The sequence below is a fragment of the Periophthalmus magnuspinnatus genome, chromosome 14 (assembly GCF_009829125.3).
Source record: "Periophthalmus magnuspinnatus isolate fPerMag1 chromosome 14, fPerMag1.2.pri, whole genome shotgun sequence".
In the NCBI taxonomy this organism is placed as follows: Eukaryota; Metazoa; Chordata; class Actinopteri; order Gobiiformes; family Gobiidae; genus Periophthalmus; species Periophthalmus magnuspinnatus.
This window is the reverse complement of record NC_047139.1, coordinates 27179197-27234147: the sequence shown is the minus strand read 5'-3', so window position 1 is coordinate 27234147 and position 54951 is coordinate 27179197. Positions and strand designations below refer to the sequence as shown.

Here is a 54951-nt window from a genome sequence, read left to right as displayed (position 1 = left end):
ACGGTCTTTTAGTCCACTACAGTTGTCCTCCTCCATGACCAGCTCATCGAAATTCACTCTGACCCATTGATTTCAGTGTAGCAGTACCTCTTGATAATTGTCTGTCCAAAAGCGAATTCAGCAGGTCCCAGGTCGGGGTCAGCCTGTCCTATTTATTTCTCCATCCTCTGACCAGTGCAGGTTGACAACGGCCTCTCGTGGAGACGCTCTGTGACCTTGGGCTGACATTGGCATGTGCCATACACAGACAGACAGGCCTACTGTGTTGAGTCATGATTTACAGCAGCAGTGGTTCCTCGTTTGTTCTGTAGAGTGATTTAAAGGCCAAAGACAAGCTGTGTCTCTCTTTATGCTCAGTGTCTTTGTCTGGTTGTCAAGAGATTATTTAAGAACAAGACTTTAAGTCTGTATTATCATCATGCTCTGTCTAATATTTAGTTGAACACACTAAATAAAAAAAACTTTATAGGCCATTAGCAGTAGTAGTAGTAGCAATAATAATAATAACAACAACAACAAAAACTATTATTATTATTATTAATATTAATATTAATATTAATATTAATATTAATATTAATATTAATATTAATAATACATACAAAATGCTTAACATACTGAATTCAGCATAATTTATCTAACCTCAACTTAGATTTTTTGAGTCTATATTTTCACATAAACCTTTCTTCCAATTCCGAATTCATTTTCATTTTTTAATCTCTCAACAAATGATTTTGAGCTAGATCTTTGACTTTGCTTTTTTGAACACTATACAACATTATATAACATTTTAAAGAAGACATAATTCAGAACACGAAAAGTTTTCAATTTCCAGCTGCTGTGTGTTAAAGACTATTGATTGAATTGAGCTTTGAGTGCTCCTCCAGTGTCCACTCTGCAGCATTCATCCAGAGATTTACCTGAGTGACTTTCAATGCAGGATTGGTTCAGCCTCAACAGGCTTCACGTTGTGCCTCCTATAGGCCCCTTAATTCTTGCATTATAGCAACAATGCTTTTCGCTCCATTTTCTCCTGTATTTTCATTTTTCATTTTCAAAAGATCATAGTTCCCCAACACACGGCTGCTTCAGGAAGCTCATTAATGTCCCTTTTCTGTCGCTGCACCATGTGAGTTCAATGGTGTTTCAAGTGTTTCTCAATTTTTACAACTAAAACCTTGACAGAAATAACAGAACATCTTGTGTATCAAAGCCACGTATCAGTTCTGAAGTATAACATAAGATGCCTATGATAAGACTAAGAAAAAGGATTTTGTGTGGTATTGTCCAGGTTATCTATATGTGTCAGGAGCAGCTTTTATCTTTGCCATCATTTTTACACACACACATGTGGTTGGTGTTTCCTTATGAGGAAAAAGTACTGTCACTGTCATCCATATTACTTCATTATAAGCAATTTAGATTCACCAATTCGTCTATTAGATGCATGTCTTTTGAAGGATGCCCGGGGAAAACTCTAACTGCATATAGAGAGGACATATGGGAATTGATCTCTGCAGTCATCTTGAAAAATGCAGAAGAGCTAACCACTCACGCTATTCATAGCAATAACATTTCCACTGTGTAACAGTCTCAGGTGTATTAAACAAATCAGTTTTGATTCTTTTCCAGACATTAATTGAAGGAATACAAGGAAAACACCTCAGCCTTCTATTTTAAAGTCCATGCAGGGATAAATGATTTTCTCCATAGTTAATTTTTTTTACAGGCCCTCTTGTGGCTGGAGTTTATAAATTGTATTTTTATTTAATTTGCCTTTTACTACTCAAATCATTGCTTTGTTCATGTTGGCAAAACTAACAATTAAAATTTAAAATTTAAATAAATAAAAACGTATTAAGTTTACCCCAACTTCTAACTGATCCTGCTGCCAATAATAACTTGCTAGTATGACATTATTAATCTCGTTAGTCAAAATAAATATAATAATATAATTTATATTAACAATATAGTTGGGGAAAACTGTCATAAAACATTTCAATTGAACGAACAGGAGGCAGGCGATATACCCATCAAATAACCACAAACTCCCTGTAATATTTGGGATTTTTAAAGTTCTGCAAAGGAAGATATTAATGTGGCCTTCTCCAAGCTTTATTGAGCAAAATGGTGCCAGTGCGCATGAATCTTAAAATAGATATTAGTGTTGAAATAATAAACACATTTTGGAGATTAGTGGCACTGTGGAGTTGTTGTAATGTAATGTTAGTGTTGATAATGAATCCTCAGTACATTATAACTAAGTGGACTGGACGACTGGACGAGTGGACGATTGTCAAATGGGTTCACGGGCTGAGAAACAATCTCTTTATGCTCCTATAGCTTATTCATTAAAGGCTCTGTACCTGATTTTTCCTCATGTATTAGTCTTTCCCTTGTACAGATATCGTTACTGCATGCTACCATGCTAGTTGTTGTTTACTGTCATGGCAAAACTCCACTCTGGTCTCTAGAAGTTGTGAAATGATGATTAATTAGGCCTGTAAGTGAGGAATAACTTTGGACCACTTCAAACAGTTCAAAATGAACATATGTTCTGTTTTTCACATTTTTAAGACTCTAAAATTCACAGCGTCATTAAGTACATTTATGATTATAGTCTGGGACTGCATGACAAGTAGAAACAGGAAAAGGGAAGCCACTATTTTGACCTGTGACATCATCCCAAACAGACACACTATGTGTGCTGCCTTTTATATCTGTTTTTGCTGTTTTGCTTCATCAGTCTAGGGGCTTAAAGACAAACACAAATATGGCATAAATAGCTGTTAATTTCAGTATCTCATTTTATGTTCAAGGAAATCACCTGACTGTTGGATCCTGTCCTCTAGATTCTTTAATGTCATACAATCTTTGTTCATATCCCATTTCAATGGTCCTCCCTTGGATCACCAGTGAGCAACAAGCCAATTCTGGTTGAGTTATTTCAGCTTCACTTATCATACCATACTCTCCCATAGCACTCCACCCTGCTATCATTAGCATAGCATATTGCTCACTGTTTTTCTTAACCTTTTCATTAGTTACACATTTCACCTGTGCTTAAGTATCTCTCTCTCCAGGGCAGTGTGTTTATCTATACTGGCTTTAGTCATATGTACTATCAGCGTGCGGTCCAACCCTGGTGCAAAGTAAACATTAGAGTTTCACCTGCAGTATGAAACACTAGGCCTGGGGAAAGCTTTACTGCAGTTAGTCAGAAATCCCTTTTATGTCATTGAATCCAGTTTTATTTTATTAAAATCAGCAGCATGTTTGAAACTTTAGAGAGAGAATTTCTTTTTAAATCTATGTTCTCATACTTCACCTGCTTATTTGCCTATAGCAGAATGCTTCATGTTGTAACACATCAGCTGTTTTACAAGGTACACCTAAGCAACAGTGAGAGGATACCGGTTTTTAAACAAGACAGTTCAGTTTCTCATGTTCATACTTGCACGTGTTCATTGCTATATAAATCATTCAGATTACTTTTATATGATCATTTTCATAATTTTCCTATGACACTCATGTGAATTGGGCAAATAATGACCAAGTCCAATGATTGTGTAAAAATGTAACACTTTAAGTAACCCTTGGATGAAAGAGTGCCATGATACTTTAAAATTTGTGGAGCAATCCAAATGTATAAATTGGCTGCTGTCTGGTAAAAAGAAATAAATAATCTACAGATGATTTAAATAATTCTAAACACTTGCAGTACATGCAAGTTTGCACAGATCATTTGTCATTAAATTCATGTCCAAAATCTTTCTCTGTTAGAACTTTATACATTTCACTAAATTAGTTTTGTTCAAAAGAGTTTAGAGAACTTGGCTCACTGTGTCCTTTCGGTAAACTACTCTACTCTGATTCTGGTTCATTTCTTCTGGACAGAGACAACAGAAAACTATGGTGTACACATTGTTTAAAATACTAAACATACTGTTGGCTTTGAAGAAAGTACAAAGGAATGTATGAGTATAATCCAGTTGGTTCAGTTCTCTTTGGTCCTAGTTTTGGTCCAGTTCCTCAAACAGTCCTGTCACATTCGGGGCGAGGTAAGAGTTCTGCTTCAGTTGATGATCTGCCGTGGTTGGCCGTAGCCCGTCATCCCGGCCTGAGACGCTCCTGTGTTTGAGCCCATCTGAAGACCAATAACGTTTTTGCCTTGCTGCAGCTGCTCCTCTGAAAACTCCCTCTTGTTCTCTTGGGCTTTTCTGAAAATCAACAGACAGAAGTTTCACATTTAACTACAACTTTCAATGAGAAAATGAATCTGATATGTGCAACATGCTAACCTGTGAAACCAGTTGGGGTCTCCTTTGTAGTTGCCATCATCTTTTGTGACAGCCAAGCAGCCCAAAGCCATCAGGGTTCTCTGAACTGCAGCCAAATCTTTCCCTGAAGACAAGCAATAATCTCAGGTGAACTAAACTAAAACAAAACCCCAGCGTCTTTCTGGTCAAATCTTACCTTCAAAAAGATCTACAGTCTGAAACATATCAGTTTTGGTGACTCCATATTTTTCTGCCGCTCCAAGGAACAGGGAGATTTGTTCCATTTGTTTGAATGCCATAGGGGAGGTCTTAATGCTCTTTATGGGCTTGTTTGCACCATAGAGACTATTGATGAGTTCACACAGCACCTGAAGAAAGAGAGTAAACACAGTGAGTCTACTGTGAGTCTACAGTGAGTTTAATCCATGAGCTGCACACTCACACGGCCGTTCTTGAGCCAATTCTGAAAGCCCGTCTTCCCAGCCTCAGGTTGTTCCACGTCATTGCCACATTGAGCCATGATCCACGCCACCAAACGCTCCTCTAGCTCTTGGTCATACTTTCTATCAATCTTTGCCTGTACCTCGCGGCTCAGACCGTATGCTGGACCTTTGTTTGACATGATGCTGCTGCACAGAGGGAATGTTTATCTGGGATTAGCCAAATATAACTGTGAATACTATTGTGACCTACAAAACATTGTTTATTTAAGCATCTGCATTTTGGCCTTGGACCAGAATAACTCATTGTGATGTGTGTGAATATATTTGGTTGATTGTTGGAAATTACTATTATGATTTCTCACCAGAGGTTATAAAATATTGAGATGTCTTTGGGAGAACAGCCCAGTGGATCTGAGTGATTATGGAAGTTGTATGTTACTTATTAATGCAGTATGTGCTTCAAGTAGACCTCAGTGCTGGCCCACTCCCTGCATCCTGTTTGCTCATTCAGTTGTTACTTCCTTCCTCCCACCATGACAAAGGTAGCTAAATGAATACATACTCCTGTAAACAAGCTAACATGTCTATGGGTGTTTCATGGGAAAAATGTTAGTATTACAAAATGCTGTGATATGTCTAAGTACAGAACATTTATTACAATTCAATGAAATAAATATATGTATATATTTATTATTTGTATGAGATTGTATAGGTGGGATGTATGTATGTATGATGTATGTATGAGGGTGGTCTGTTTCCTTAACACCTTAAACTGCTCAACACTTTTTAAATTTCGTTGTACATGTGGCATGTTGCAATGACAATAAAGACATATTCTATTCTATTGTATTCTAAATCTGGACAGAACATTGAGGAAAGATTGCTTTGAGATGCTGGACTGATAACCTGCTCCTCCCCTCTCTTGTTCAAACTCGCCCCCTTATATAAAACATTTCTTTGTTTTGGAAAGGATGTTGTCTGCTGCATTTCTTCTCAAGAATATGTGTAATAGCAAAGTTCCCAGGTCAGAGACACACCTATAGGATGTCCCATGTGGAAGACCATCCATGTCTTATATAATGTGGTTATACATTGACAGATCCTCATTGTGTCTAATGGACCAATAGCATTAGTTAGTTTGTTCATTGTCTGCAGTGGTGCACTTTTGTGTAAGAGGAGAGGTATCCCGCCAAATTTGCCCTAAACCAGTGTCTGGGTAAATAACAACATGCAAATCCTTCCCAATGAAATGGAATCCACAGAATTGTTCAGACATGCCTCAGGACCACAGCACCCAATAATCTCAACTCAGCAACGTTTGATGGGTGAAGATTAATTTAAACGTATCTCCCATTAAAGACAGACCACATGTTACATATGAGAGGCTGTCAGCAAGCATTACAGTGTCAAAATTTTAGTCCTTATGCACCACAGTATCCATGAACAGCTTGTACATAGTCTGGAGTATGTTAATAACGGAGTTTGCTGTTCTCACTTTCCTTGTGGTATTTCTGCTGAGGTTGTTGAAGTCAAACTTAAACTAACATGTCTAATCTAGTATAATGTAATATAGGTAAAAACTGTTCTTGTGTTTCAGTAATATAGAAGCTAACTATAAGCTGTAAGCAAGACCCTGCCAGTGTTAAAAGTTGGGGAAATGTGATCTGCCCCCTTTTTTTACTTGTCTTGCAGCTAAACATTTGATAGTTGTCATTCACATGCTATCAACCAGGCTTATTTATCTTAATGATTTTATGTTGTCCCTTCTGTAAGCCACATTTCACTTCACGTTATCTCAGTTGAGGTTTGATTGTTTCAGTTCTTTCTGCTCAGTATTGATGGGCGTCATTCAGTTGCTTCCTCTGCCAAATATCTACCAGCTATTACATCATGTTCAACTTCTAACAATGCCTCCAAGGTACATTGCACAACCTCGAACTTATTAGACTTTCACTGTTAATGCACTTATTTAACATAAAGTCCACTGTGAACTAATGTTACCATGTTTTACAACTATAATGAAAACCAGCAGTAACAAGCACTTTTCCTGGCCTCATTTTTTTTTAGCCCCGGGGTAGATAAGAGGCAAGATTTCGCAAGGAGTAAAAGTTCATTCAAAAGGAATTTTAATATGACAGGAAATGGCAAAGTATTAACCCAGGATTGAAGAAAAGAGAGGGTGTGGTTAAAGGGACAATATGAAACCTTTTCTCAAAACAAATAAATATATTACTAAATCTCTTCCAACAGACATTTAGGAGTGAAGAGTTGTAGTTAGAGACAAGAGAGGTGACTTACTTTGTGTTGAAGTTGTTTCCAGTTGAGATCCAAGTGTGCAGTGCAGGTACCAGCTCCCAGTGGTTGTGAAATATATGACTTCACTAGTTTGTGCTGAGAGAGACAGATACGCCTTCATGTTCTCTTATTTCACTCACAAGCCACACCCACATTTGCTGATTTTCCCTTTTTTTTCCTCCCACTCCCAATTGTATTTCCTTATTTAGGAGAAGGAGGGATTGGAAAAAGGGATCACATGACTACAGTTTGGTGTGGTCAATGAAGAGAATTCTCCAAATTTCTCCTGTCACCGCTGAAGAACAAGAAGCAGGATCAGGAAGGAGGAGAGGGCTGTTCATTTTTATTTATTTTTTTCTCCATAAAGTTGTTTTAGAGGAATAGTTTTTGATATTCCAAAATGTTTTCCGTCAAAGTAGAAGCAAATCCGGACATGAAACTATGACATCACTTGATGAATGATGTGAGGTCACAAACCTCTAACTGTCTGAACACGTCACAATCTCAGTCCTGGTGTTTTACTCCTGTCTCGTATGTCTGGGCTTGACATACAAACACTATAAGCACATTGTGAAATACTGTAAGCTTAGTGTTTCTGGTTCATAACATTAATGCCATACACAATTATAGTTTTTATTATAGACTTGTATATGTTTTTATGTTTGTACTATCCTACAGCGTATTCATTCTGGTTCCTTCTAAATTGACATTGGGTAATATTTTACACCAAACATTCCTCACATACCATTGACTGCATTGTAATTCTGAAGAGGAAACAAAGCTGTGCACCTCCTTTTTGTGGTTCTCTCTAGCATTTACAACCGCCAGTTAAAAACAGGAAACTAGACTCAGGCAAATACAAAGAATAGGAATTGTCTGAGCCACAGAAAATGCAATACATGTCTAAACAATTATTTTTCTATTGTATGTATTTTACTTTTTACTTTATTTTTTTTTTTCAAACACAAAGATTAGATTGTCCATAAATGAAAAAAAACAAAACAAGATCTATTTGGTCATGATTCTGATTAATCATACAGTGAAAATAATCACCAACCTTATACGATTTTATGATTTATTATGCATTGAAAAACAGGCAGCACAAAATATGGTGCCAGAAGAATCACATATAATTTAGTTTGAAAACCAGAAATATATGCAGGTATTTGAACATACAGTATTGAGATAGAAGAATTTATACTTGGTGTCCCACAGGTGTCAGTATTAGGTCCAAAACTGTTTCTGCTCCATATACATTATTCAAGTGACACAGCTAAATAAAAGGTATGTTGTTTGCTATAATTTTGGAATTGGCAAGTCAATATTGTGTACGATTATATAATGCTGTACCAATTTTATACAATAATCTACACTCACAGTGATTCCCAAAGTTTTTACTTGTGTGTACACCCTTAAAGCAATAAACATGTTGACACAGCAGGTTTTGGAATACAGCTCATCAGTGACCGCTCAAGCTGATTCTGGAAGCAAATGTTCCATTCATTTTCCCATAGACTTTTCAAAAAAATCAAATATTAAGAGTTCAAAGACTTCGTGGAGGCTAAGCAGCTAATTTGTAACTTATTATTAGGTTAATGTTTACAAATTACATTTAAACATGTTTAAAACAGTGAAGCAAACATTGTAGGAAGTGGAGGGCACTCGCATCCATAAAAAGACTCTTTTAACATGTTAAGTGTGCACCCCGATTGAAGAATTTAGTACCCCTGTAACTCCTCCAACCAAAAATGTCTAGCACCCACCCCCTTCCTATAACTGCATGTTTATCATATGGTTTTGATTCAAAGACTGACATGTATATAAGGTGTATTAAAGTAAGTGCCACAGAACCCCTGTCCATGTCCAGCACAGTATAATTTACTTTGGTATTTAGGTGACAGGACAAGCTGCTGACCATAAGTTAACATGCAGGCGGTGCTGTTTGAGCTGTTGTACATCAGAAGTTTAACATAGGCCCACTACGCTATAGTTTTCAAGGAAGAGTTTCTAATCAGAATCTAGCATCAAGCCAATTAAACTTTTGGAACGTTGATCTGGTCAGCTGAGGGTGTTGTTTCTATCTATCTATTTTCTCCATAGATATGTTTTTGTTTTGTCAGGAATGTTCCACAGTATTTCTTTAAATGTATCTATCTCCAGATAAGCAGGCGACATCATCAGGTTACAGGTTAGATCTGTGGAGAGGGGGCCTGTAGTTTATCCCATACTGTGAAACATTCAAGGCAAAGCAATAATATCTATCACCATGGAGACAAGCTAGTGGCAGACCCCTATCCAGAAATGTTATGTAATGCACCTTTAAACGTGACACAGGGATGCCAAAGAGATTAACTACAAAAGAGGAATGGTTTTACAGTTGGAGGCTACTTACTTTTCCTCCTCATCATCTTTTTACAGTTTTTCATGATATATATTTGCATTTGGGTAATATATTTTCAGTATTTGGGTCAGTATTTTGACTGGTACCCAGATGTGATACCTGGACCTTGCAGAGGGGGTACCAGCAGACTGCGCTCATCAAAAACATACCTATTGTGCTTTGTTTAATTTGCACATGTTTGAGTACGTCTACATGCTGAGATATCTCCTTTCAGATAGCTGTAAAGTTGTTGTTTTTTTTTTTTTTTTTGTTGTTTTTTTACAATTTAAGAGAAATAAAAATCAGCTTTACATGTCGTTGAATTGAATCACCACATATCTTACCCCAAATAGGGAAAAGGATTAGTGTCATAGGCCATTGATTTATATAAAGAAACGTATATATTGCCCACTTTGTTGTTCTTGAGCTTACTCTTGAATGTCAAAACATATGTCCTGTGTAAAGCCAGGTCTTTGGGATCACCTAATCCTTTTTAGCCTTCATCATTGTATTATTTATTATATGAAGCATGTGATTGGCCTCGTGAGTATGACTACATATTTCTCTAATGGTCTCTATGGCTAAATGCCAGGTTGAGAAAACATCTAGATACTAATGCAATTGTAAAACAAAGCCTTTTCCAATTTTTTTAGTTTGGGACTTGCAACATACAGATGATTTCCTTAATGAAAATAAAAAATAAATAAGGCCAAAGCACTTTTTTTTTCACATGTCTCTCAACACTTTCACGCAGTTTGATCCTCATCCAATTTACATGTGTAACATATTCCTACTGATATATAATGCATGACAGAGAATAGATGATATAGTCTACATTAAAGGAACTGTATGTCGCCTGTGCTCTTACAGTTTTAAAAAGGTGTTATAATCATAACTGAACTGAAGCTGCGCCAGTGCCTTAACCTGCACATAGATGACTCATTGACATTTTTCTCATTCTCACTATTTGGACAGGCCTCATACGAAAACTCAAAACTTTCAGAGTTCACTCACTGAGCTGCAGAGGCTGCACTAGCACTGACTTAATGACTTAACTAATGAGTGGATGCAGGTGCTGGGGTTTAGGTCTATGGGGTTTAGTGAGGATTTAGATTAGAGATCAGTTATTTTAGGTTTAAACCACCTGGCAACTCAAATGAGAATCTTGTGTGAACATCATCCTTTCTGATTGGATAATCATCTTGAAAACCAAAACACCAACTTTATAAAATAGAGTTGGGACTGGAATTTCCCCACTGTGGGTCAAAAAAAAGGCATATCTTATCTTATATTTAGTCATTTTCAGGTAAAATTGAAGTAGATAATTATTATGAGTTATGTTCATTGCAAACTGCAATATTGATCTAAAACAGCTTAGTAAAAGAAACAGGTCCACTGACTGAAAACTAACATTAAAAAAAGAGTGGAGAATAAAAACCTTTCAGTCGAATGCACAGCTAAACAGAAATGTTTTGAGCCTGGATTTAAACATTGTGGAAGTAGATGCCTGTCTCACATCTTGAGGAAGACCGTTCCAGGTTTTAGCTGCATAAAACTGAAACACTGATTATCATGTTTAGTCCTGACTCTGGGCACCAGCAGGAGGCCGGGCCCTGAAGTCCTCAGAGTGTGAGATGGTTCATGTGGCTCTAACATGTCAGAGATGTACTATGGTGCAGGTCCATGGAGAGACTTGTTCACAAGCAGAGCTGCTTTAAAGTCTATTCTCTGAACCACAGGAGCCAGTGCAGAGAAATGATCACAATAATTGTGTGCTTGTACTTTCTGGTTCTAGTTAGGACCCGAGCAGCAGCGTTCTGGATGTACTGCAGCTGTCTTAAGACTTGTTTGGAGAGGCCAGTGAGCAGGCTGTTACAGTAGTCTAAGCATGGATAAGTCTGGTTTAGACACATTTAATTTTTGCAATATTTTTTAGATGATAAAAAGCTGCAGATGTTATTGATTTGATGTGGCTGTTAAAGTTCAAGTCTGAGTCCATTATTACCCCTAGATTTCTAGCCTGAAGGTTTTTTTAGAGAGAGACTGGAGGTGACTGCTGATACTTTCTCTATGTTTCTGTGGGCCAAATACTATGACTTCAGCCTTGTCTGAGTTTAGCTGGAGAAAGTTGTTTTGCATCCACACACTGATCTGTTGGATGCAGTAGCAGAGTGAATCCACTGGCCCATATTCACCTGCTGCCAGTGAGACATAGATTTGAGTGTCATCTGCAGAGTTGTGGCAGGACACATTAACCTAGTTTCTATAGAGCCATTAGGGGGCGATACAGTGTGGACCCTGAGTGTTTCCACTGCATAAGGTGATCTGTATCGCCCCACTGTAGGGGTCCAAAGCAGACCACTGGAACACTGGGGACCTGGGATTGGCTCGCGGGGGTCATTGGAGGACCAGCGGCAACTCCGGCCAAGTTGGGTTTCCATGCTCCGAGTACAGCTCCAGGTCCAGGGGCACCTCAACATAACTATATTAATTTAATGAATACAATCTAAATTGTACCTGAATTATACTCTCCTCTCCCGTGGACCCACCACCTGCAGGAGGAGCCATGAGGGGCGGGTGCGGAGAGATCCGGGCAGCAGTCGAAGGCGGAGACCTCGACGACCGGATCTCCGGACATGGAGACTAGCTCTGGGGACATGGAATGTCACCTCGCTGGGGGGGAAGGAGCCTGAGCTTGTGCGGGAGGTTGAGCGTTACCGGCTAGATATAGTCGGCCTCACCTCCACGCACAGCTTGGGCTCTGGAACATAACTTCTTGAGAGGGGTTGGACTCTCCATTTCTCTGGCGTTGCCCGCGGGGAGCGGTGGCGAGCTGGTGTGGGCTTGCTCATTGCCCCACAGCTCAGCCGCTGCGTGTTGGGGTTCACTCCGGTGAACGAGAGGGTCGCGTCCCTGCTCCTTCGGGTCGGGGACAGGTCTCTCACTGTTGTGTCGGCCTACGGGCCAAACAGCAGTGCAGAGTACCCGGCCTTCTTGGAGTCCCTGGGAGGGGTACTAGACAGTGCACCAACCGGGGACTCCGTTGTTCTCCTGGGGGACTTCAACGCCCATGTGGGTAACGACAGTGACACTTGGAGGGGCGTGATTGGGAGGAACGGCCTCCCTGATCTGAACCCGAGCGGTGTTTTGTTATTGGACTTCTGTGCTAGTCACAGCTTGTCCATAACAAACACCATGTTCGAGCACAAGGGTGTCCATCGGTGCACATGGCACCAGGACACTCTAGGTCGGAGGTCGATGATCGACTTTGTTGTCGTGTCATCTGACCTTCGACCACGTGTCTTGGACACTCGGGTGAAGAGAGGGGCTGAGCTGTCAACTGATCACCACCTGGTGGTGAGTTGGATCCGCTGGCGGAGGAGGAAGCCGGACAGACCTGGCAGGCCCAAGCGCATTGTGAGGGTCTGCTGGGAACGTCTGGCGGAGCCCTCTGTCAGGGGGGAGACATGGACTCCGAGTGGGCCATGTTCTCCACCTCTATTGCCGATGCGGCTGCTCGTAGCTGTGGTCGTAAGGTCTGTGGTGCTTGTCGCGGCGGCAATCCCCGAACCCGGTGGTGGACACCGGAAGTAAGGGATGCCGTCAAGCTGAAGAAGGAGTCCTATCGAGCCTTGTTGGCTCGTGGGACTCCTGAGGCAGCTGATGAGTACCGGCGGGCCAAGCGTGCCGCGGCTCGGGCAGTCACAGAGGCAAAAACTCGGGGTTGGGAGGAGTTCGGGGAGGCCATGGAGGAGGACTATCGGACGGCCTCAAAGAGATTCTGGCAAACCGTCCGACGCCTCAGGAGGGGAAAGCAGTGCTTCACCAACACTGTTTACAGTGCGGGTGGAGAGCTGCTGACTTCGACTGGGGATGTTGTCGGGCGGTGGAAGGAATACTTTGAGGATCTCCTCAATCCCACTGTCACGTCTTCCGAGGAGGAAGCAGAAACTGGGGACCCAGAGGCGGACTCGTCCATCACCCTGGCTGAAGTCACTGAGGTGGTTGGCAAGCTCCTCGGTGGCAAGGCTCCGGGGGTGGACGAGATCCGTCCTGAGTACCTCAAGTCTCTGGATGTTGTGGGACTGTCTTGGCTGACACGTCTCTGCAACATCGCGTGGCGGTCGGGGACAGTACCTGTGGAATGGCAGACCGGGGTGGTGGTCCCTCTGTATAAGAAGGGGGACCGGAAGGTGTGTTCCAATTACAGGGGAATCACACTCCTCAGCCTTCCCGGTAAGGTCTATTCCAGGGTACTGGAGAGGAGAATCCGACCGATAGTCGAACCTCGGATTCAGGAGGAGCAGTGTGGTTTTCGTCCTGGTCGTGGAACACTGGACCAGCTCTATACTCTTCATCGGGTCCTCGAGGGTTCATGGGAGTTTGCCCAACCAGTCCACATGTGTTTTGTGGATCTGGAGAAGGCATTTGACCGTGTCCCTCGTGGTGTCCTTTGGGGGGTGCTCTGGGAGTATGGGGTCCGGGGCTCTTTGCTAAGGGCTGTCCGGTCCCTGTATGACCGGAGCAGGAGCTGTGTTCGCATTGCCGGCAGTAAGTCAGACCTGTTCCCGGTGCATGTTGGACTCCGCCAGGGCTGCCCTTTGTCACTGGTTCTGTTCATTATATTTATGGACAGAATTTCTAGGCACAGCCAGGGGCCGGAGGGGGCCTGGTTTTGGAGCCACAGGATTTCATCTCTGCTGTTTGCAGATGATGTTGTCCTGATGGCTTCTTCGAGCCAGGACCTGCAGCAGGCACTGGGGCGGTTTGCAGCCGAGTGTGAAGCGGCTGGGATGAGAATCAGCTCCTCCAAATCCGAGGCCATGGTTCTCGACCGGAAAAAGGTGGTTTGCTCTCTCCGGGTGGGTGGTGAGTCTCTGCCCCAAGTGGAGGAGTTCAAGTATCTCGGGGTCTTGTTCACAAGTGAGGGAAGGATGGAGCGGGAGATTGACAGGCGGATCGGTGCAACGTCTGCAGTGATGCGGTCGCTGTATCGGTCCGTTGTGGTAAAGAAGGAGCTGAGCCGGAAGGCGAAGCTCTCGATTTACCGGTCAATCTACGTTCCTACCCTCACCTATGGTCATGAGCTTTGGGTAATGACCGAAAGGACAAGATCGCGGATACAAGCGGCTGAAATGGGCTTCCTCCGCAGAGTGGCCGGGCGCACCCTTAGGGATAGGGTGAGGAGCTCAGTCACACGGGAGGAGCTCGGAGTAGAGCCGCTGCTCCTACACGTTGAGAGGAACCAGCTGAGGTGGCTCGGGCATCTGCTCAGGATGCCTCCTGGACGCCTCCCTAGGGAGGTGTTCTGGGCATGTCCCACCGGGAGGAGGCCCCGGGGAAGACCCAGGACACGCTGGAGGGACTATGTCTCTCGGCTGGCCTGGGAACGCCTTGGGGTCCCACCGGAGGAGCTGGAGGACGTGTCCGGGGTGAGGGAAGTCTGGGAGTCCCTGCTTAGACTGCTGCCCCCGCGACCCGGCCCCGGATAAGCGGAAGAAAATGGATGGATGGATGGATTATACTCTCATAAGGCTGATCTCAGCAAATCACAAAAAGACATTTAGCATTTCAAGTTTATGGCGCTGTGAGACAAGGCTAAAGTTAACATAAACACTAAACTAATTCCAGTTTAGCTAGGTCTGTTTTGCGAAGTATATAAGTTGTCATCACTGGAAATATGGTGGTGTAATGGAAATTAAAATATTGTGTCATTATTTTACCTTTTAGAAATCACATAGTCTCGTAACTAAAACTTATTTGGTTTGGTCGTCAAAGACAGTGTTAGAAAAACCTTTCTCATGTCATCCCTTTTGTTCCCTTTTGGTGGCTAGACTTGTTAAGATGTGTTGTAATGCAAGTGAAAGTAGATGCAACCAGAGTAACCACAGTCGGCTTTCAATCCCTCCCTATTGACCCCCTGAGGGGACCCAGCTCATGAATGTCTTCAGGAGCTGATCTGACCACACCTCAGCAGAAGTACCACACTCCCTCCCCTGAAGTGTTCACATCTCATATTGTTTCTACTCCACATGCTACTTCACACCTTGTATTGTCTCTACTCCAAATGTTACCTCCTGAGGGGAACCGCCTCCTGAATGTCTCCAGGAGCTGGACTGACCACCCCTGAATGGGAGTGTCACATGCTTACTTTGAAATATATGTCCTCTGGTCATCTCAAACTATATAAACTGGGTGCTTTCCAGCATTCAGGGTCTGACATAAGGGGGAGATGCTGTCGGACCTATTTCTTGCAAGAAATAAACTCTTGTCTATGCTTCAACATTCATCAGAGCCTGCAAAAGGAGTCTTATTTCCACGACAGTGGTATATCACAAGATCAAGTCAGTGTCTGGTGAAAAACTATTATTTTATGCTTATCTGTTTTTCCCATCTTAATGATGATCGTTTATCTGAGAAATGGCAGAAGTGGCAGAAGCGCAAGCTCTTTTTTGTGCCACTGTTGATCTGTGCTGATGCTCCTGTAGCACCAGCTGTCTCAAGCAAACCATGCCAGTGGAAATTAGGCTATTATTGCTATTATGAACTGGCCTAACAGCAGCATATAGAGACTGAACAAAAGGGGTCCCAGGGTTGACCCCTGGGGCACCCCACAGGTCAAGGCCAAATGGTCTGAGACACAGTTTCAGGATGTCCTTTATCACCTTGATAAAAGCAATCTCAGTGATGTGGTGAGTGCTAAAATCTTACTGGAAAACATCAAAAGAGTTGTTAATTTGGAGAAAGGTAGCAAGCTGTTGGTGAACATCTTTTTCAGGGACTTAAAAATGGCAGATTTGAGGTGGGTGGGTAATTGAACAGTACTGTGGCATCAAGATTGCAGTTCTTTAGGAGAGGCTTTTTCAATGATCTTGGGAATGTTCCAGATTGAAGTGACATGTTAACTATGCAAGTGAGTGGTGATTGCACACTGTTGAGCACAGACTTTAGAAAACTAGTGTGTAACACATCAAGGCAGGATGTAGATGAACTGGTGATGATCTTTTGGACAGTTTTGTCAGTTACAGGTGCAAACTAATATAGGCAGCAGATTTTTATTTACATGATCTTATTGTTGAAAATGGCTATGTGACATTTTGAACCCTTCATGTGTGACCTGAAGCCACAACTGAGTACAAGGCAGTGCAGAGATAGAGCCTGGAGCCAAGCTTCAAATGCATGACAATACAAACATGCATGAATCAAACAATATTTAACTATAGGTAATCTAATGATGAGGGAATGCTATTAGAAAATTGGTTAAAACTCATAGGCTACGAAGCTACAAAGTATTTTAAAGATCCGGTATTCCCAAACATTTTGTTCAATTTAATTTTAACGGAGAAGCAATTCAAATTTAATTGTAAGTTTTGTAAGTAAGTTTATGCTTTTGTAAGTAAGTTTACGCTTAACGTTGCCAAGGCCTTACAAAATAGTTATAAGGTCTCTATGGCCAATATGTCAGTTTGATTTGACTTGTAAAGGTGAGATATTACAACTCAAAATGTATGTGTATATATATATATATATATATATATATATATATATATATATATATATATATATATATATATATATATATATATATATATATATATATATATATATATATATATATATATATATTTATATATATACTTTTTTTTTTTTACATCACCAGTCCAAATTATATTATTCCATGCTGTTATACTGTTACTGTTACATGTGCTTTCCTTTCATCACCCTTCAAAACCATCTTGTTTGCTGCAGTGCATGTCTGCTTCCTCTTGGGGTCACTGTGCCTCACTATGAGTCCATGCCACTAGTAAATGGAGCATCCTGCTGTGTGCTGACTCTCAACCTCTAAACTATCACCCTCTGTGTCTATATAAATCTTTTGCTCTCCATCTTCCCTCCATCTAATAAAGCTGCATAGGATGAATTGCAGCTGCGTAAAAAAGGTACACATGTCTTTCAAAAATGGTGAACTCTAAGCTTTTTGTATTGCTGTTTGAAGGTTTTTCTGATGGCATTTATCTGTTGTGACATCCCACTTTAGCTCCACAATCTGTTGTAATTAAAAAATAAGACTAGACCGGCACTTTTCTTGTGACCTCTCTGTATTGATCTATAGGAAGCAGAGGTGTATACAAGTGGGGGATGGTGTTTACTTACCATATGGGCTTCACGGGAGAAACCTCTGCCATAGGTCCATTGCTTGTATGACCGTATATGGTGCATGTCTTTGTGGGCAATGCAGGTCATTAATGCAGTGAATTGAACGTAGCATCATTATAGACATAAAATGTGATGGGTACAGTGCAGTGCTCTACTTCTGCAATGACCTTGGTCCTTGGCACAGAAACAGATGGAGACTGGAGATGTTAGGCATTTTAAACAAGAATTACTGTCCTTACAACAAGGTCAAATGATGCTCAAGGTTGATTGTTCTACAAATACTCTATGCATAAGTATATTAATCTGCTGTTTACCTCTGATGCTATACCAAACCAATGCGAAACCATTTCAAGTTCTTTTTTGCAAAGACATCAGGAATGCCTTAACTTGGCGTGGGCTTTTTTCCATTTGCGGCTCAGAGCTGTGAAAAATAGAGTCAGCACCAAATGACCCATCGCTTCCCACATCATCAACCTTTGGTAATCACCTCCGCGTAATGACAGAGGGGGCCATGTGATGCAAACGCTCAGGAACGGCCCGCAGTGTCCTTGCCTCGCTGAATTTATTGCAGCATTGGCTTATTTGGGCTTGGAGCAGAGGATTAAGACTTCTTAGAAGGGCTCTGTGGAGGTATATGTTAAAGGAAAGCTTGTCCAGCTGTGATCATGCTCATGTGATATAGGTTTGAAACTCCAAACTGTGCTGACACTCAAGGGGATGAGCTGAACATGTATTTACTGTATAGTTTGCAGTGAAATAGGACATTATATAAGAAATATGCTGAGCAATAGTTCAAAATGTCAAAGTTTAAAGTAAAAAAAAAAAAAGTTGAGAAAATGATTTGGCCAGATGTGTTATATTATTGTGAAATGTAAGAGCTTTAAACATGAGCATTTGACATTTCTAATAGCCTTTAATAAAACTGCTTTATTTTTAGACTAACTAAATAAATAGGCTATAACAAAAACAAGGTTTTGAAATGGAATATAATTTTTGCTCAATTCTCTAAACACTACACTATAAACTAAATTTGCTTTTTTGAGAGAGCTGAAAGGCACGTGTTGTTATTGACTAACATTGTTGATTCCAGATATAACTAGATTAGAAAGTTAATAGGTTGACATATTTTTAACTAATTTCTTCAAATTGAGAAATCAATTTCTCAAATGGGCTTTTGTGTGGAGCAGAATTAAGAAAAATAGGCCACACGTTCCATATTTGTGCGACTTCTGAGGCATCATGTGGAACGAGTTAACAGTCAAAGCCAAGGAAGAAAGAACATATAAAATGCTGTTGGAAATTTTACCTGTCTAAAGAGCTGCTGGTCAACCCTTATGTGATGACTGTAATATGAAACAATGAGGTCAAATTTAGTGTAAGCACAACTGGAGTTGTCTTGGTCCAGATGTGATTGAGCTGCTTTGACAGAGAATAAACCTCTATGACAGGTAGCGCTGACCAGGAATCCATCACAGCACTCACTCTATTTAAGTCGGACAAGTGAAGGCCAGGTGCATGGTGGGAAATCAAGTGCGGGTCCGTGTGGGCGAGGACACACAAGGTCGAGGGAGTCAGGAGCAGGCTGGACCAGATGGAGACGTACAGAGAAAAGGCAGTGCCAAGTCGGGATAGCACAGAGCAGCCACAGTCACCTGCAATGAGCCGAATACAGGCTGACAGGAATTGATGGCGCAAGACGTTAGAACGCTGCAAGTGGGGCAGACTCTGGAGACGTATAAAGCCAACTCCAATTTAGTCTTTATGAATGAGGCTATAGGGAGATATTTAAGAAACACAGAAGAGGAATAATGAAACGATTCTTCTGCCCACAAGCGGGATAATAATTTGAGTGCTGGAGTAGGTCACGGCGCAGATGAAAATTTGATGAAGAGCCAAGCGGTGAATGGCTGCAAGAAGCTAGTCAATGTTAATCAATCTGCAAATATTGACTTATTCCCACAGGGAAGAAAATTATTGTATGTGTTTGTGTATGGGACAGACAAGCGGAGAGAGCAAACTGGTAAACAACACACAGAACGGCACCTGCTCTGGATTTCCAGGCTGCTGTCACAAGATTCACAGTACCTTTATGTGGTGTCTAAGAGCCACAAATACTAAACATATCCTCCAAGTAAAAAAGGTCACATTTATATAGCACTTTTCTACCTTAAAGGCACTCCATCACCCATTCACACACCCATTCACCCACCAGTGTATGCAGACAATATTTATATTGTGTTAATAATGAATAATTAATAAAGACATTACAATATAATATAATAATGATTCAGAATAGTTTATATCTCATTCTGTCAACACAATGTTAATCCATACTCACCTCCAGTATCAAGAGTAGACACACATCTCAAAGTAATGGGAGTAAACATATGTGTAAATGTTTATTTACTTTCGAAGACAATGGCTTTGTGTTTGACATTTCCACCATCCTCCGAGCTTACAGAAAAACAAAAGTAGAACACTTCTGCACTTTAGGCATGTGAGCTCACCCACGTTGAAACATCTCATAAATACAGTTTGTAATCCATTGTAGCAGAAGAGATTCAGACAGCAAGCATATGCCTCAGCTGTCAGGCTTAACTGGCCTCTATTTCCTTGGTGGGGTTATTGGGGTGAATTTCTGTGTACCTTACATTTTTCCACATCTTCTTGTGTATTTACTTAGCTTCATTTAAAATTCATGGTTGCACTCCTGAACCATTGCAGTGCGGTAAACCATCTATTTGCAAGCTTTTCTGCTCGAGTTGGCCGTGGGGGATGAACTATTAAATTGTGGTTATGCATCGAACTACACTTAATATACTGCACACATATGGCGCAGCATCAGTGTTTACAGTTATGGGCTAATCAAATGTAAACAGTCACACCTGTCTGTTCTTAAAAGCCCAGACATAAAGTCACTATAATGTAAACCAGGACCAAAGCCAAGACTTTAAAGAGTAGCCTAAAAATGTATAGGCAGTGCCATAAATCCATGAGGAGACACAACAGCTGCTGCACAATCCTCACTGCAGCTCCACAGATTTAAACGAGTCTGTGGTTATGTATGTTTTTTTCTTAATTTAGTTTCAAAGCTCTTTTATACCTAATGCAACAATACAACTTATTTTTTGTCCATCATTATTAATATTTGTATATATTTATATTCATTATATTTCATTTTTTAGTGCTAACAGGTATGCTGTCTTGTCAGCGATTCCCTTTCACAAAACTGCTGTTTATGAGCTCTCAAATCTTGTCCTGCTGCTGCTGTTGTGATTCGCCCCACCCATCACTGGAACGGAAGATTGGACCAATCACAGGGCAGCATTGTAGTTTGAGCGTTGCAGTTTTTGTTTTAGTGCTTTACCTTTGGCTTCACTAAAAGGAAAGCACCAAAACCAACCAAAACAAACATGGCAATGGCGAAAGCCTGTTTTGTCATAAATATTTGGTTTTGAAAATCATACAGAGTGAAACGATTTGTGCATTTGTGTTTGGGCAAGTGTTTGTGTTTTCTCTCAAATGGATCTAACAATAGTTTGATTTTTCTTGATTTTGCTTTTCACTTTTGTATGACCCGTCAGAACATTCTGCCTTTTCTTGATCGCGTTCAGCGAGAGCCGTCCCAGTTTGGTTACATGTAAAACTCAGGTCAAGAGTGCTAAACATATCAATCTGGCATCTGTCATTTATTCCTAGGGTAGCACATTTACAAATAAACTAAACCCCTCCTCCCAAAACTAATGGTAAATACGGTGAGTGACTGAGTGGAGCCTTGTCTCTGTGAGGGACTGAACAGCTGGTGGTGCATCTGCAGTGCTGCTTTAGTGCTGCTGTTCAGAGCTGCTGCAGACCTCACTGCTGTAGTCTATGTAACATCATTACCTCCTGTCACCACAGCAACGGCCCACTACAGTCTCAGCCTTTTGTTTAGGCATTTATTGACTGTATGTGAACTATGTAGTTGCTAATATCACTATGTCAATGTAGATACACAGTTGGCCTTTAAGTGAATGAATAAGTACAAAATTCATTATTGGACATGCTAAAGCCTATGAGACAATCGGCTATATGATCGAGCCTGTGTCAGGGTGGTGAGCTGGAAACCACACCGTCCCCCAGGACCCGGTGACTTCCGCCCGCTCCGTCTGATGGTTTAATACTGCTAAAAGGTTCACCACCCCCACACCTCTCCTCCTCTGCCTCTGTAACCTTCCTCGTTATGGGAATTATCAGATTCACTCTAATAAACCACCAGCCCATGTGTCATGCACAGCAGGCCTGAAAATTCTGGGGACAGAGAAGTTATATTTAGATCAAATCAAGAAATTTTAAGTGTTGCTAGTACTACTGCTAGCAGTATTATTTACATCTTCCAGTTTGTGTGTTTCACTGATAAGAAGAAAATCATTTTACTGACAAGGCATAATCAAAAATAACAAAATTAAAATAAAAAAGTTAAATAAAAAAATAGCAAAGTCAATCTAGAAGGCCTCCCTGAACTGAATTAGTTTCAGCCATTGCTAAAGTTTGAGGTAAAAAGTTTAGCCTGTATAATTTATGAGCAGAAAGTCAAGAACCCTAATGTTGAGTTCTATCATTTCTATATATTAAATAATGCAAGCTGGACGAGATTGGGAATCAGTGTCTAAAAGCACTGCATCGCACTGGTGCATAGACTATACCAGCAGTTCTTAGCATCATATGCGTAGATTTATGTTGTTTGTCTAAGTCACATAAGGGGCAAAAGGTACACTTTATAAATCGGTTTCTTAAATTTGTAACCCTGCAAGAAATGCCACTTTGTGTTAGTGAGAGTAAAAAAGTACACCCAGCGCAGAAACCACAGTCAAAAAAGTAATTTTTTTAACTTGAAGTAGCCATATTTTTTCAGTAGGTACAGAACCCAATGAGTATGTAAAAAGGCTCAAAACAAAAAATATCTGTTTGCATAATAATTTATTCACATATTTTTTCACATACTATATATTATTATTGCTGCATTTCTTGAGCCTTTCTGGAATTCACTTTCAATATTCCCCCATGGGGATACTATAATCATATCACTTTATATTTTTCATCTCAATGCATGCTGAGTACTACATTTTACAGGAGCAGGATGCAAATAAATAAAACATTTGTGTTTTAAATTACATGTCATTATCTATCCATTCTAGTAATGCTTCAATAACATGCCTTTCATTGTCCATAGGGAGAACACTTTGGGGCTATAGTCTCCACAGTGAAGACTTAACAAAAAGCACATTATTAATACATATTGTTAAAGCTGGACATCTATGATTCATCTTTATTTTCACCTGAACCTCAGCCCCCCAATCCAAAGCAGCTTGTCTGTACTGCACAGGAAAAAGGCTTAAGTCATACACTTCATTTATGTACAATATGCACCATTTGTTTGTGAAAAATCTTGAGTTAAATGTGAAAATATCTGTGGCTACAATAGTTGAAAAAGTTGTATGTAACAGCGATAACCCTATAGACAGTGATAACAAACACACTGCTCTGGACTGTTTGGTGACTCTGAAAGAAACAGTGTGCCTCAAAGGCATCACTATCAGGTTGTGTGTTACACAGTGCTGAAGTGTATCTGCTGACAATAACAAGTGATTGTGTAACAAAAGCTCTGCTGCTGACTTACAGCAGAAGTCCATAACAACATCAGTCTGGCACCTAAAGTGACAAAGAGTGGACTAGAGTTTCATAAAAAGCTTAGTACAGTACAGAGACATGTTCCAGTTAAAGTTAGTCATTTTAGTGCTGTTTGTTTCTTTATTTAAGCATAAATAAAAAGGTGCATCAAGTCCATAATTGACTTACAGTTATAAAGTTGTCCTTCTCTTTCTAGCAGCTCAGATTAGCTAAGCATTCAGGATTCTGACATGAGTCAGACATTGGCTTTTTTCCCACATACATGCCTGTGCATGCACACGCTTAAGCTCTTGCATATGCACACATTAAAAATGGGGGGCTGTTTTTAATAAACCAACAGCAAAAGGCTAATAATAAAGACTACATAATTCAACTTGGGTTTTCAGTCTATTAAGTGGAGTTCATGAAGGCACCTAGTGTCACCTAGGCAGAGCCAAGCCCTCTGGTACAGTTTGTACAAGAAAAGGCAACACAGTGCCTTTTTGGAAGTGATTCTTCAAGTGTCTCTGAACTTCAATGTAACTACAGAGAGTCTGTGTGTGCTCCTCAATAGTAATCTACTGATGAGTCTAAATGGTGCCCCTTAAATTGGGGCTACTAAGCCAGGATAAAGCTCTCCTCCACAGTCTGACAGGTCCTCGAGCCCCCGGCCAGAGGAGCCTCTGTCAGACATAGGCGGACTCACTAGACTGGGTCCTGCCCAGGTTTGGAGCCTGGGACAGGTGGGAAACATCCTTCTTACGTACTTCGCAAATGGACTTCCTGCGAGCTTGTACCCCTCGGATGGCTGTCTTTATCTTCCTCCAGCCGAGGTGGTTAAGCTCTGCCAGGTTGAGCAGCACACATATTCCACTCACTGCAAACATGAAGACCAGAAAGACGGTCTTTTCTGTGGGCCGAGACACGTAACACTCCACCTCCTTGACACATGGGTATCGGTCACACTCAAACATCCCAGGTACATTGAAGCCATACAAGAAGTACTGGCCAGCCAAAAAGCCTATCTCCAGTGCGTTGCGAAAGACCACTTGGATGACGTAAAAGCGGGAGATGCCCTCCTGCCGCCGCACTTTGGCGCTCTTGGTGACAGGCAGGCCCCGGCTGGGCCCATTGGGGATCTCCTTCACATCCAGGAGGTCGTGGTCCTCTTTGCTGTCGGGGTGCACCAGGATGCCGTTGATGTTGCGAGAGTGCAGCTTGCGGGTATGGTGGTCGTGGTGGCGGCCGTGGCCATGTCCATAGTGGTCCATGTGGGAGTGCAGCAGAGAGTAGCTGCGGTCTCGCGCTTTGGCCGACTGGTGCACAGAGTATGTGATGAAGCACAAGCTTGGAGTGCACACCAGGATGATCTGAAACACCCAGTAACGGATGTGAGAGATCGGAAAGGCTTTGTCATAGCAAGCCTGGTTGCAGCCAGGCTGCATGGTGTTGCAGATGAACATTATCTGTTCATCCTCATAGACCTTTTCTCCCACTATTCCCACTATAAGAATACGGAAGATCACCACCACAGTCAGCAGGATCCTGCAAAGACAAAAGGAAAGAAGAGGAGGAAGAGAAGGAAAGTGGAAAAACACAAAAATTAATAAAGCAAGCTAATAATAGTAAAAATCCAACTGACCACCAACCACTGATAAAAGATATTAGTTGTTTTTTTTTCCCTAGAAAACCCTCAAGGGATAAATGCCATTATGTGCAAGATCAACATAAATTTAAACTAAGACCTGTGTGCATGCACAACCGTGTGTTCTTTCTCTGTGTTTCACTCAGCTGTTGTGACAAAGTACAACACGGTCGGATGGTATGCTCCAAATAGCATGCACAGATGAGGTCACTGATCAAAGGTGGCTGATAAAGGTGTAGTGCTCAGTAAAACAACAGACATTAACATGCTCAAACACTGTGGTCTGACCACTGTTCTTTAAATCAAGGAGAGAGTGAAAAAATGGCACTATAGTGAGGTATAATTTCATAATTTATAACAAACACTGAAATTATATATTCACAATACTTTGGCACTTGTTTAAACTAAGCATTTGAGAGCAGACGGCATCTAATAATCTGTACTAGTATACTAGTGTAGGTGATTTATTGTGATGAAGGAATCTTATTGGCAGCCATGTTAGACCCTTCTCTAAAAGCTGGGGACTTCCCATGGAGCATCATTAGAGCATTGCTGCAGTGTGGGACAGAGCAGTGCAGATGCTCTTTAAGGTCTCTGAGCGGCCGGTGCGCTGGTGTCGATCCACTGCGGAGGTGGAGGAGGTGCTGGGAGGGGGAGAGGGGGCTGCACAGTCAGCTTTTTCTAATGAGCTAGGAAAGCCTGCACATCATGGGGCTCCCTGGTGCTTATGTCACATGCACCCTGCTCAAAGACATTCACCTCAAGACACTGGTAACCAGCAGACCACCCATGGAAAAGGACTGAAGGCTGTCTGTCTAAGTAATATATTCAGTTTGCCCTTTTACATACACATGTCAAATGAGTCTTTATAACTATACAGTTATAACAAGGCCCAAAAACAGCAATTGCCATAACAACAAGCAAAAATATCAATTCACAGAAAAAACATACATTACTGGCATCATGCAGCTGAAAAACACTATTGACAGCCTTGATTTGGGAGTGAACCATCTTGAGTTATAATAAAAGTAATGGCGTAGAAGGGACCAGATGCCCCGCAGTGTGTTAGCGTGAAAGCCACTGAAAATAGAGCAGTGATGTGCTGCGGGACAGCTCCTGCTCCACCTGTGAGTGTGACAAAGACAGACAGGAGGGCACAGACTCGGAGCGGGGGCACTCATGTGTGCGACGTGTGCAGGAGGCGCACATGTCCGGCTGTTGGCGTGGAGCAGCTGGGAGCCATGCGCTACACTGATTTTGGCTTTGTGCACATATACCACACAATTAGGCCTCGCCTGCACCTTTGCTCTGCCAGAAGTGAACTGTGGTTAGTCATGTTACACAATGTATCAGGTCGTCCCTGGTGGCATGTCCCTGTCAGACACGTCCTGTTGATAATAATGTTTTCTGGACTGCACATTCATGTTGGGTGTAGATTACAGACTTTCAGAATGGCCACTCTTCAAAAATGTCAGAACAGTAAGGTAGTTTAACCTCTGCTTTGCTCCATTCTGCTCACACCTTTTACATCAGAACATCTGTCAGTGCCAATAAGTAAAGTCTACTTCCTGGTTTCAGCTAACACTGGCAGATGCCATTTAAATTAAATTAGTCTTCAGTATTTACAGCAAAGTCGCCTCTGATTCCTGCCTGTAGCCACAGTGATCTCATAATAACACATACCACATCATCCCTCATCAATGTCACTGCACTATTTTTGCCGATAGCTGTCCAAGGAACTTACACTTAACCTAATTAACAAGGTTTTACTTAACGGCACACCTTACCGCAAACATATTTTCATTTGCTTCTGGGCTCACTGCACCATACTGTAAACAGCTACCTGGAATAACCTTCTCTCAGAGGACTAAACTTACACCAAATGGCCGCGGCTCTTTTCTAAACTTCTAAGCATTGCAGATATTGAGTCGATACTTATTCGTTTGCACTTTTATGTTGTTAAAAAATCAGGACCCCACGCACTGGCTGTATATGTGTGTGTACAATACTGCTGGATAACAGGGTAATCAGCACTGGGCAGATTGCTGCATTAGCAGAATGCACTGAACGAAGGTTATCTGCAAACATCAGTGTTTTAAGTCCTGCCGAGTAACAAGCCAATACGCTTCAAGCAGAATGCGCAAGGACAGCCCAGAGCCTGTCTTTAACGACTATTTTTAACTACATTTAAACCATGTAACCCTATATAGAAAAGCCAGTGCTGATGGGATGTCTTCTCAATCCCCAAGTCTGTCACCTCAATCCCCAAGTTTGTGTTAGGTGGCTTTGGATGGGATACCTATGTAAAGGAATTATATCCATTTAATAGTCATAACTCCTTTCTTTCTTCTCTATCTTTATTTATACAAGGGTACTCACTAAGAGCAACTGGGCTCTCTTTTTCATGGGCACCTTGTTTAAAATACAATACAAGCAGAAAAACAAGCAAACAAATATTAGTCCATATAAAACATTAAAAACAGGTGCAGGTGTGTGTATAAATGTTTGTTACCAGATTATTAAACTGCAAAACAGCTAAAAAACTATCTTTCCTGTCTCAGTTTTGGTGAGGCTAGTCCTTAGCCTTATGCAGTCATGTGATCTGGACAAATAGTCTGTACTAGGGCTGGGCGATATGGCCAAAAAATAAACTAGATTTTTTTTGCACACACTGGACTTTTACCATTTTAATCAATTTCATTCGAAGTCAGAGCAGGTACTGCTAGTCTTTCAAACAGGGAAAAATTACAAACTGCCTTCAATCACATTTATATAGATATGTAAACTAATTTTAATAGTTTAAAATGAGTGGCTTTTTAAAAATTAGAATGAGATTTTTTTTACATTCCCAATTGTTTAATCGCACAATAACCCTGCTTTGGAAGTAAGAAAGTCATAAGTAAACTTGTTTCATAATAATCCTCTCTTTTACGATTTAGCTATTTTTCAAAATCTTGATTATTAAAAAACATGAATTAATTGAATTAATTAGATTAATTGCCCAGCCCTATATATACTCGCATAATTTTCCTATTCTTGTGTTAATAATAGTCTTTTCAGCGTTTAAGGTTCAAGGACTACGGACCAAATAGAACAATGACATGGCGTGCGAGACAAGGACACGGCTGCCCAAGAGGAGATTGATGACTTGAGGATCAACCTGTGAGACAGTGGTGGCTCCTGGCTGGTTTGTTGGCTGGACATGCAAGCACTACATTTCCCAGAAGGCCTTCACACAGCACACACTCAGATAGATACACATTCATTCACATAGCAGGCAGCTGCAGCCACCAACCTCCAGGGACGCACCAATGGCCCTGAGCTCAACATCAGACGAATTACAAGAAATTTAAATATATAGGGTAAATATAGGCTGCTCATGACTACTGGAGGGTGTATAAAGCCACAGTGCCCCAAAGAAACTAGCAAAAACCTGATTGAGTCCAAATATTCTTCCCAACCATATGTTCCCGATAAGAAGCCAGGCTGATGACTGCTGCTGATGGTAGCACATAATGAACAAAGACCTCACTGTGCACGGAGAAATTAGGTTGCTTAATTATTGTATAGCTCACATCCTTGCACTGTTTAAATACTTGGAGATCTTTAGCCCACGTATCCAGCCAAGTGCGTGATTGCCTGTAGTGCTGAGAAGTTAGACATAGGCCTATTCAAGTTAAGTTAAAATTAAACATTAAAATTTTTACAACTAAGGTCTATAGCAAAATATGACAGCATAGTAAAGTTGCCCTTGTGTTGTCCTCGATCCAGGAAAACAAGAGGAGGAGACACAAATCATCTTTCTTTGATTGTTGACAAGGACTAACCGGGCGTGATGGAGCTGATGATGATGCGGCGTGAGGCAGCTGTAGCTCGCCTCCGCCCCATTTGTCGTTCTGACACATCTTTTATCTCAACTTTTTGCTTTCATCTGGAATTACCATACCCACGCATCCCGACCAGGAAAACTGTACTTCCATCTATAAGACATTAAGATGATATCAGCAGTTCTCTTTAAATGAAGCTCTTTGCTGAGTGTTGAGATTTCAGAGTAATTCAGCAATTTGGTGTTAGGAGCGGCAGGCCAATTTGTTTGTGAACAGCAAAATGGAAATGAAAAAATTGAATAGCATCACGATTTGCTTCACTGTGTCCTATGAACATATTGGACACCATGTTGCTTTAATGGGGATAGCAGTTTATTAAATACAACAATACGTCTAACTTTTCAGACAACCCATTTGGTCATCATAGTGTATGTATCTTTTTAGCTTTATCAGTATTACAAAATGTCAAATGCAATAGAGAAATGTCTCTTTTATGGCACTCACTACTGGATTGGTGACATGCGCCTGGCTTATATGAAAATTGTGGAAAAAATTATTATTATTAGAAAAAAATAAAATTAGTATTATTAGATTGTAGTAAATGGATTTATGTTAAAATGTTTATGTCCACAATATTGACACACTGAGTTTTTAGAAAGGAGTAGATGTTGCTGACACTAAACTGGCTTAACATGCACTCTGGACCTGAGCAGTTATTCCATATCTATTTACAAAGGCAGTATGATACTCTCTAATACTTCACAGAGTTTCAGCCTGTCTGGGTGTCACAGATAATTTCTGATCTTATAATTCCTGCACATAAGAGACAGCCATGGCACACCGCTAATCCTGCATTTGGATTTTTTAAATTCTAAATCAAAGCAGACAAAAAAACCCATGTGATGTTAGTGAACCTTGCAAAAGTTTAACAAGGCCAATGTGAACAAGCTGGGACATAATAAATAGATAGGGTGGGTAATGCGAAAAAACAAAACAAAACAAAAAAACACATCATTTTGATTTTATTATGACTCATGTAGCATATATTCTTTGTTATTGTCTGACAAAGGCTAACCAATAGGAGGAAAACATCTGTGTATGAGCCATAGATATTGTCGAGTTTTATTGTTATTTGGTCCAACCCTACAACAAACGAATTGTAAGTCCAAGAAATCTCCTTTTGGACTCATGCAGACTTCAAACGTGTTGCCAAAATGAAAAATAGCTTTGCACCAAAGGAACGCTGAGCTCAGCTTTTCAAACTAAATCCACCCATTGAACACTATAATCAATATGATTCAACATCAGCTGCCACTACACAAATAAACTAATGACAAGTGCGATGTGCAGAGAAATGGGGGGGTTTGGACAGAATGATGGATTGCTAATGCTGTCAACCTCTGAGATATTACGCCTGTGTTTTCCTTTGCAACATAATCTTCTCACAGTATACAGATTTTATTTAAGTGGATAATACGCTAATTGGGATCCAATTCCTTGTACAATGGCCCTGATAAAATCAGCCATGAAGTAAATTTGGTGAGTGTCCTTGTATGGGTCAAGGCTGCCTCACTTTTTTGGATATGCTGACCCATTTGCAGAGGAGCATGAGGACATGAATAAGTGCCTGAAGAGGGCTTTTAACAAGAGCCAAACCTTCCTTCTCTGTGGCTTTAGGAGCAACAGACACAGGTCATGTACTGAGTAGTCTCCAGGCTTCTTCCTTTTTCACCTGGTCATTAGACAATAGACAATCACTCTATGAGCATATGAACATGAATATGCACTATGAGGGATTAAGGTGGACTCAGGTCCCAGTATCATTTCACAGTATTCCCCAAAGAAAACTCCACTGGGTACATTATATTAAAAGGCTGGTCAAATACACATCCATTTTTAATGAGCCACTTCACAATAGTTGCTGCTACAAAGAGCTGCATAATACTGATAAAAAATTTACAAACTATTTACACTGCAGAGATGGAAAGAATACTGTCAAATCTAATAAATAAATGCATATTTTTTGTAGTATTAATTTACTACAAACTCACAAATCACTTTTCAAATCACAGTTAATGATTGAACAGCACATTACGAATAGGTTCAGTGCTAGGAGGTTCTTAACCTACTGTTTACTAAACTTTACTGTTTACCGTAGTGGAAGTTTGTCTTTGGATCACCATCACATGAACACAACTACGATTCTACCACAGCTTATAGAATCAATGAATAGGTTAAAATGGCCACTACATTTAAATAGAAGTAAGTACAGGTGCTGCATAGAGCAAAAGCTGCATCTGTACGATTCTGTTTTAAGTTTCCCTAAATTTCTGTTTGACAGGCTACACTGTACACTTGAACAACAAAAAAATGAACAAAAGATGTGACAATGCAAGAGCAGCAGCAGGTCAGTCTCAGCTCCACACTCACATAACCTCTGCAGAGGAAGACTTCCTACTCTTTGTACTCCGTCGTTACATCTGTCCTCTTATGTCTTTACCTCTGGTGTCCTTACCTCCATCCGCACCTCCTCTGTCCTTGCCTTCTCTATCCTTACCTCCTCTGCCTTCTGTCCTTACCTCCTCTGTCCTTGTTTCCTTTGCCCTTACATCTGTCCTTTCCTCCTCTGTTCTTACTTCCTGTCTTTATATCCTCTGTCCTTACCTCCTGTCTTTATCTCTTCTGTCCTTACTTCTCCTATCCATACTTCCTCTATCCTTATCTCCTCTATCCTTACCTCTTCTATCCTCACTTCCTCTAGCCTTACTTCCTCTGTCCTCTGTCTTTACGTCCTCTGTCCTTACATCTCCTGTCTTATCTCTCATCATTTCATCTCCTCACTTCACTCTGCTCCTCCATTATCCTCTGCCCGTGGTTGCGCTCTACTTGTCTTTGGCACTGACCCCACTACAGCATTGCAGTGCAAAGAAAGATGCATCAACACTATTTCTTTTGTTCCTTCCTTTTTACCTGCGAGGTGTAGCACTGGCTGAATTTATGACTAGACCTCCCAGGCTTTTCTACAAGGAAAGACATTTAGCAAATACTCTCCAAAGCACCCAGGACGATTTGTATACCACATACTATATACAACAAAAATTACATTATTTTTAGATTTAGGAACACATTGTTGTCTTGTCTCTTTTTTGCAGCATATTTGTATTATGGGCAAAGGCCTTTTTTAAAAAAAAAAGGTGGACTCAAAAAGCTTTTATTGGACGAACCTCTCCTTTGCATGCAGATGAAGCTTCTGTTTAAATACTGCTCAGATATAACAAATATACTGGGTAAACAGGACTTACACAACAGGCTGAACTCTATTTTAAGACCATCTGATATTTCAGAGTGAATGTGAACCCCTAGTTATATCCAGAATAAAGTTAATTACAGCCAGATTATTTCTTCTTATAGAATCATTGTGAATATTGGTTATCCATGCACACATTGCACCTCTATACAGAAGCTTAAATACAGCATTCATTTTTACATGAGTCACAGTATGCAAGCCACCAATGGTTAGTCAAAGGCACAGAAGCAACTCTTCATTGTCCATTTCTAATAAAGACCATAATTAAGCTAACCTATGCCAGGTCCCCACTCGTTTAAATCTTGTGGTGTATGTGGAATCATCTGCTCAACACGGGGCATAGGTTAGCCTAAGGCATACAATTAAGAAAGAGCTTAATTGTATCTTTGATCGACAGTCTAGACATCCAACAATGCTTTTTCTGTGAGCATGTTTTTGGGTTAGACATGACTGACATGCAACATGTTCCACAGTGTAATGCAGGAGACTGGAGGAGCTCAGACTGGACTGGGTGGGACAGAGACACATGCAGACTAGTGTACACTACAGACACACTGACACCTATGGGAGGCACAGAGACTGGTTCATGCTCACCCTGAAGACAAAGCTTCACGGCACACGTTAGGGACCACATCACAGTTAGTTGTGTTGAGAAGTGCAGCGGACCATGTCTGACCACACCCAACAGTGTTGGAAATGGTCAGTGGTGCAACAGACTTGAACCTTTCAACCCATAGAGGTCAGAGTAAACATTTTGGACTCCAAACACATTAAAGTGTGGAGAGGCTCTTTGGAACTAGGAGGCACCTTTAAGACACAAAGTTGTGCCATTGGTGAACAATTCTCCAACTTGCTGGTACATAATAAAACATTGCTAAATCTTTAAATGTCTCAATAATTTCCTGACCATGCAGACACATGCTTTGGATTAGGAATCAAGTCTTTTTTTTAATTAGTTTTTATGTTACGATGAGTATGCCTAATGTCAATGTCTAATATGTGTCTGGAATGTTGAATTACAAAACTACAAAAGATTTACAAAAATCTATGACCTTTAAATGACTAGAGCAATTTTAATATGCTTGGGGAGTGGGGACCAGACTTGCTTGCATATTGGACATAGATTCACACATTGTCTCTTGGCTCAAATGGACAAACAGAGTGGTAGGGAGCCTGACTGGGGAGCTAGTGTTACAACTAAAGCCCTTGGGTCGACTAAAGAGCTGGTATAGGACAAGCAGCGTGTGAGGGAAGCCAAAACACATCAGGATCATTTACAGAGCACTGGATTCAGAAACTCTTATCAACACTATTAGGTAAGGAAGTACTATATAATTTTACAATGTTCTTACGTAAATGCCATGTAAAGTTTAGAATGGTATGGTGTGCTAAAATACAAGGCTGATATTATATAATGTTTGTGTGTTTAAATTCCTGTATTAAATGTCCAGTCGGTGATGTGCATGATCAACAAATAGCTCAAACATACATGCTAATGCCATGACATCATGTGACCAAATGACTATTGAAAAGGTAGCAGACAAATTGAGAGTTGCTTCTGTGCCTCTGGTAAATTAAAGGTGGCTTACAGATTACTTTCAGCCAATGGCTGGATTGAACACTACATGAAATGTTTTTGACCACTAGAGGGTGGAAAGACTCCACAACAGATTACAATTAGTGAGTAGCTTACCACTTTGTAATGGCTAACAAGTTAGCAAACCGTGGCCTACTTACATATCCAGCAGAAACAGAGCAACACGGACATCTCTTTCGTCTCCTTTTTCTGGCCACCTGTTGAATGTAATCCCAACATTCACTGCTATCACTGTCTCTAAGCAGATGATATCTCTCTTTTGTAGCTCACCATTAGGTCTTACCACTTTACTCACAACTTCTGTTCTAACTAGCTTCTGTTTCCATTTTAATCCTTTATTTTACCCAGGATAGTCCCACTGAGATTTTGGAATCTCATTTTAAGGGTAGTCCTGGCCTCAGAAAAGACCCCATTGTACATGTTAGTAGTAGGGGAAACAGGAGCACCCGGAGGATTCCAATGCAGACACAGAAAGAACATGCATACTCCACAGAGAAGCCCAGGAAACCTCCCCAGGAATCGTACCTGGGACCTATTTGCACTGCCACACATCAACAATGTACTACAACAGTGTCATCAATCATAAAACTGACAAGGGTTTTTGATGCATTTGACAACATTTTTAGATCGTAAAGGGATGTCTCCAGTGCACACAAGTTTAAATCTATTATACAGACTAAATGCACAGCAGCACAATTTGCACGGCTCACATCATCTCTGTTTTGTATTAAAAAGTAAGAGATCCCTGAAGACACTCCAGTCAATAGGAGAATCAGTCAGTTTTCACTCATCTAAAGCACAACACGCATTTCAGGCATAAGAGACCCTTGGCATAGATAGGGTCAGATTGTGCCCTTGTAGCAGACTGCCCTCTGTCCAAGGTAACTCCGACAATCCAAATTAAAATCCTGGTCTCTGCAGATTTAGGTCGACTGAATACCAGAGCTAGGTTGAAGAAAGCCCTCTGATTTATGGCTATTTGTAAAGAGTGCACACAGTGCATAGAGCATAACAGTAGTTAATGAGTAAATTTATCACTTTTCTACATAATCAAACAGAGGTGATGTGAAGCACTATTTTGTCCACCACAGCATACCTTCTTTGATGGTAAAATAAAAAGCTCATCTGTTCAACACTCCACCACAAAACGGTCCCATGCAAAACTGCAACACGATAATTAAATTTTGTCAAAATTCATATTGAAATCAAAACAGTCTTTGCCTTTTATCATACCTGCCTCCTCCACTCATTCATGGACAAAGCCTCTGTCACACTTCCCTTGTATTGCCTAATGGCATTCTTATCTATTATTAGCTTGACTACTGGGCATCAACATGTAACCCCTTTGAATTAGCCATAATGCACAGTAAAGCTCAGCTATTGATTATGTGTTACTGATTTATCCACTAACTAATAAAGCGGGAGGTAAAAAGACAAGCGGCGCTGTTGGGGTGACAGTGGGGTAGTATAGAACAGAGGAGAGGTAGGACGAGGTTCTAATATTGGAATGTCATCAACTAACACAGTACAAACACAATGGACACAAAACGCAAAGGTTCTTACCTCCCAATCATAGTAGAGTGCTGCTGGACAGCTGCCTCCAGCAGCCTCTCCAAAATGGTCCATTCTCCCATGGCGACAGAGAGGGGACAGGTCTTTCACCACAGCCAAAATCTGTCCTCTTCTTTCTTCAGGGGAACACCTTCAGCTCCTGGGGGCCTCTGGTCCTGCCAGTAGCAGGAACAGGGGACCGGACCCCCCCAGATCTCCTTCTGTCCCACACCAACTCCCTGACCTCTACACACTGTCCTAAATGACCATTTCTGCTGTGTCCTGGTTCTGTCCTGTCTTCCTCCTCCCGATGAGGTGCTAAGCTGATTGCTTCTCTCTCTTGGTTTCTCCCCCCTCCCCCTTTTTACAGTGATGCCTTTCCTCCCCCCTGCCGCACCACTCTGATCTAACGCTACAGCATATGCTATTTCTCACTCTATGACAGCCATGATCTCCTTCGCCCCTGCTCTGTCTCCTACGTTCTCCTCTGTTCTGCTCTTCGTCCTGCTGACCTCCAGGCCACTCTCTGCACTTCAGCTGCAGTCCCTGCCATCAGGCGTCCCGCTCCATCCTTGCATCGTCCGCACTGTGCCTTTGCTGCACCCTTGCCTCTCTAGCCTAAACACACAAACATATGGCACATGATCTCCCACTACCTCAGAGGTAAACAGCTACGAATCGTCTTACTGAGTGCTGCAGATCCGCACGGGTGCACAGAGCCGCTGCCTGCTGAATGTCATTTTATGACTGGAGGAATGGTCCTTCTCCCACAGCACTGCACGCTGCAAGGACCATAAAAACCTGCACACACACGCACACACACTGCCACCCAGCCCCTCAGTAATAAATCAGCCGCCTTTGCTGCATCCAGTTAGGCAGAGCTGGAGAAGAGAAGGCAGTGCTGTCCTCTGGTACCTTTGGTGAATTTCAGTCAAGAGTCACATCTGCCGCAAAAAAAACATGCAATAAAAACTCTATTTTAGTCCTCCATCATCATCTCTTGTCTGCCTCCTTCCTTCAACCTTCCCGACTCTCCTTCCTCTCCTTCCCCCCTGTTTTTCTTTCCTCGACTCACGGTACCTCTAGCTCAGTGCTTGCTCCTCATCTCTGCCTTTGCTTGTGCATGTGTCTCCTTCCTCGTTCATGGAATCGCTCTATCTCTGTCACACTCCGAGAGCATGCAGCTCCCCCCCGCACTGCCTCCCTCCTCCTACTCCTCCTCTGCTCATAGATCTGCTCTCTCTCCTTCCTTCCCCTCTGGTAAATGTGCTGGGACTGCTACCCCACTCTGTGCTTCACTTACGCTTGCAAGAATGCCTCTGCTGTATGTGATGTGACGCTGTTACTGCGCAGCTTTGTTCATCTGTCTCGTGGTGTTTCCCCGTGTGGTTTTACCAGAGTGCTGTGTGTTTAAGAGGCTTCCAGATGCTTCATAGAAAAAGACAATAGAATAGATGGTGAAAAGTGTACCCTTGTGTTACACCCTCCCCCATTTTAGTATGTCCTCATTTTCTGTTTTAATGTATCAGGGATAGCAGCACACCTGATTGACCCAGCCCTCAGGACTCCTCCTCTCTTCCTTTTTCTATTCTGTCCATTTCCCTCTCTTCCCTCCTTCATTAAAGCCCTCTGTACTCTGCTCACTCTCAGGAGAGATGAACATTGTATTGTACTTTGCAGTGACATTGAAAGCTGCATTCATTAGGTTTATGTTAAGGTGGTGTGGAAATGGGTTAGTCTCTCTCCACTACACAGATCTATGTATCTACATGCATCTAGCAGACAATGTCTATTAAATGTTTGCATACTTAAGCACAAGATTAACATGTGAAAAATTAAACAGATGCATATCACTGGAATACATGGGGAAAAAGAGGGAGCCACTATTACACATCCACCTTTTATGGGGTGAGTCATAGCAAGGCTTTCCCAGAAACAAGACTGAGTCAAGTTTTGCTCAACTAAATGATGCAGTTGTATGACATAAGACTAGCAAACTAGTTTTTGCTGACATGTTTAAATGTATCAATATTTTGCAATACGGTTATGTCATATTACTTAGGAATGAGAGTATGAGATTAGGGGTGTAAACCTGAATGAAAGTAGATTGTGTTAAATCAGCATATTTAGTGGACTTGGGGTCTTTCCCTCTCCAAGGACATATGGTGTAAGGGGGCGAGCAGGAAGTGGAGGTAGCCTTTGGATCTCGGTGCTTGTTTGTTGCAAGAGGAGCAGCCCAAACACTGGATGGCCCAATATGAGTTAAAGAGAGGCGCAGGTGTGTCTTCAATGACCTAGAACAGCCAGCTCAGGCATGCAAAAGCACATACTGCAAGCAAGCAATTGGATCACATGATTATTTTTTAAGAATTGGACATATTACCTAAAATCTAATAAAATGTATTTGTTGGAAAATTAATTTATTAAACTCAAACTTAAACATAGGTGCAATAATGTCTATTTTACATCAATGGTCAATAATCAATGAAGCACTTCTCTGTATTTCAAGTCTAACAAATATAGGCCTATAAATGCTGTACTCAGCATGTGAAAAAAAATAATAAATAATAATAACCTAACAGGAATAACCTAAATAGGAATGCTTTTATTTATCAAGTTAGGTGTATTATTATTAGACTAAAATGAGTCCATGTTAAAATGCATTTTCCAATCTACTGATAGCTATACAACTTGTTCATAAAAAGAACAGAAAACTAGCCACAGTGTATTTCACCGATCCCTTCCAAATGCACTAGCATATGAACAAATTACAACACTTCTAATGCCATAAGATACAACCTGTCCTGCTGTGGAGTAGTGCCAGGAGGGGCTGGTGAAGATGGAGCTGGAAACAGACCCACTTTCCCAGCTGCCACTAGCCATCCCTGCAGCAGGCCTCACCTCCCTCTGTTCTCTGCCCAGCAGCTATGATGCTATGTTTGGTCTGCGATGAGTGTGTATACTGTGGTGCTACATCAGTGTTGATTCTGTCGACTAAAATAATTTGTCATAGTTTTCATGAATGTCATATTTTCGCCAACTAAAACTAAAATATAATGCTAAACTGTAGGCTACTTCATTTTATTTGACAGTGTTTCAAAATTAGGATCCCATGAGTGCAGGGATGTGGATTTTGGTACACTCCCCAGTAGCGTAATCCTTTAATGTCCATATAGGCTATTTAAGGAGTGTTTCAATGCATTTCCATAAAAGTACAGCTACATGTGTCATTATATACTCATCAGTCATGTTCACAGTGATGTAACACCTGCCACACTACAGTTTTCTGCAATCACTAACACTCTAGCGATCAACAGGCAGTGTCCATAAAATCACAAGGCTATGACTTAAGTGAATACTCACATTGTGCTTTATATAAGGCAGACATAGCCACCTACGAATTTGACTCATCTAGATCATGTTGGTTATCTAGCCAGCGTAGCCTTAGACTAAATGATTTTAGCCATAAATAATTTCTCACATAGTTTCATGTGGATGAAGTGTCAAACACGCACGAGGACACATTTCTAGTTCTCCTATTCTCGAAGCTATTTTATATTGTAGGCCTTTTAATTTTATATTTTACGCCTTTTTTTTTATTTTGTTTTGTTTTATTTTATTATTATTATTATTATATTTATTTTTTATTATTTTATTAATTTATTTTTACCAAGGGCCTTTTGGGCTACGTTTTTAACAGAAACAGATTCATAATGGATGTAAAAGGCAGCAGGTTGGCTATGGGGAGGTATATGGCGCCAACATGTTCACATAGGCTGCAGGCTAATTTCAACTGTTTCAAATGTTGCTTCTTTCTTCATAATAAAAAAAAACATACCTGAAAGTGTATTTAGCATATTCGAGCTCCCTCTCCAAAGATCAAACGTCTACATTGTTAAGAGCTAGTACAGTACGAAAGTCATATAGACTATGGCTCACACCTGTATTTTACAGTGGACTTATGGCGTGTCAGTGGGGTTAGATCTCCATCTAGTGGTAAAATGATAATACTACATAAAGTAGACTACATGTCTTTTGTTTTGTTGGATGTTTTTCGTTCTTTTTGTTATGTCTTACTGGTCGTGATCTTTAAATCCGTGATGTTGATCTAGCAGCATGAATATTTATTTGTCTTCAAACTGCAGCGGTGTTGTTCCGTGTGTGAAATGTGTATCCAGCAGGTGGCGCCCTTTGAGTTTTGGGGTACGTGGCAAACATTGCCAACTTTAGTGCCGCGAGGAAGAGCTAAGGCTAATGTGTCAGAGTCATGCTAACCGATCTGTGCTAGTCTGGTGTCCCAAAGTAAAAGAAAGCATTAAACAGACATTCTACAAATAGGACCACCTTTCGGACACCCGCTTAGGGGGCGGCTAACCTGAACCGTCAACCTTTGACATCTGACAGCAGCTGGTGAGCTAGCGTTATTGGCTAGCTACTCGAAAAGTATCGTTGGAGCTTGTTTGATTACAGCCATGTCTACGGCCGGAGACTTCGGGAATCCTTTAAGAAAATTCAAACTAGTGTTTCTTGGAGAGCAGAGTGGTAAGTGTGAATGTAATACAGGCGACCGTTATCTGCATCACTTGGAATGTTTTTAAGTGTTAGATGTGGGTGTTTAGCTGGTTAGCTGCTAACATTAGCTGCGTAATTTTAAACTTGATACAGTGAAGTGTTGCAAAACCACAGTTTTTTAGATTGTGGGTGTTGTAATGTATGTTATGTTAAGGTTGCTAAAATACGAATAATTTCTGTATATGTTTCTTATTGGTACATCTGTATGTCCTTTATGGGCGGTGGCAGCCAGTAGTACTCCCTTAACTTGAGATGCAAACATAACATATAGAAACGCATTTAAGTTTATAATCGTATCGATCGCAGCTGCATTTTGTTTTTACTACATATTCCTAAAATGATTATCAAGATTAATTCAAAGGGACACACTGTAACGTCAGATTGTATGTGGCCTGGAGTTGTCAATCTCGGCTAAAGTCCACAAACGCAGCGCTGAGATTTAACTCCACGTCAGATCAGACAGAGGGTGTTACTGGAACGTGATGCATCCAAATGATCAGCCCGGCTCAGCAGCACGGACAACCGATCTGTTGACTATTGCCTTAAACAAATTCATCGACATCGGCAAGTGTATTGAGGAAGTAATTATTGTTCAATTAAACCTGTAGTTTTTGTCTCATGTGTTTTATTGTGGAAAAAATGAGCTGGTGTGGGTTGAAGGATTTTCAAATTACGTATAAGGGGTCTGCTAGGTCATCACCACCCCATGTCCAGTGTAATTTGCCTGAAAACAAATTAGGACGACAACTTAAATATTTTTATTGTTCTGGGCTATATTGTATTTCAAAATTCCATATTCTTTTAAGAGTTTCTTTCTGTTCTCTTACACAGTGGGGAAAACTTCCCTTATCACCCGGTTTATGTATGACAGCTTTGACAACACCTATCAAGTAAGAAACTTCATGCCATCGTTATTGTAACTGTAGTGCGACATTTTTACAACTATGTGTATTTGTAAAGGTCTAATCTTTTTAAATGTCTTTTATACAGGCCACAATAGGAATAGACTTCCTGTCAAAAACCATGTATCTTGAAGACCGAACAGTAAGTCCTATTTAGTTATCCAGCTTACTTGGCCACATTCTCGTCTCTTGTCTAGACTGCTATACTAATCTAATGTTCAGGTGTGGCATACTGTAATGTGACGTAGTCTGCTTCATTATATTCTTGATGCTGTTCCCTGAAGATTGCCTGTTCCAATCTAATTAAAAACTCTTTTAGTTTGATCACAAGCACAGCGCACGAAGTGAGTGAAATGGTGTGGCCTGTAGAGCACCGTCCCTTTTGCTGTTTGTTTTTTCCCTCAACACCGATTTTCTTCCTCTTCTTCCTTCCCCTCCTTCACTTCTCCGTCATGTCTGTTCTCATCTTCTCAAATGACCTGGGACGCTTTACTTGATCAGGAGCGGAGGGTTGTGACAAGTGAAGGGTGATTCTTTTTATTCTTCCCCCAGGCCCAGACAGCTTGTTCTTTCTGGTGGTCCTTCACTACCTGCATGCACTTCACTCTGCCTTGTCTGTGCTCTGTTCAACTCCTCTTTGCTCTATTCTCCATCATATACTTATAATTTGCTCATTGTTTTTTACCTGATTTCTCTCCTTTCTATTGTTATTTTGTACTTTTTGTCATCTTTTTATTTTGTTTTATTTTGTTTTATTTTTCTGTTCTTCCTCCCATCTCCTTCCCGCCTCACAGATAAGGTTGCAGTTGTGGGACACAGCGGGCCAGGAGCGCTTTCGCAGTCTCATCCCAAGTTACATTCGAGACTCTGCTGCAGCTGTTGTTGTTTATGACATCACAAGTAAGTATATTTTAATGTAGTTAATAACAAGACAAATGGGGTTAGGAACATGGCATAACAAGTCATATATATTCATCTTCAATCTTTTCTGTGTTTTAAATATGATAACAAAGTTGAAAGTATACAAATCTGCCTTATTGTGTAGATCCTTGTAGTAGTTGACCAGTTGTAAAGGTATTTTCTCATGTTTCCTGTCCCCTCCCTCTGCGCCAGATGTCAACTCCTTCCAGCAAACAACAAAGTGGATTGACGACGTTCGGACAGAGAGAGGAGGTGACGTCATCATTATGTTGGTTGGAAACAAGACGGATCTTGCAGACAAAAGGTAATCTGTTCTTTGCCCACTGCATCTGTGCTGGTGGTGGACCATGTACTTTGACTGCATACAAATGAAGTAATTGATTTTTAACTGTTGGACTATTGATGCAGGGCTCCTCAGCTTTTCTCTGGGGCAGACTTAGATCAGAGCCCCCAAGCACTGCTCAATGCGGATGTCAACACTCCTTTCTAGTTTTATTGAGTTGATTTGTTATGAGTGTGTTTGTCCCTTGCAACTCCTAATCCCATTTATCTACTACAGGCAAGTATCTATTGAAGAGGGTGAGCGGAAAGCCAAAGAACTAAATGTTATGTTTATTGAGACTAGTGCCAAAGCAGGCTACAATGTAAAACAGGTAAGAAATGTGAGTCGTGCTCTCGACCTGTACATGCTGCTATCTAGGCTCACTATCCAAACATTACCACTTACTATATTGAATTCACTATATTTATTTTATATGTTAATAGTGCAGAAAATCTCTCAAGTCTTAAGTGGTTGCTGTTGGTATACAGCAAAGATGGCAGTAGCAGCAGGAAGGGGCATGGCTTGTTTTTATATTTCAAGTTAATCACAATCGATATTTCTCTTCCTCTGTTGTCTTGGTGGTTGTATGTGTGTGGTTTTGTGTGTGGTTGTGGCTGGCCCATCGCAGACAGATAACCACAGAGGAGGGAGAGCAGAGAGCAAAAGAGATGAATGTTCTGTTTATTGAGACAAGTGCAAAGACAGGCTACAATGTCAAACAGGTAGAGCCTTATTCTATGTCTGTGTAGCTCATGTTCTTCTGGTGGCTTCTATTTCACACACGCATGTCTGCACTTTCATTAGTGATGCGTGGATGTGTTTTTTAAGCTCTCTCCCACCCTGTAAGTTTAGATTTGATTATAATTATCCAACAGTTTTCACATCAGGCCTAGAGGTGGGTAAGGGTTTGTAAATGTTCTTTTAGATCAGTAACAAGTTTGTTGCTGTGACGTCTGCATGCAGTCATTTATTTGTTGCTTCTTTAGTGGTGTGGGTTGATAAAACATTTCCCATTCAAAATTTAATTTGAAGACATAATCATTCAAAGGCTACAACCTCATCAGCAGCAAGGCTACATCATATTACATTTTTTATGAATACTGATCAATTTTAGACATGTTGAATTGCTGGCTGGATGTCCTATTTTGTGTGAGCTTTTGAGTGACTTTCCATCAGCCTAAATAAAGATTTTGTTTGTTATTGTGTGATGCTTTAATAACCGATGTCTCAATTTGCACAGCTTTTCCGTCGTGTGGCTGCTGCACTTCCTGGCATGGATGCCACACAGGACAAAAGTAGGGAGGACAGTATCCTTTATAAAGAAATTTGATTCTTTATGACTTGATAAAGACTTTGTTTGTAAATGTGCTTATTTAACATGCTTATTTAATATTTTATTGTACAAAATGTCTTTCCTTGACTCTACCCCTCTCAGTGATCGACATAAAACTGGAGAAGCCTCCAGAACAGCCCAATAGTGAAGGAAGCTGTGCGTGCTAATGTACTTACACACTAGAGCTCTGTTAAACCAACACTCATTTGTTGTACAGTAAATATATCTATCATAAACCCTCTCTCCAGTACATGAACACTACATCAGTTATGCTGTTGTGCAAGTTAAATCTCTCAACAAGTCTCTGAAAGTCACATGTCACTTATAAATTGAATATTTGCACTGGAAAAGAGAAACTATAATCATAGGTGATGCTTGGTCTGGTGAAGATAAAGGAATGTTATTGGTGTATGGAGGTTTCCAAAGAAATGAGGAAACATCAGGAAATGTTATTTTCATATCATTTTTAAAGTTAACTGGCACTCATCTGTAATACTGTCACCAAAGCTATTTGTGGATATGGAAAAGATTACAACCTTAAGCTTACTGGACTTAAGTTTTCAGTGTTTACAAACTTGTTATGCAACAGCATCCATAGTTTCAGATCATTCCCACATTTCACCAAAAAGCAGCCTTTGAAATGAGAAACATTAAATTCCCCTGATTTGGTGTCAGCATGAATGGCAATGACCACAAGGACAAAGCTGTCACCACTAAATCTCATGTCATCCGTGTCCTGCTCCCATCCACTGACAGAGTGATGGTTAATTTTACCTTGGCTTCCATTTTCTACTTTGTTTTTTGGGTGTTTTTTTTTCATAGATTGTTCATGATTTTATGACACACAACTGCTATTATAGGTTTAAAATGATTATTTGGTCCTAGTGTTTGAAGAGATTCAGCTCATTGTCTACATGAGCCACATTCATAAATCCTGAAATATACATAATAGTTTTAAACAAATGCCTTTTTGAAGTGTCAACATAGATGATTTCTTTGCTTTGGGTTTATAGTCTTGTTTGGGATGATGTTTAAGAACACTTTCTTTTTGCTTGTTTTTACTTTTGTTATTGATTTTTGTTAGTAACCATTATTTTTGTGTATTTAATCCATTATTACTTGCAATATTTATTTCTACCCATTTCATGTACCCTTTATGACCGTTAATCTGTCCACATTTGGAACAGTTCCTGCCAATTTAATATGCGTCTACATTGGACTACCCTTACCAAAACACTGCTAACTGGCTGATTGATCATAATGATAACAGTGCAATTTGTGTGTGAATATTTGGAAGAGAATTTGTATTGCATTGTAATCTTTGTCTCTGTCATGAATTGTTTTAAATAAAAGCATAAAATACACTTCACACTGCTACATACGTCTTTTATATTTTTCAGATAACATATTTTCAGGCATGAGTCAAGTTTCTCTATTGGTTCTGGGACAGGTTCATGAATCAAAAAGAACTAAATTCATGTTAACAAACTGCACATGCCCCTGTTTTCACTGAATAGTATAAGTAATATTATGAAGAACGACTAAACACTATTTCTCAACTATGACAGCACTATGTACACATATGTACAGTCACGGCATCAACAGTGACATCTTCTGGTTGAGTGCTGTAGTACGCCTTGGAAGTCTCGCGAGAAGATCTGTTGTCAAGGAAACCGACACCGAGGCAAACTTTTTGTCCATTACAGGATTTTACAAGTCCTCTAAAATCTATCGCTCCTATAATCACATTTTATTTGTGTTAACCAATTCAATTTTTGTCGATAATGGGACAAGACTACTACGAGATTCTAGAAATAAACCGAAACGCGACGGATGCAGATATTAAAAAGGCGTAAGTTAAGTTTGTTTCAACATTTTATTGAATAAATCTCAAATTCAATAATATATTTAGATATCGACGCCTTGCACGGAAGTTTCATCCAGCCAGTAACAAAGAGCCAGGAAGCTATGAGAAGTTTCGACAGCTGGGAGAAGCCTTGGATGTTTTAAGTGACCGTGAGTTTGGTGTGGGATGAGTTTATGATGCACTACACGAGTTTCACTAAAGGAGCACTTCACTCTGCACATTTACTGATGGAGCGTCCACCACCTGTTTGTTTCCATGGAGATGATGCTCCTTTGTCTGACTCTCAAATAAGCCTGTTCCACAGTATGGCTTTAAGCTCATCTAACTCTATGAGACAAGCAGGTGATGTCCCAGGCTGATTCACAGGTCACATCTGAGCTGAGTGCTAATCTGAACATAGTAATGCATCTCTATAATACTCATATTAAATAGATGTAAATATCCCTGTTCTTTTTTAAACAGTTCATAAAAAGGCCACCTATGACAAATTTGGGGAGGATGGTTTAAAGGGTGGCATTCCTATTGAATTTAGTAAAGATGGTGCTTGGTCTACAAAATACGCCTATCACGACAATCCAGAGAAAACATTTAAAGAGTTTTTTGGGAGTGACAATCCATTTTCAGGTAATTAACATGATCATCTAAAGATCTTTAACTAATAAGTTATTCAAACATGGTTATATTTGTATTTTCAGATTTCTACATAAGCGATTTTCCTCTTCAGTTTGGTGGCCTGACTCCTGGGGAGAATAAGATTAAGGATGATCCCATTGAACGATACCTATATTTGTCCTTAGATGACCTTTACCATGGATGCACTAAAAAAATTAAAATATCCCGCAAAGTAAATACTGATCAAAAACATAATTCTTTCCAGATCCTAGACTCTACCTGTATATGACTGTGTTCCATTGTAGGTCATGAATATTGATGGCTGCACGTCCAGCATCAGAGACAAGATTTTGACTGTAACAGTGAAGCCTGGATGGAAAGAGGGCACAAGAATAACGTTTCCTGAGGAGGGGGATCAGGTCAGGATTCACATAATTTTAGTTATCTTGAAATTTTAGTCACTCACTCTCCTGAGTCCATTTTAAACCACTGTTTTATAGTATGTCTTGTCTATAGCAAAAGACAAAGTTTAAATCTGTCAACTGGACAAATCATTGTAAGAGTAAAGACATTTCGCTGCTCATCCAAGCCACTTCTTCAGTTCTTCAGTTACCCCCTCCACCACACTGGAACTGTAAACATCTTTTGTCTCTAGTTTCAGCTAAAACTACCCTATTCAACCTTTAACGACCCTGCTATTGTTCTTTTTGTTCTGGGTCTGAGGACAGAGTTATAGGTGGGGGAGAGGTTATGTCTCAGGCCCCCATTCCTGTTTAAGGAATGATTCTCTTTCCTAACAAAAATAGCTTCTTTAACTCCTCTCTCAAACCATTTCTTTTCTCTGACTAAGATCTGAACTTCACTATCTTCAAAGGAGTGGTTAGTGGCTTTGACATGCAGATGTATGGTGGACTGGGGTCCAGAGGAACTCTTACACCAGTGTTGGTACATCCTTTTATGATGTAGCTGTTTAGTTTCTCCAATGTAGCACTCACTGCACTCTTCACTACACTAAATGGAGTAGACTACATTACTTTTCTTATGGCACCAGCATTCTGACCAGAACTGAAGAAGTGGCTTGGATGAGCAGTGAAACGGCTTCACACTTACAACAATTTGTCCAATTGACAGATTTAAACTTCTCCTTTTGCTATGGATCAGACCTGGATGACTACACAGATATGTCTTGTCTACATAAAAAAATTTTTTTTTTTGCTGCTTAACAGCTTATTTGCAACCAGTAGATGGCACCAATCGCCATTAGAAATTGTGTATTTAGTACTACTTTTTTCAGAAGAATAGCTTGTTATTTCAGCACATCTGCATCCCTATTGTGGCATATACATTTTAACCAAGTATTTTGTTTTACGGTATATGTCTTTAGGGCCCTAACAACATTGCAGCAGACATAGTGTTCATTGTGCAACAGAAGCCTCATCCAGTGTTTGAGAGAATTGACAATGATTTGATTTACCACGCACAAGTGTCACTGGAGATGGTAAGAAGAATTTAAGAAGAAAAACTGATCTTTCCATTACTGTGTAAATGTGCTGACATTTTAATGTTTTGTACAAAGGCTCTGACTGGTTTCTCAGTAGAAGTAGAGACTCTCGATGGCAGACTCATCAACATTCCCTTCAATGAAATTGTGCAGTAAGTACCAATTTTATCAGTATAATTGCCCAAACTAGTTCTATAGCCTATAACATTATTTTTCCATAACATCAGCCCATTGTACAAAAAAGTGGTGCCCAAAGAGGGAATGCCGCTGCCAGACGACCCTTCACAAAAAGGAGACCTCATCTTTACATTTGATATTCATTTCCCTGAGAAACTTTCTGCTGAAAGTAAACTTCTGATCAAACAGGCACTGCATTATTAAAACAACAATGTACAAAATGTTATGTTAAGACACTGAAATTGTTTAATTTGAACTTTTATATCTATACTTAAAATAAATTGCTGATTTTGTAACATTTGCTCAAGATCATTTGGTCACAGAGGTTTGGAGTTCAAATTCACTGTCATCATTGCTCGTTTCAGCTGCTCATATGTCACAAACATTACAATGTTCCATGAGCCCAGACGCAGGAAAGATGGCATAAACCTGAAAGAAGAAAAGCAAATATCCTTCAATCACATGTTCATTGGTTATTATAGGTCAGTCTGAGCTGTGCTCACCCTTTGTAAAAGGCCTGGGGACCCTCTTTGGACATCATGGTGACAGCACAGTTCAGCACACTGCCGTACTGGCCCAGGGCAGAGTTCATGTATCTTGTTTTGACCACATCCACCGGAGACGCAATGACTGTTGTGACGAGGCCCGCTCCAAAGGCTGAGACAAAGTGACAAGGCAGAGTGTCTGTGAACAAAAACAAAAACAGATTTATTATTTAAATGTATAAACTATTAAAGTCTTCACTTATGACACTCTGTTACCAGTCATTGGAGTAGAGTTAAGGAGTAAATCTTTGATAAAGTCGTAGGTCACCAGTTCTGAGCAGTTGACAATTGCATTTCGTGCGATGTTTGGGGCTGTACCTGCACAATGTATAGAATACTGTATAAAATTGCCTTGAGTTGAATATTTAGCTGTAGGATAAACATATTTCAGTAACTACCTTTCCACAGCCCAGAAATGCCCTCCTCTTTGGCAATGGTGCTATAGGCATTGAGGGTGCTGCAGTAGCGCTTCACATTACCAGAAGACCTGACCTGGGCCTGAAAACGCACTTTGACTACATCAGTGGGCTGGGCAACAGCAACCGCCAGAGCTCCAGTGGTGCATCCTGCCATGAGACGACTGCCAATGCCCGCATCTGAAACACAAGAGACAGATGAGTTACAGTTGAGCAGACACCAGCTCTGTGAACGGTCACAGGCAAGGCTAGCACTCACGCTCTGAGCCTTTAGTGTAGAACTGTTTGACACTGTCATACAGGCCAATCCGAACGGAAGCAAAACTCATCTGCCTCTGCAGCCCTGCCACCAGCCCGCTGTACAGGCTCCTGGGGCCCTCGGTGCGGACCATCGTGGTTATGGTCCCAAGCACTCCACGGTACTTGACAGCAGTGGTCTTAAAAGCAGCTGCTTTTCCTGCCTCTCCCTGGATCTGAGGTGAAGAACACATGCCAGCAGAAGTGATCAGTAACTTTCAGCAAATTACTGACTTGAGTACAGGCAGTTTTTGAGGATCTGTAATTTACTTGAGTTGTATTGTTGTTAAGCACTTATTACTTTCACTCAACTAAATCTGAAATACTACTATAATCTCCACTACAGACTCAAAGTACTTACTTTTGTGGAGGGAAACGCACACCATCTTGTATCTTGTCTTTAGAAGTAACCTATGATATTTATTTTATTTCTTTATTTTTTTAAGGCCGCAAAGTTATCATTCACAACACTATTGAGATACTTTTACTTATATTGAAGTAATATTTCATGTATTTGGAATGCAGTACTTTGACTACTTCTGCATGCCGGTCACACTACTCTCACATGACATTTAAACCGATTAAGATTAGATGGGAACAGCCAGCAACAACTAAGGCAACTGAAAAGCAGACATTGACCAAGTATTCACCTGTAGCCGCACTTTGGCTGTGTCCAATGGAAATGTGAGCAGGTCAGCGATGCAGGCTGCAGTTCCTGCACCGACAAACTTTACAGCTGCTGTTGGAGGCACATCTGCAGGCTTAAATCCCACCATTTTTCCAAACGTTTTGAAGATTTGAACAAGAAGTGTTTATTGGGACAAAAGACAGAGGGACTTGTTGCAAATCTGAAAATATTAAATAAAGGATTATTTTAAATGGTATACAGTATTTAATCACAATTTACACACTTACCTTTAAAGTTTGGACAAATGCTTACAATCAGGCTTCTCTAAAGGCATCTCTCTGACTAAATTTTGTCCCAGCTATAAATTGGGTTATTTTGTTTTCCATAGAAACCGTTGTAAAATGATTGTAGCTTAAGTTCATACTCCAAAAATCTGAGAATATAAGACAAATGTGAGATACACACATAAATGTTAAGACAGCAAATGAAGGAGTGTGAATGTTAAAAAAACACTTACCTTATTTAGTACAAAAATGTAACTGCCTGAGTTTCCACAGAGGTGATACTGATAAAAGGAGATGCTTTGGCTTAGAGTAACCTGAGCCTATGAATGCTGGGATACAATGGCCAAACAAAGGCAGAGGCTTCTTTAAATAGTGTTTGTAAAGGGTGGTGACGTCACTGCATAGCAGATGTTCCTCTTAGGCCCTGCCCCTCTATAAACAAGCTTCCTGCTGCACAGACTGCCTCACAACCCCCCATGGGCACACAAACACCTTTGGCCTGTAGGTTTTTAACTCTTATATCCAGTTTAAATCAAATATATATATTTTTTAATTCAGTCAAATCTATTTTTCTGTTTCAGATGAGGGAGCCTGACCAAAATAACAATGCTGAACAGGCTTAAAACAATTTAAATTTAATAATAATCATTTAAATTCAAATTAAAGAATACATTTCTATAACATGGGGAACTTCACACCTATTTGCTGATTATGGCGTTCTTGTTTACTGAGAGAACAGTGCACTAAAAGCATGCTGAGTCATACTGAATAGACAGGGAACACTATGTACGCCCACAAAATTAGCTCCGTATGCCCAAGTCGAGAAAGAAGAAAGTTATCCAGTTCACTGTTAACAGATAACATGATACAAGCACTATAGACTATTATGATTCCTAGAAAGCACTACTTTTAAATGTGTGTGCAACAGCTTGATATGATTCAGGAAAAAAAACTCAGATTTTTCCAGTATTAGGGAGATAATAGCTCTGACATCACAAGCAGTACTGGTAGGACAAGTTGAAACATCAAATCACCTTTTTGTTAATTCAAGGGTGATTCTTGATTTAATTAGGCTATATTAGGTGGGGTTCCTATTTAAGTTAATGTTCTGTAGTAGGCTCTTCTTCGACGCTGGAACAAAGTGATTGTGAAGCTCTGGTGTTTGTCTAGACAGCTGTTTATCTCTCTGTTTGATAACTCTTTGCAGGCTCTAGCTCTAGCTCAAATAAAAGGTAAAAAGTAAGTAGCTTCTGATAATCCATATTTGTATCTTATATCATTAAAAAAACACATATTTTTGTTTTGTGTTTATTGACCAGCAACAATCGCTTATAAACAACATATTTACATTGTTGAGTAAACATGCCCAGAAAGAAAGAAAGATACAAACAATACATACACATATACAAGTTTAAATACAACACACTACATGTAAACAGATCGCTACAGTAACCAGCCTGCTGGTTTACTTTGTGCATAACAGTTACTGGAATCACTAAATTTTCAAACCTGAATGATCATTTAAGAGCTCAGATTTCCTGAAAAGTCCCTTAATGCTTCTTCCATTTGGCACCCAGAGTTTATGTCTTTGTTCTTAGTGCTACTGTCACAGCTTGTCCTTTTTTCCTTGATTTAGTCACTGCTCTGCTGGGGGCTTTTGCTGGTATCTCTTGTAGACTGGATGTCCCGTACCCTTTTTTCACCACTGTTCACTTTGGGCCCCAGGGGCCACTGGAGGGTGTTCTGTTTCATTCCTAAAACCAGGTTTCTGGGTGTCAGAAGGGTGACTCCCAGTATTGCTGCGCTCTGGTCATCCCTCTTTTGATTTGTTCATAAGAAACAAACATCACAATATTCCAGGAACCCAATCGGAGGAAAGATGGCATGAACCTAGTCAGAAAAGCTGGGGTTATAACATTGTAAGTGATATACAGTAGATATACAGGCACATCCTTACCCTTTGTAGAAAGCCTTGGGTCCTTCATTCTTTAACATGATGAATGCACAGTTGATGGCACTGCTGTACTGGCCAGTGGCTGAGTTCATGAAGCGTGTCTTCACCACGTCCACAGGAGAGGCCACCACTGTGGTGCAAAAGCCCGCTCCAAAGGCGGCAGTGAAGTGGCATGGCAGGTTATCTATTGAGAAACACCATTATTCAGGATTTTATTGTAAAATCAGCATATCTGAGATGTGGACTTGGAGAACTTGTGTGTACCTGTCATGAGGTCGTACTTCAGAATAAGCTCTTTGATCATGTCATAGGTCACCAGTTCTGCACAGTTCACTATGGCATTACGAGTGATATTTGGCATGCACCCTGAAAATGCATGATTACCATTGTTATATTATGATCATTATTATGTATTTATTATATAAATGCCAGTTTTAATAGAGAAATATGACTGCATTACCTTTCCAAAGTCCTCTGATGCCCTCATCTCGAGCGATGGTCTTATAAGCATCTATTGTGCTGTTGTATCTTCTCTCACAGTCTCCCATTCGGACCTCCGCCTGGAAGCGTACTTTCACCACATCAGTGGGTTGAGCAAATGCTACAGCCATGGCCCCTGTGGTGCAGCCCGCCATGAGCCTGGTCACAATCCCTGCACCTTCACAAGCACAGTATTACTTAGAGTGAGGAAAACATGTTCATAAATCAGTGGCCTAACAACTCACTGTCTGTTCCTCGAGTGTAGAACTGCTTCATGGAGTCGTAAAGGCCGATTCGGACTGAAGCAAAGCTCATCTGCCTTTGTAGACCTGCCACCAGTCCATTGTACAGACTCCTGGGCCCCTCGGTGCGGACCATAGTGGCTATGGTGCCAAATACTCCCCGATACTTTGTCGCATTGGCCCCTTCTATTTTCACATTCTCTCCCTGGACCTAAAGTACAACATTTTATCTTAGCATATCAGGATTATTAAACATAAAGAAACTGAGACCATGTGTTTCTAACCTGCAGTCTGACTTTGGCTGTGTCAAGGGGAAAGGTGATCAGGTCTGCTATGCAGGCCGCAGTTCCTGCACCAAAGAACTTGATTGTTGCAGTTGGCACGAGCTCTTTTCCAACCATCACTGCTTCTCAGTTTTTGTATCAATAGAAGTATTTTTGCTCGTTTGCGTTTCCAGAAGTTTAGAGCGGCCCCTGTGTTAATGACATCAGACAGATTATTTTACATCTTGTGCAAACTGGACAGAGACATCCTATACTATAGATTATAAATGCTGAAGTCATTAGTTTCTCAAAAGAAAAAAAAAAAACAACAACTTTTTTCTCAAGAATTTGTATTTTTAGAAAGTAGCGGTGCTGCACCTTCAGCCAGAAACTTAATTTGTATAGCCCAAGCCAGTATAGCAACACTTCCTACAAATAAAACATCCACATTATTTTTCCATAATGTGGTATGGGATTAGTATCTTGAAATAAATAGGTGTTAAAGTCAGCTTTGAAGCATTTCCTCTATAAGCTGAGTTATGAAGATGTTTTGACCTACCAGAGTATAGTTATCCTAATAGGAGGAAAGATATCCAATATTAAAAGTGTTATGTCCCATCAGTTGTTAGTCCCTGGTTGCCTCTGACTGGTTTTGAAGTGAATGGTTCTGATGCTGCTAAATTTATAGACACCTTTGCACATGATCATGAGGCAGTGAGGGAGCATCTGTCATTGAATCTGTTTACCACAGTGGAAGGCCGTCCAGCCGTCACTTGAGCTGTTGTTGATCTGCTAGTGTGCCATGAGAAAACACATAGATTATTTTCCATAGTACTTATATTACATAATGATTTTGACACACAACTACATCATCATATAGTTGAAATAAAAGACAACTGAATACTATACAGTATGAGTGTCTCCCCTTCTTTTTAACTGGATGGATCTTGACCAATCAGGGAAGGCTTCTTAGGATTTTCTCAACATTGTTGTACCCTACAAAGGAATGCCCAAGCCAGCAGGAGTCTGCTTTGTCCCTCCCTAGAAAGCCATAAAGTTATGAAACATCTGACCTAAGAAACCGCCATGTTTTTTTAGCCAATCCTTTCCATGTATAGGTGGGTGGATGCACCAACCATCTGTGAGTAATTAGTGAAGCTAAATGCATGTGTTCTAACATACAGAGAGAGCACTAACCACGTGAAGAGGGCAGAGGTTTTTTTTAAGGGAGGTGTGGGGCGGTCTGGCCATGCAGACGCTGATACATGTGACTCTCACAAATTCTCCAAGTTTGGCATGACCCCATGTTATGTCTTGTCATATGAATGGAAACAATTTCTCAAAAATAAATTATAACTTGTTTCACAGATATTTTAATGTTCTGTTATTTTATTACAGATTTACTTATTCAGAATTTTTTTTTTAAACAATATACAATATATTATGCAATAGATTATACTGCACTGCATTGTATCTACATGCCATCTCATGTAAGCTATAAAAAGCTTCCCAAGAACATAGTCCAATAACCTTTGAGGCTTTTGTGTGACCAGTAAACAACTGGCAGCTCCAGCCGGAACCAGTTTGAGCGACCTGACTGAGCAGCTTGTGAAAAAGAAACTGACCAGGCATGTTCCATTAGGGTTGTGTCCTCTGCTCTTTAAATACCTCGAAACCTCCGTCAGAGCCACATTACTCCACAAATAAATGTCAATAGCCTACTATAAATAAGTCAACTGTTACATTAGTCCGAGGTTAGTGGGGCACAGGTAGGCTATGCCCATCCATATTTCCCCTTTGCCATCCAATTTACCTTTGCATCACCATTATAGAAGTATTACTTAATTGTTTTCTGGACCAAAATATAATTAGATACTGCATATAACATATCAGCAATGTCTCAGCTGTTTAGTGTTAATGATAATAACATTTAAAAGCATCTCTGAAATGGCTGCAATGATTTCAAAGACAGGAAATAAAAGTACAGTGCTAAAATGTGGATAACAATATGACAAGATTATTAGAACAAATTATTTTAACTAATAATAGTAACAATAAAGCTTCAAGGCTGCTGTCCAAATTGTATTTTATTTACGTGATTGAATGTGAGAGTGAATGTCTCCATGTGTAGTCTATGTCTGTATACCATTCTGTGACAAGCTGCCCACCGCCGTCCAATAGCTCTAAAGCTCGTGGACTCACTATCACACAACCCCTGACTGGAAAAAGCTGAAGAAGCTGAATGAATCAACAAATGATTAGCTTTGTTGTGGTCTGAGCATACAACTTCCAGCAGAACAGGTCACAGTCAATTTAGTTATGGGCAATGCATCTGTATGATGAGGAGGAGATGAGTCTTCCAAAGGGATGATTCCAGACTAGCCAGACTACAACTAGGGTCAGATATGCACTTTGAATCATTTATTTTTGTTGTTGTTAAAGAAGGCACATAAATGGCCATTATTTTACATTTTGTTCATAGTGAACTGCAATATTGATTTAAAATG

The 54951-nt window shown here is 40.5% G+C and overlaps 6 protein-coding genes across 11 annotated transcripts; 2 read left to right on the top strand and 4 right to left on the bottom strand.

The window, feature by feature from the left end:
* Nucleotides 1–3225: 3225 nt before the first annotated feature.
* On the bottom strand, nucleotides 3226–7110 carry LOC117381695 (transgelin-like). Its single transcript, XM_033978695.2, has 5 exons — nucleotides 7019–7110; nucleotides 4720–4906; nucleotides 4474–4645; nucleotides 4299–4401; nucleotides 3226–4217 (listed from the first exon to the last, which is right to left on the bottom strand). Exons 2-5 carry the CDS (start codon nucleotides 4897–4899, stop codon nucleotides 4073–4075), a joined length of 600 nt encoding a protein of 199 aa, XP_033834586.1. The 5' UTR covers nucleotides 4900–4906; nucleotides 7019–7110; the 3' UTR covers nucleotides 3226–4072.
* Nucleotides 7111–22501: 15391 nt separating this feature from the next.
* On the bottom strand, nucleotides 22502–38436 carry gjd1a (gap junction protein delta 1a). Of its 4 annotated transcripts, XM_055226454.1 has the most exons (5): nucleotides 38367–38436; nucleotides 36432–36556; nucleotides 35141–36072; nucleotides 33718–33774; nucleotides 23381–24746 (listed from the first exon to the last, which is right to left on the bottom strand). In XM_055226454.1, the coding sequence occupies exons 3-5, from the start codon at nucleotides 35209–35211 to the stop codon at nucleotides 23888–23890; spliced, it is 987 nt and encodes a 328-aa protein (XP_055082429.1). In that variant the 5' UTR covers nucleotides 35212–36072; nucleotides 36432–36556; nucleotides 38367–38436; the 3' UTR covers nucleotides 23381–23887. The 4 variants fall into 4 exon arrangements, with proteins under 4 accessions (XP_033834570.1, XP_055082429.1, XP_055082430.1 ...); XM_055226455.1 differs by lacking the exons at nucleotides 36432–36556; nucleotides 38367–38436 and having other exon boundaries at nucleotides 35141–35746; nucleotides 35816–36314; XM_033978678.2 differs by lacking the exons at nucleotides 36432–36556; nucleotides 38367–38436 and having other exon boundaries at nucleotides 35141–36314.
* A 908-nt stretch (nucleotides 38437–39344) lies between these two features.
* rab6a (RAB6A, member RAS oncogene family) lies at nucleotides 39345–44555 on the top strand. 2 transcript variants are annotated; one of them, XM_033978691.2, is made up of 8 exons: nucleotides 39345–39670; nucleotides 40532–40590; nucleotides 40691–40744; nucleotides 41397–41502; nucleotides 41716–41827; nucleotides 42083–42176; nucleotides 43086–43152; nucleotides 43281–44555. In XM_033978691.2, exons 1-8 carry the CDS (start codon nucleotides 39601–39603, stop codon nucleotides 43343–43345), a joined length of 627 nt encoding a protein of 208 aa, XP_033834582.1. In that variant the 5' UTR covers nucleotides 39345–39600; the 3' UTR covers nucleotides 43346–44555. The 2 variants fall into 2 exon arrangements, with proteins under 2 accessions (XP_033834582.1, XP_033834583.1); XM_033978692.2 differs by lacking the exon at nucleotides 42083–42176 and adding an exon at nucleotides 42474–42567 and having other exon boundaries at nucleotides 39364–39670.
* A 396-nt stretch (nucleotides 44556–44951) lies between these two features.
* dnajb13 (DnaJ heat shock protein family (Hsp40) member B13) lies at nucleotides 44952–47539 on the top strand. 2 transcript variants are annotated; one of them, XM_033978681.2, is made up of 8 exons: nucleotides 44952–45030; nucleotides 45091–45194; nucleotides 45508–45669; nucleotides 45741–45889; nucleotides 45963–46076; nucleotides 47042–47155; nucleotides 47234–47310; nucleotides 47386–47539. In XM_033978681.2, exons 1-8 carry the CDS (start codon nucleotides 44963–44965, stop codon nucleotides 47537–47539), a joined length of 942 nt encoding a protein of 313 aa, XP_033834572.1. In that variant the 5' UTR covers nucleotides 44952–44962. The 2 variants fall into 2 exon arrangements, with proteins under 2 accessions (XP_033834572.1, XP_055082474.1); XM_055226499.1 differs by lacking the exons at nucleotides 44952–45030; nucleotides 45091–45194 and adding an exon at nucleotides 45336–45387.
* Nucleotides 47186–49838, bottom strand: LOC117381686 (mitochondrial uncoupling protein 2-like). The gene is made up of 8 exons (XM_033978682.2): nucleotides 49739–49838; nucleotides 49509–49654; nucleotides 49244–49441; nucleotides 48556–48769; nucleotides 48279–48476; nucleotides 48097–48198; nucleotides 47839–48019; nucleotides 47186–47764 (listed from the first exon to the last, which is right to left on the bottom strand). The coding sequence occupies exons 3-8, from the start codon at nucleotides 49367–49369 to the stop codon at nucleotides 47653–47655; spliced, it is 933 nt and encodes a 310-aa protein (XP_033834573.1). The 5' UTR covers nucleotides 49370–49441; nucleotides 49509–49654; nucleotides 49739–49838; the 3' UTR covers nucleotides 47186–47652.
* Nucleotides 49839–50796: 958 nt separating this feature from the next.
* LOC117381687 (mitochondrial uncoupling protein 2-like) lies at nucleotides 50797–53070 on the bottom strand. Its single transcript, XM_033978685.2, has 7 exons — nucleotides 53004–53070; nucleotides 52466–52654; nucleotides 52185–52392; nucleotides 51920–52117; nucleotides 51724–51825; nucleotides 51463–51643; nucleotides 50797–51395 (listed from the first exon to the last, which is right to left on the bottom strand). The coding sequence occupies exons 2-7, from the start codon at nucleotides 52580–52582 to the stop codon at nucleotides 51281–51283; spliced, it is 921 nt and encodes a 306-aa protein (XP_033834576.1). The 5' UTR covers nucleotides 52583–52654; nucleotides 53004–53070; the 3' UTR covers nucleotides 50797–51280.
* Nucleotides 53071–54951: the final 1881 nt, after the last annotated feature.

Coding starts and splice junctions, on each gene's coding strand:
- LOC117381695 (XM_033978695.2), bottom strand. CDS start 4,899: ATGTCAAACAAAGGTCCAGCATACGGTCTGAGCCGCGAGGTACAGGCA. Junction 4,646..4,719: donor ATTGGCTCAAGAACGGCCGT/GTGAGTGTGCAG, acceptor CTCTTTCTTCAG/GTGCTGTGTGAACTCATCAA. Junction 4,402..4,473: donor GACTGTAGATCTTTTTGAAG/GTAAGATTTGAC, acceptor GCTTGTCTTCAG/GGAAAGATTTGGCTGCAGTT.
- gjd1a (XM_055226454.1), bottom strand. CDS start 35,211: ATGGGAGAATGGACCATTTTGGAGAGGCTGCTGGAGGCAGCTGTCCAG. Junction 33,775..35,140: donor CACTCTACTATGATTGGGAG/GTAAGAACCTTT, acceptor TACATTCAACAG/GTGGCCAGAAAAAGGAGACG. Junction 24,747..33,717: donor GCTCTGTTTCTGCTGGATAT/GTAAGTAGGCCA, acceptor TTGTCTTTGCAG/GATCCTGCTGACTGTGGTGG.
- rab6a (XM_033978691.2), top strand. CDS start 39,601: ATGTCTACGGCCGGAGACTTCGGGAATCCTTTAAGAAAATTCAAACTA. Junction 42,177..43,085: donor CAGGCTACAATGTAAAACAG/GTAAGAAATGTG, acceptor CAATTTGCACAG/CTTTTCCGTCGTGTGGCTGC. Junction 43,153..43,280: donor GGACAAAAGTAGGGAGGACA/GTATCCTTTATA, acceptor TACCCCTCTCAG/TGATCGACATAAAACTGGAG.
- dnajb13 (XM_033978681.2), top strand. CDS start 44,963: ATGGGACAAGACTACTACGAGATTCTAGAAATAAACCGAAACGCGACG. Junction 45,031..45,090: donor GATGCAGATATTAAAAAGGC/GTAAGTTAAGTT, acceptor TAATATATTTAG/ATATCGACGCCTTGCACGGA. Junction 46,077..47,041: donor TTCCTGAGGAGGGGGATCAG/GTCAGGATTCAC, acceptor ATATGTCTTTAG/GGCCCTAACAACATTGCAGC.
- LOC117381686 (XM_033978682.2), bottom strand. CDS start 49,369: ATGGTGGGATTTAAGCCTGCAGATGTGCCTCCAACAGCAGCTGTAAAG. Junction 48,199..48,278: donor CATTTCTGGGCTGTGGAAAG/GTAGTTACTGAA, acceptor TACATTGTGCAG/GTACAGCCCCAAACATCGCA. Junction 48,020..48,096: donor TAACTCTACTCCAATGACTG/GTAACAGAGTGT, acceptor TTTTGTTCACAG/ACACTCTGCCTTGTCACTTT.
- LOC117381687 (XM_033978685.2), bottom strand. CDS start 52,582: ATGGTTGGAAAAGAGCTCGTGCCAACTGCAACAATCAAGTTCTTTGGT. Junction 52,393..52,465: donor CAGCCAAAGTCAGACTGCAG/GTTAGAAACACA, acceptor GTTGTACTTTAG/GTCCAGGGAGAGAATGTGAA. Junction 51,644..51,723: donor GAAGTACGACCTCATGACAG/GTACACACAAGT, acceptor GTTTCTCAATAG/ATAACCTGCCATGCCACTTC.